This window comes from Diceros bicornis, chromosome 29, assembly GCF_020826845.1.
Source record: "Diceros bicornis minor isolate mBicDic1 chromosome 29, mDicBic1.mat.cur, whole genome shotgun sequence".
Lineage (NCBI taxonomy): Eukaryota > Metazoa > Chordata > Mammalia > Perissodactyla > Rhinocerotidae > Diceros > Diceros bicornis.
The window spans coordinates 33,982,067-34,054,155 of record NC_080768.1 but is presented as its reverse complement, the minus strand read 5'-3'; the positions used below and the strand labels follow the sequence as shown (position 1 = coordinate 34,054,155).

The 72,089-nt window shown below is 43.8% G+C and overlaps 1 long non-coding RNA gene across 4 annotated transcripts; it reads left to right on the top strand.

Moving 5' to 3' along the window:
* Nucleotides 1-18,828: 18,828 nt before the first annotated feature.
* On the top strand, nt 18,829-67,862 carry LOC131394025 (uncharacterized). Of its 4 annotated transcripts, XR_009216043.1 has the most exons (5): nt 18,829-20,186; nt 31,821-32,048; nt 32,335-32,407; nt 67,084-67,290; nt 67,549-67,862. It is a non-coding gene; the product is annotated as an uncharacterized LOC131394025 (long non-coding RNA). The 4 variants fall into 4 exon arrangements; XR_009216042.1 differs by having other exon boundaries at nt 67,084-67,862; XR_009216044.1 differs by lacking the exons at nt 67,084-67,290; nt 67,549-67,862 and adding an exon at nt 49,553-50,979.
* Nucleotides 67,863-72,089: the final 4,227 nt, after the last annotated feature.

Sequence of the window (72,089 nt, the reverse complement as noted above, 5' to 3'; positions counted from 1 at the left end):
GCTATCTGTTATCCTACATGTAAACAGGTATTCAAATCCGGACTCTGGAACCTTCATCTTGGCATTTCATCATCCTGGTAATCTAACCCCCGTCCCCCGCCAAGGTCGCTGTTTGGATTGCGTGACTTTCAGACTCTTCTCTGGCACTGAAGGCAGGAGCAGCCGGGCTGACAGCCGCCCGACTCATCAACCGGGCTGACAGGCCCAAAAATTAACTTTGATATTTTGTGTGGAATAATTCAGTGGCAATTGGGCCAGATGATGTTCTGTAACCTAAATTCAATTTCCATCACAGGGAAGCATCACAGAGCTAGTCACCCACTTGCCAAGAGCACCTAGCAATCTAGGGAGCGTGCATGTGTATATATACATGTATATACCATGCGCCCATCATTTCTATTAACATGCGATAGGTTAATACGTACACCATGCATTTGTTGAGGCAGTCATTGATTACTTGGGGATGATTATCCAGGGCCCTGTCCTTTCTTTCCTCCTTCATTGCCTGTGTTTAATTCTTTCCTTTCCCATGGTGAGGGGCAGACGGACGGGGGGGGGGCGCGTGTTGGAGAGGGAGGGGAAGTGTAAAGTACGCCATTATGCTCCTTAGCAGTTCTCAAAGAAGCCTGGGGATGAAGGGAGACATGGCTCTAACATTAGTAACTAACTGATGACTTCTGTCTTGGGCACGGTCACGCAGTAGGGGGCACACAGCCAGCATAGATGGATTGGATGAGAGTGCAATCTTGGCTGCGTCTCTTCCCAGATGGGTGGCCTTACTGGCTCACTTCATTTCTTGAAGCCTCAGTTTCTCTATTTGTAAAAAGGGGAAAATCATTCTCCTGGTGCCTGTCCCAGAGGAGGTGTTCAAAAATGAAAGCGATTGCTGGTCGTCAGGAAACAGAACACTTGGAGGACTGATTCTCTCTCCGCCCTCGTCCCTTTGGAAAGGCTCCCCCTGCTGATTGACCCTCCAAGAGGCAGGCACCACTGTCACATCATTGGAGACCAGCGCTTCTCCTAAAGGAAGAAGTGATAAAGTTAGAGAGGAGACTCTTCCAAGTTAGTCACAAAATCATGAATATTAGGACTGCAGAGAATTTGGAGATTTGGAGATCAAGTTCGCTCATGTGGGCATTTCCTAGAGTGAGACCTTGAGACTTAGCACCAGTGACCTGCTCAATGCCACGCAGCTGCAGACCCCAGCGTCGCTGACATATCCTGCCTTGCGCTATTCGCAGTGCAGAGCCATCGCCCCTGCTCACTCCCTGTGAGGATGTTGGAGACTTGACCTGGGGCCAGGCCACAAGACTGACAATGGGATTGTTTCATCATAAGGTCCTTTTGGAGGAGGGCTAAGCCAGAGCCTTTATGCAAAATTCTGCTCATTTGAATGTGATGCTCCCACGAGTTTTGTGACATCTTCATCACCACTGACTTAGGTACCATAGGTAGAAAATTTTCTCACTTGCTTTGGAATTTGGGTGAGGTTGTAGGGAGAGAGATAGTTCTTGGAGAAGAAAAGAGAGAGAGAACAAGGGTAAGAAATAATCTCCAGATATCAGCATGTACAGTATCTTGCATGACTTCATGTTGGCCCTTCAGATGGCATCACTAAACTATTTGCTGTCTGACTCCAACTCCAGTGCTCTTATTTGTGATATCTTGTTGCCACCAAAGGCAGGCTTTGACTGGATTTATGTTCATAATACTGAGTCTAGGTCACCACTGACTGTCTTTCTGGTGAGGCCTGAAATCTAAATGTTGTGAATCCAGCAGGCCTTGGCGGTGCATGGAAGGCTGTTTGCCAAATAACTGGATCTTATTTATTCTCTCCAGTCTCCCTGGAAAATGCTTTTGTTCATTTAAATACAGACGTGACTATGTTCATTGGGGACCATGTACTTTTTTCTTTAAATAGAAACGCCATGTGTGTGATGTTTTCTTTGAAAAGGAAGCCCAGGGATCGTCTGCATCAGGTTATAAAATGATCCCAGGGTCCATTCCTGGCTCTAAGCAAGTTGAGTATACATCACCGCGTTTAATTCAGCAATATCATCAATGTCAGTGCGTATCCACCGGCTGTTGGCTATTGGTCATCCAGACCTGACACAAACTCAATAAATACTCCATAACCCCTGACAGCCGCTAGCAGATTAGCCTGAAATGAGCGATTGCCCAGCCAACACCTGCTGAACCAAATCAGCCCTGTGACGGATGGGCCTGTGCTGAGCTCTGACCACGAGTGAGATCAGTGAAAGAATGATTTTATACTTTAAGAAAAGAATAAGAGATGGTGGTGGCTGGAGTGATTGGAAAGCTTTCAGAGGGGGCCGTTTTTCTTCTCTTTCTTCCTCTTCCCCCGACAGATCCCCTGCTGCAGCTCTCCTCCCACTCCTGAGCCCATTACGCGTTCCAAACTCCTGGGCCCTCAGGAGGAACAAAGGTGGGGGAGCTGGAGGCGACTAAGGCTGGAGCTGGGGGCTGCTTTGGGGCACATGCAGAATGTAGGATGTGTCATGCTGGGGGAGGCAAGGAGCCACCTCAGAGCCATCAGGGCAGGGGCTGCCCATGTGATTCCAGTGGGACAGACATTCAGGGCTGGGCAGGGGGATGGGGATGCACTGCATAACTGAAGGGAAAGCGGAGGCTAAGGATCCCAGGTCTTCCTCTTATCTTGGAGCAACCATCAACGGAGTCTTCTAATCTTCATAGGCGACCCCCAATCGTATTGTCCTGATGCGAACAGAGGTTTAGTGGAAAAAATGTGCAAACAAAACCAAACCCTTTGAGTTCTTGCTCTTTTACTTAGTAGATGAGAGACTCTGACATGCAAGTCATCTGGATAATCTTTTGAGCCTCAGGTTTCTCACATGTAAAATAAGGATAATCCAGTCTACCCATTTTTCCAGTTTCTTGAAAATCTGCTTTTTAATTAAGCCAAACTTTGGTACTCAGAACATTTGTACTGGCCTCCTGTAAATTTTTTTTTTTTAATTGGATAACGAGTTGGCATTATGACATCAGCCTACACCAAGGGATGTTTTTACTAACAGACCTGTGAAACTCATTGCCATGTTTACAGAAAGGCTGCTTGGAGGATGTTATTCACTAAATCACAGGGCCCTTTCCATGTGGGTCTAGGGGAGGCATTTCTGTCTGGTTTCAGTTCCAAGAACTGTTATGTTTATCTTGAATGACTGTTTAGATTTGGTGTTACGAACTCTGAATCGTGTAAGTGATCCCGTTTTCTTTTGTGTTGGGGACTAGAAAACTTGGAGCCAAATTGGTGGCCTCTCTCTCACCGGTGTGTTGAATTCCAAGATGTGTCTGCATTTTGGCACTAATTTCATGTGCTACTCCTATTTTCTTTTTTGCTTCAATTCTCTTATTTTAAACGTATTTTATTTTGTGGAATGATGTGGGTTTTTTCCTAAGGTACCGTAAATCGTTTGTTGGTACGAGGTGGAGGTACAAGCAAATGAAGATGCTGACTGGGGCTGAGAGACAGTGCTCCTGGACTTCTTACCCACGTGCTGGGACAGGTAGGCTGAGCACCAGGGTCTTCAGCCGCAGCGATGGTGCAGGCACAGCTTTCTGATAAATGAGCGGAAAGGAAAGGGTAGGTTTTTGCCCCCAAAGTCCCTGTCAAGTAAGCAGCAAATAGTCCTGGCAAGGCCAGGCGTGTAGGCTGGTCCCCGTGCAATGGATTAGTCCTGGGAGAGGGAGCAGCTGAGGGTCTTCTGGCCCATCTGCCTCACACCTGAGGGGCCGGCCAGGTGAACCTGGCCCAGGTAACATGGAAGGGAAAGCCCTACAGAGGCGGTTCACATTCTCTCCTTCCCTCGCGCGGGAGAAGCAGCAAGCCCCCAAAGGGCTTTCAGGCTGTTTCCAGCCAGATCACCACGTGAGTGGGCAGCAATGACGATCACATTTGCTTCTCCCTGTCCTAACGGGCCTGTGAGTCTTCCTGCCTGCTCGGGCTTGCCTGGGCTTTCAAACTCCTCTGCTTTTAGTGATTCTTGGTGAACTCCACACCAGCCTCTTCCTCCACCAAACCCCCAAATGTCTTCTTTAATGAATCAATTACCTACATGTTTTCCTTGTAGTTCGGTTCCTGCCCCCAGTGCCCTTTCTTACACCAGTCACTGTGGCTCTGAGGCCAGGTCCATGTTCCTTTCCCTCTTTACTCTCTCCTTCTCAGTATCTGAACGTTAAAAGCTGCCTTCGGTCTTTATTTAGCTCAACAAAGTCAGCCTCAGCTGCAGTGGCGGGCTCGCCGTGGCAGCACATCAGGATGTGGGGCCCGTGCTGGGGCTCCCAGATGGCATCTATGCTGACTTTGCTCCAGAGCAAGTCAGTGGTTCTCAGCCCTGGCTGCACATTTGAATTGTAGGGGGAGGTTATGCAAAGTACTAATGCTGGGGCCACCCCAGATCAACTGGAACGGATTCTTGGATGGCAGGAGTGTGGAGGTGGGGAGGGGCACTGGGCATCTGTATTATTTTAAGCTGTACAGGGGGTTCTAATGTGTAAGCCAAGGTTGAGAACCCCACCGTAACAGAGTTCAGCCTAGGTGAAGGTCAGTGAAGTAGCTCCTGGCTGCAGCTGGGGCTTTAATTGCACAAGGGAGTGGTGCAAGCAGAGGTTGGGTTAAACCTCTAAGAATTTGGAGAGATGCTTATCTCAGAGTGAAAGCTGAAGGGCTGTTGATAGCCGATAGCTGTCAGCTCTATCCACACCCCAGCTTTGGGTACCCTGTAAAGAGGGAGGTGGAAGGTGGAAAGGACGGCAGAAGACAAGGCAAGGAGAGTCAGAAGTCATGTGTCTGGCAAGATCTCTCCATGACACTCATTCCCAAGAGGCCTGGCACACCTCTGTGCCCCAGGTAGGCATTAGAGGGGGGCTTCTGCTCCGCGCTGCAATGTGCACACAGCAATCCCTACAGCGAGACAGGGACCAGGCTGCTGTTGGGAGGATGGGGGGAATTTCAGAACATTATGAGCTACTGGAAAGGTTACAGGGGGCTCTTTTCTTTCCCCAGCCCAGTTGCAGTAGCCTTTGCAGGTACAGTACTGCCTCATTTATCTTGCACTGTCAGGGGAGGACAGCATTCTGCTTAAGTGAATTTTCCTGAATTCCCAAGCTTGTTCTTTCTAAACCCAAAATTTCATTTACTTTAGGCATTCTGGATGGAAGGCTTTCTAAAATGTATTATGTACCTCTTTACCTTTTTAGAAACACAAGAGAGTTTAATCCTTTCTTGATGACCCTGCCTAATTTCTATGACCATCCAGCACACACTCCTCTATTCACTTTGAGCTTTGTCCATTTGCTCTGCCACCAGGCTGTCAGCTGTCAATTCTCATTGCTGTTATCAGCTGTCTCTAATGCCTCTCTCTTCCTTCCCCACTACATCTTATATATGCTACATCCAATTTTCAGGGATTGGGAAACCAAATATCTGAGATTGTTAGACTTTTATGTTAAGCAAGAGTGAAGAGGCTTTGAATGAGTGCCTTGGTCCTTCTTCTAAGCAATGTAGTCCATGAACTTGCTTTAGGACTGTGCAATAGCTATTTGAGGTGTCCTGGCTTTCTCCATGATTATACACATTGGAAGTTACTAGAAGTCAGACCTCAAGATAAGTGGGGGTCATGCTGTAGTGGGTTTGAAGAACGCTCTAAGTATTTTCCCCTGACTGTTCATTTTCAAGAATGTCATGTGTCTTATCCAACTAGCCGGGTCCCTGCCTTGGATGTGTTATTGCCTTCACCTGCCAGACTCCCTGTCACTACATTTTTTGTCTACAGGTTTCATGGGTCTGGACCTTGTCTGGCAAAGGACCCTCCCACCTGGAAAGAAATGAAGATCAAAACCCCCTTCAGGAATATGTCCAGGTCTTCAGGCCCAGAGAAAGGGCTCCAGTTTGAAGAGCTCTCAGACTCAGACAGATGCAGCAACATTTGGAAAGTAATTTGAATTACCAGAGGACCATGGATATTGGATGGTCGGCAAAAATGTCTCCCCCACACCTGCTGTCAGCACCAATCAACCACTGGTCCAGCTTCCTCCAGAGAGGAGCACAGCCCTCACCTACATTTTGGTGTCTTGCAGAGTTGTATCATTTGGGCTGGCAGCCTAGGTGTGTTGCCTGCAGGAAATAATAGCCTGCAGCTGGGATCATCTGCAGGGAAGATTCTGGGGTTCAGAAAGTCCAGCTCTGGTGTTTTCAGTTTCCCAGCAGAGGTGGGGGCTTGAGTACTTCCTTCCTGACCATCACCATCACTGGGGGTTACCCACCATCACCATATGTGGGCACCATCCTCCCAACCAGCCTATGAGGTGGGTGCTGTAAGTCCTGTTTAAAGATCAGAAGCTGAACTTTAATAAGATATCTTGCCTGAGGAAATGCAACTGGAAAGTAGCTGAAATTAGAACTTGGGTCTACTGGTCAAATTCATGACATTTGCTTTCTCTCTTGTCCCTGGGCCTGGCTGCCACTCTCTGTATCATCAGACTACTTAGATGCTCTGGCCTCGCACTCTTTTTTTTTCTGGAAGCACAAGGAGGGGGAGTTTGGAGCTTGTTGGGATGATGGCAGCCCCTGGAAGACAGAGAGCAAGGCCAGCTTTTCACATAGATGAGCCACTTCTGTGGTGTTCCAGGGCACTGATGTAACACTATTGCTCTAGAATTACTACTGTTCATATCCTCTGGGCTGCCTGAAATCCCCAAATTAGAGTTTAAATCACTAGCTTTAAGTTTTGTTTTTTCAAGATTAAAAGATATAAATAACTCTAGAAAGGTACTACTTTAAGCTGTTAGCACTTCCTTGCATCTTAGGGAAAGTGAGTTTCAAATTTTTTCTAGAGAGCAAAATTTTCTTGGAAAGGTGGGCATATGGAAAGACCGAGCAATATTGGTTCAGGTTATCCACTGAGGGGTGAAAAAGGGGACAAATAAGTAGTCTGGGGGCACCAAGACCAAGTTTATTCCCCTCACAGCTTTATCAGGGACTCGTGGGGACAATGGTGAGGTCAATCAAAAGGTACCCTAGAAAGTACATACTTGGCATCTCCCACTCAAAGCCCAGAAGACACTGTGGTAGACGTGTGGGTGGGACCCAAGCACTAGCTGGTGATTTGGGAGCCATACACATTAATCATTACCGTGCCATCTTGCTTAGCCTCCTGTTTCCTGGACCAGTCACCATCTATTCGAAACTTAAAGAAATCTTCCAGTACTTAGCAGCACCTGGAGCAAAGGAAGGGCTCAATAAATGTTTGTTCAATATTAAACATTCTGCCCCAGATACACATTCACATGGAAGGAGGAATGGAAACCCTTGAGGGACAGAGGTGATCCCATGTGCATTCAAGCACAATGCCCCGCGTGTAGGAGTGGTAGAAGGAAAACACCCCATGTTGACTCACATGTCCTAGTCAGAAGTAGAATAACCTGGCCCCACTGACAGAGTTAAGTACACTTCTCTGGCATTCTGCAAGCCCTAAGGCAAGAAAGCTCATCTCTTTCCACCTGTAAATAAGAAGAAATGGAATGATTGTAAGGCCTCAGGAAATCGTGTTGTCCAAAAAACATAAGCCCTCTGCCTCACCTCCTGGTCATGCCACACCATGGCCCAACACCCAAGCTCCTTCTCCTGCCATTTCAACCTTCTTTCCCAGTCAGACCTCCACCCATCTTTCCCACCTCATCTTCTACCCTCCTGTACCGTATCCCTCAGTTGTAGTTATACTGCTCTCCTAATTATCTCTGAACACACAACATACATTTGCATCTCTTCCTTTTTGCCAAAGCAGTCCTCCCTGCCTGGAAAACTCTTTCCCCTGGCTGAGCCACACCCTTTTTTTGGATCTCAGCCTGATGGTGGTCTTGTTCCCTGAAAACTTATGGCACTCATGGTCAGTACCAGTCACCTAATACTTGAGATTTGCTACCTTGGTTTGGTTACTGTGAGGGCAAGGTCTATACCTTATATGTCTTATCTGAAGGACTTAGCATGGTGCCAGGACCCAGAAATTGCACAACAACAATATGATAATGGCAGTGTTTCCAAGTCAGTGGATCCTTAGTATTCCAGAAGGTATTACTATGTGCTTTATGAAACACAGGTTCTCTGGTCAAATATGTTTGGAAAGCACTAAGTTAAATTAAACATGTTTCTTTTCTGCAAAACTTCTCAGAGTCTGCATAATATGCAGAATTTCCTACTTATTTACTTGACACTGGGGCCCTTCCTATGGACCTATTAACCTCTGTACACACTATCAGTGTTGTGTTGGAATCAGCTTGTGCCAGCTTGAAAGAACCAATTGTTAAATTTTAAGAAATTTTGCAAGCCAGTAGATGTCATGTTGGTATCTTGAAATTGGCCCATAGCGGGAGTATTTACACCATGGAAATTGCTAAATGCTACAAATCAGGGCTCTTTACCCCAGAGAGCCAGTCATTAAACATCAGCGTGCTACTGACACTAGAGTTCTGGTGCGTATAGCTTGGGAAATGCTGAATTATAAGGACTAAGAAAAGAAAGTGATGGAAGTGGGACAGAAAAAGGAAGAGAAAGAAACAATTTGTCTGCCAGCCAAAAGGTCATAGGATACTTCTAAGAGCTTCCCTAGGGGAGAGATGCACAGCATTGCTGGTGGGCCATGGAGGCGATAATGAAGATGATCAGACCTAACAAATGTGTGCTTCTCGCTCCGACTTAATTTGTTCCTTACTGCCTTATAGAGCTTGCTGCCAATTAACCAATTAGTAACTAATTTAATTTCCTCAGCAGGGTGCAGCAGAAGGTTTTCTGATCTGAGTGTGAGGCTGCCAGGGCAGGTGCAAGCTATCTTATGTGCCTGTTAGTGACAGCCTGGCCTGCCTGGGGGCCGTGCATCTTCAAGGAGAGAGAGGCGAGGCTCTTCATTCCAAATCTGCCACCATCTGGTTGAGTGACCTTGGATAAGTCACTTATCCTCTCTGGGCTGAGTTCTTCATCTGAAAAATGAGAAGATGACCCTGACACCCCCTGAGGTCCACTTCCACTTCAAGGCTTTCTGAGTCATGTCCCTTCATTTTCTCTGTTACTTTTACTGCTGGTGTCCCAAGAGAGACAGACCAGTCCCCAGCCTGATTTTCTGAGATGTCAGCTCCCACAGGGCACACACACAACTCAGATATAATAACCAATGGCTTTGGACACCAGAGTGTCTCCTGCACGCGGGTGCCCACCCTGAGCACCGCTGTTTGTCCTACGGCAACTCAGAGAATCCAGCACTTGGTGCTTCGATTTCCTCTTCAGAAATGGAGAAAGTACTGCATTATCTTGACTGCAAGTAAGACCTTCTTTAAGCTACCCTGATAGATTAAAAACAAACCAGATTGGGAATTGATTACTTTACAAATGGATCATTCACTCTGGAAAATGATGCTTGAAAAAGACATTTTCCTTAGTGAAATTAAAATATGAGGCAATGTGGAATTCACTGTTGTGTACTCCTCCTCTCTCATTACCTACTCTAGTCACCAATTAGGTCTACCTTCTTTCTCCTCTGACTGCTCCCCTCCGCTCTCCTGTGCCTATTACATTTCCTGGCTGGTCTCTCCCCAGCCATCTCTCACTTCAAGTTCATCTTACCCAGGGTGTTGCACTGTGCACACATTTATATTCAGGAACACCCAATCATAGCGCCCCTTGCCCTGCACCCTCTCTAAGGCCTAATTTGAGTGTTGGAAGAAGTTCTGGATCAGGAGGTTGGACTGTTCAACATGGGGCTCTTGTAGTGGAGTAGAAAGAGTTCCAGAAGAGTCAGAAGCAGTCATCTGTGAATTAAGGAGTTGGGCTAGGGAAGAGCACCCTAACTGGTATTCAACCACACACAGCTATGCAAGGGTAGAGAACGCTACTTTACTGTGAAGAATTTTGTAAGGCAGAAATTCTTTTTCATAGGAAAAAAATCACACCATAGGAAACCCCTTTGGGACTCAGATTCTCTTAAAGCATGGGCACCACAAGTATGCTCTTCTCCCAATCAATTCATAGACCCTCTTGATGTGCTGTCTTGCTGGATAGGCATTTATTTTATAACAACTTTATTGAGATGTAATTCACATATCATAAAATTTACTCAGTGTACACAGTGGTTTTTAATATATCCAAAAGTTGTAAAACCATCACAACAATCAATTTTAGAACATTTTCATCACCTCCAAAAGAAATCCAAAACCCATTAGCCATCACCCCCCATTCCACCCCTGACTCCACCCGCCCTTGGCAGCCAACTAATCTACTTTCTGTTTCTATAGACTTGCCTGTTCTGATATTTCATATAAATGGAATCATACATGGTCTTTTGTGACTAACTTCTTTCTCTTAACCTTATATTTCCAAGGTTCATTCATATTATAGATTGGATCAGTACTACATTCATTTTTATTGCTGAATAATGCTTCATTGTATGGATAGAGCATTTCTTTTATTAATCCATTGATAAATTGATGGACTTTTGGATTATTTCTATTTTTGGCTATTATGAATAATGCTACTATGAACTTCATGTACAAGTCTTTGTGTAGACATATGTTTTCATTTATCTTGGGTATATATCTAAGAGTAGAATTGGTGGGTCATACAGTAACTATGTTTAATGTTTTTAGGAAGTACCAAACTGTTTTCCATAGTGCTGCCTCATTTTACATTCCCACTAGTGATGTATGAGGATTTCAATTTCTCTACATCCTCACCAACACTCGTTATTGTCTATCTTTTTTGTTATAACCATCCTAGCGGGTATGAGGTGGTATCACCTTATGTTTTTGATATACATCTCTCTAATGACTAATGATGCTGAGCATCTTTTTGTGTGCTTATTGGCCATTGGTTTATCTTCTTTTGAGGAATGTCTATTCAAATCTTTTACTTATTTTAAAATTGGATTATTTGTCTTTTTAATACTGACTTGTATGAGGATACCAGTCCCTTATCAGATATATGTTTATGGATATTTTCTTTTGCTGTGTGGGTTCTTTTTACTTTCTTGATGTTGTCATATGTAGCATAAAAATATTTAATTTTTATGAAGTCCAATTTATCTACTTTTTCTTTCCTTTCTTATATTTTGTTGTCATATCTAAGAAACCAATGCCTAATTCAACGTCATGAAGATTTACTCCTGTGTTTTCTTTTAGGAGTTTTATAGTTTCAGCTCTTAAATTTAGATCTCTATTTCATTTTTGAGTTAATTTTTGTATGTCATGTGAGGTAGGGTTCCAATTTCATTCTTTTGCACGTGGATATCTGGTTGTCCTAGATCATTTGTTGAGAAAATGATTCTTTCCCCATTGGAATGTCTTGGCACTCTTGCTGAAAATCAGTTGACCATAAATGTAAGGGTTTATTTCTAGACTCTCAATTCTATTCCATTTATCTCTATGTCTATCCTTGTCTTATGCCAGTACCATATTATCTTGATTAGTTTAGCTATATAGCAAGTTTTGAAATCAAGAAGTCTAAACTCTTCAATTTCACTCTTCCTTTTCAAGATTGTTCTGGCTATTTTATGTCTCTTGGAATTCCATATGCCTTTTAGGATCAACTTGTCAATTTCTGCACAAAAGAAAGCTGAGATTTTCAGAGATTATGTTGAAACTGCACATCAACTTGGATCATTTTAACAATACTAGTTTTCCAATCCATAAAAATGAGATGTTTTTCCATTTATTTAGACCTTCTTTATTTAAAAGATGTTTTGTAGTTTTCAGTGTACAAGTCTTGAAGTTCTTCTGTTAACTTCCTTCTTCAGTATTTTATTGTTTTTCTGCTACTATAGATGCAATTGTTTTCTTAATTTCATTTTCATATTGTTCATTGTTAGTGTATAGAAATACAATGATTTTTATATATTAATCTTGTTTTTGTAAACTTGCTGAGCTTATTTATTAGTTCTAATAGTTTTTCATTGGATTGCGTAGGATTTTCTATAAAAAGATAACATCATCTGCATTAGAAGTAATTTTATTTTTTTCCTTTCCAATCTGAATTACTTTTATTTCATTTTCTTGCTAATTGCCCTGGCTGAGATCTCCAGTACAATGTTGAATAGAAGTGGCAAGAGCTGACATTCTCATCTTGTTTCTGTTTTTAGGGGAAAAGCATTCAATCTTTTACCATTAAGTATGACATTAGCTGTGGCTTTTTTTATAGACATCCCTTGTCAGGTTGAGAAAGTTCCCTGTTAGTCCTAGTTTGTTGAGTATTTTATCATGAAATGATGTTTTTTAGTCAAACCTTTTTTTGTGTCTATTGTAATGATCATGTGGTTTTTGTTTTTTCTTCTATTAATATGAAGCATTACATTGATTACTTTTCAGATGTTAAACCAACCTTGCATTCCTGGATAAATGGCACTTCACCATGGTGTATAATCCTTATTACATTGCTGGATCTTTTTGAGGATTTTTGTATCTATATTCATAAAGAATATTGGTCTATAACTTATTTTCTTGTTATATCTTTGTCTGGTTGTGGTAACAGGGTAATATGGTCTCATAGAATGAGTTGAAATGTATTCTCTAGTGAATTTCTCATTTCAGTTATTACGTTTTAAACTACAGAATTTCTATTTGGTTCTTTTGTTGCTGTTGTTGTTGTAATTTTTATCCCTTTATTGATATTGCCTATTTGGTGAGACACTGTTGTCAAACTTTAACTCTTTAGATGTTTTCATTTAGTCTTTTGATTATATGTATAAAAGCTGATTTAAGATATTTGTTTGGTAAGTCTGACATTTAAGCCTCCCTCAAGGAAGTTTCTAATAACTGTTTTTTTATCTATGTCTGGGTCATGCTTTCCTGTTTCTTTGCATGTCTTATAATTATATATTTTTCTCACAAACTAGACATTTTAGATAATATAATGTGACAACTCTGGAAATCAGATCTCCCTCCATCAGAGTTTGTTTTTGTTGCTGATTTTGTTGTTGTTGTTTGTTGGCTTAATAACTTTTCTCGATTAATTCTGTGAAACATGTATTCCCTGCAGTGTGTACCTAGGTTATCTTAGTGGTCAGCTAACAGTTGGTCACATATTTCCTTAAGTACTTGGAACTAATAAGTTTTTCATCCTTTGATGAGTGACTCTGTGTGCTTTGGGGTATGCCTTAAATGCTCAGGAAGCTTACAACTCTTTCTTAGCCTTAACTTCCTCCTTGCACAGGGCCTCAAGGACACCCAGAAGGGAAAGATTGAGACCTCTCTTGTCTTTTATGAGTATATGCACAGTCCTGTGCATGCTCATGGTCTTCTAGATTCCCAGGAATATGTCAGAGCTTTTTTATTTTTTTTGAGGAAGATTGGCCCTGCGCTAACATCTGTTGCCAATCTTCCTCTTTTTCTTTTTGCTCCCCAAAGCCCCAGTACACAGTTGTATATCTAGTTATAGAGTTGTAGCTCTTCTATGTAGGATGCCGCCTCAGCATGGCTTGATGAGTGGTGAGTAGGTCTGCACCCAGGATCCGAACCGGTGAACCCTGGGCAGCTGAAGTGGAATGTGCGAACTTAACCACTAAGCCACTAGGCCAGCCCCCTGTCACAGCTTTTAAAATCACTCTATGGACATCTCATTCCCTTGATCTTCCTTTTAAGTTTTTGACAAGACTCTTGTTTTTCCCAACTGCTATCATATCCTCCGACAGCTGCAAAGTAAAACCATTGTTGCTGCTGCTGATTATTATTATTTTTTTGAAAACACTCTGGGGACAGGGCTTTTCTCCAGTGTGAGTTCTGAGTCAAGGCAGATAACTACGCCTTGTTAATGGGGCTTTTTCAGGCAGCTGACAGGTGAAATAATGACGATGCTCTGGGGATAGGACTTTTTGAGAGGCTCCAAAACACCTCTGGTGGTTGTGAGGCAGCTGGTTTTCAAGGCAAGTACAGAGCTGGGGAGAAGGAGATAGGAGTAGGTCAAGTTACAATACCAAAATCCTTGCTGTTCTGGTCTTTTTACATATGCCATTCCATTTCAACCTTGATGTCATGCCTTTCATGTGTTAAAAATGGATTAAATACACTAAATAAGCAGAGCATTTATAATAAATACAAGCAAAGAGGTGTTTTTTGGTAGTGAGTGGAAAATAAGCCCTGCAAGTTTTGCACTAAAAACTTATTGTGATCAGGACTCTGTGCACCAGTTTTTTTTATAGTTTATATCTGTATTCTTTAATTCTTTAAGAGTTAACATAAGAAAAGATAATGTTATTTATATAGTACTTTACATATACTTTTATACCCATTACCTCATCAAAACTCACAGCAACCTATGATTTTAAATAAGGAAAACTTGACCCCTAGATGTTAGGACACCTCCTCAAGGTCACCCAGCTGGGCTCTGACACATAGTCACAGCAGGATTCAGCCCTGAGGTTTCTGACCCAGGTTCATGGCTCTTTCCACAACACGGCTGTCTTTGTTGAAAAACGAGTGAAATTCAAATCAATCATTTTCTACCATTAGCAAAGCTGCTAAAAATGTTTGGTGGGGAAGGAGTTGAAACGAATGGCTTAAGTGAGGTTTTTCCGCACCATCTGTGGTTTCCTTGGCTTCAGGATAGGAAATTCTCCTGGATCACCCTGCTTCTCTTGGACTCCTCTACTGGCTCCTCCTCTAGTGGCTGCTTATGTCTGATGCTTCTCAGCCCTTGGCTTGATCCTTTTTCTCATTAACCTTTCCCAGAAAGTAGACCTCCTTCTAGACCTTTGGAAGACTCCAAATCCACTTGTAGCCTCAGGGTCCCTCTTGAGTTTAGTCCTGAAGGACCTCCAGCTTGCTGGGCATTTTTATTTGGAAGCCCACTCTTAGAGGGAGATGCTCTGTCCTTGAATGCAATAATTCCAAGTCCCTGAATATGCATGACGCTTGGCCAGAATTCAGTCCTTGCAGAAGCACTCACTTGGATTCTCTCTTTGGTGCAGCGCTGTTCATATTCTGTCAACTCCAGTGGACTTCAACAACTGACAGCTTTATAGACTCCTGGCCTCCAGAGTTCTGAAATAGTTATTTGTTTTTTTAATGCATATAATGATGGAATCGGCCCTTTCCTAGAGGACTTAGCAAAGCAAAAGTGGGTTGTTTGGGTTTCATCTGTCAGCTGGGAAGAGGGCTGATTCCTCCCCCACTCTGCCATGTCCACTGAAGTCCTCTCTGTTCCCCTTCAATCCGTACCTAATAAAATGAATCCTCAAAGTGCGTGCTTGTCCCCTTTACTTCTGTGATGTTATTTACATTGAAACCTCCTAGGATTTTGCCCAATTTAGGCTTCTTAGTCTGTGAGGTCCCAGAGGTCAGGGACAATGGGCAGTCAACAAATGTTTGCTGAATGGATGAATCTTTTAAACTCATTTTGCACAGAAAAGCACGTAGCCGCATGCCACTCATCAATATCATTTAATAAATGCTTCTGATTGTCGTAGTGCTCAAGATAAATGTAGGCCTATACAGAGAACACAGTGTGGAGTGGTTTTTTGAAAGAAAGAATTTTGAAAAAGAAGACTTGCCCTTGTTCTGCTCAGCTGGGTGAGATTAGAAATTCCCTTTCCATTTCTGACATTTAATTTCTCTACTGTAAAATGTGGGAGTTAAACAACAGGGTCCCCCAAACTCTGTGGTTCTCACACTTTACATAAAGTGGAGTGTAGGAGGGAGAGCAGCTGTCCCATATGCAGCCAGGAGCAGGCCTCTGCATCACCCCTCTTTTTTGCTGAGGAAGATTGGCCCTGGGCTAACACCCATGCCCATCTTCCTCTACTTTATATGGGATGCTGCCGCAGCCTGGCTTGATAAGCGATGCACGGGTCGGCGCCTAGGATCCGAACCTGGGAACCCCAGGCCACCGAAATGGAGCAAGTGAACTTAACCACTACGCCACTGGGCTGGCCCCTAAAAGATAATTTTTACTAAGGTCTTGATAGATGAATGCTTAATGTGTTTATCTTTCCCATGAGGTATTTTCATGTAAGAGGAGATCTCTTACAAAGGAGAAGGCTCTGGGATGTGAAGGAATACTTCTCCAAAAGTCACGAACAATGACTGAGCGTGGTGATTTTGAGGCTAGAGCCCTCCTGACTCTTCTCAAATCAAGTCACCTATGGGACTGCCCGCCTGGCCAGACTATTTCTCAGGCTGCCATGGGTGAACGCAAGAAACGTGCTCATGAAAGAGTGACACTGTCAGCCTCCTTGGAGTTAATAAAACCCATGTTTGACAGCCCAGCATCCGGGCCTCTCTTGCCGCCATTATCCTCTTTCTTTTGCTCACCCCACCCCCAAACCAGTCTGACGATCATTCTGGGTGCAGAGGGCACTTGGCGCTGCTGCCACTGGCTCCTGTCACTCCTTGTCAGCTCCAATCACCCTTATTTTGTTTCTTCTCCACAGTCCATTAACAGCAGCTCCCAGAAGCCTGGGTGGTTACCTGCAGCCCCCGATCCTTGGCCTCAGGTATCATGTAGCCGGAGAATGATACTTGATGAAAAAGAATGAGCAAACCTTAGCCTCTCTCAGCCCCCTGTCACCTTCTGAGTTGATGATTCTGGAAAGGGTGGAAAATCCTGAGATGTTTCATATATATATATATATTTTTTTAAGTTAATTCTGCAAACTGCTGTGTTGGTGACATTTCCTTCAAACTGCAATAACTAACCTGTCACAGCCCTACAAATGCTGACAATACAGCACCATGTGGGGTTGACTTAATAAACCTCATTTACATTCATTTTGATTCACTCAGGCGTTGAAAAACATTTCACAGAAAAATCTAGAAACCTCTCCAAGACGACATGATGTTTGCTGATACGATATGAACAGACTTAATAAGCAGCATATATGAAAACACGCATTTCTTAGGTTATTAGCACACTCAGTACTTTATTTTTTTTAAAGCATTTAAAAATTATTCCTTTGAATGCTGGGCTTCTAAGCTGTGAAATATGTCAACATTTACAGGGTCTTTCTGTTGACTAGGTAGATAAGAACATCGTTAACCCTCTCCCTTGATCTACGAGCTTGCACAAATTCTTAGCCTCTCTGTATCTCAGTAGTTTCATCTGCTTAATAGACATCTTAATCATACCTGTTTACCTAACTGTATTAGTCAGTTATTGTTGCAATGGTGCTGCATAACAAACATCCCTAAAAATGCAGTGGCTTACAGCTACACGCACTCATATTTCATTTACAGGTTTGCAGGTACCTCTGGTTCTGCTGGGATTGGATAGGATCAGCTGCATGTAGTTCTAAGCTGTGGGTTGGATTTAGGCCCACTCTGCATGTATCTCATTCTCCTTGGATCAGCAGCTACCTGGGAAATGTTCTGGGAAGATGGACAGCAAAATTTGAATCACAGGAGTACATAGAAAGCCTCTGCTCATGTCGTGTTTCATTGGCCAAAATAAGTCACATGGCCAAGCCCAAAGTCAAGAGGCATGAGGACCTATGAAGTACTTCAAGATCACGAGAAAGAAGGAAAGAGTAAATAATTAGGAATACCTACTACTACATGTCACAGAGACCTTTTGGAAAAAGGAGATGATGCATTTGAGAGCTCTGTAAACTGCAGAGTGCTACGCAGATGTTAAGTTTGGTGTGCCAGCTCTACACGGGGTGCTTTCTCCCAGCATGGTCATTCTCTGGTTCCCTGATGTCTGCATGTGGGGCTGCCATCCTTCTAGTCACGCAGACCTGAGAAACTGTCATCCTATCTCACCCCTTCCCTTCCCTCGTCTGCCCTGGTGCATCAGTATTAAAACGTCTATCCAGAGATAATCCTATGTCTGCCTCCTCCTCTTCATTTTCTCTCCTTCTCCTCAGTTTCAGCCCCTTCTTACCTCTCATCTCATCCTTAAAACTTAGCTCCTAGCTGACTTCCCTTAACCCAAGGTCTCCATGCTCTAATGGATCCTAAACACTGCTGCTGGATTCCTTTCCCTGTCGTGTAGCCTTCATCATGTCACCCCTCCGCCTTAGGTTGGATTCCCCTGATGCGGAGAAGGAGACAACGGTTCTTGGCTAAGTGATTTACTGAGGGAGTGCCCTCAGGAGAAACCTCTTAGGAAATGAGGGAACCAAGAAAGCACAGGGGAAGAAGACAGGCTGAGATGTGGTTTCAGGAAAAGTCTAGCCTCAGCCTAATTGCACAAGCGGCTCTGGAGCATAAACTGCACCAAAGAGGTTGCTCCATACAGAGGCAGGAAGACTGGGCGTGTACTCCCCTTAGAGTTCATGATTGGCCACAGGCCATCCCTGCCGAGAAGCACAGGAAATGCTCGGGAGGAGGGTCCTGCTGTGAGCCAGCAGAGATGGCTGCCTGTATACTGCTCTGCGCATGTGTGCAAAGAAAGTACTTGATGCGGCAGGAAAAGCACCGGGAAGGAGTAGGCAGAGCAATTCCTGGAGCCCGCGCAGAGCTAGGAGTAATTTATATTCCCTCCAGCCATTTTCCATATCTTTGTTTTCTTTTTCTGTTTTCGGGGAAATTTCCTTGAGTTTAGGGTCAACACCTCAGTTAATTCTTAAAATTTCTGCTATTATATTTAAAATGTATAAGATGTCTTTATTGGTCTCTGGATATTTCTCTTTATATATCTTCTCTCTCTTTTTGTCTTAATCTTGCCTAAGACTTCTATATCTATGAATATTTTGAAACAACCACCTTTTGGCTTGTTAATTTTCTCTATTTTGTTTATTATTTTTCTTACGCGGCCGTTCGACTTGATTGCCTCTCGGCTCCAACTCTCCCTTTGATTGCCCTGCTTGTGATACTGGAACGTTTCTTCCTTGTCAGCTGACACAATGTTACGCTTTGTCAGTAGAGGGCGCTGGAGGGACACAGCAGGAGGAAGGGGCCTCTCTTCCTGGTTCCGGTATATTTCTTCCTGCTGGCTCCTGTGTGCGCAGGACGCCCGGTAGAGCTCATCCCTAGCAAACTTGGGCGGCACTTCTCCAGGCACCTGCCCTGTGAGTTCTATGGGTGCTCAGCTGGCCTGTAGGTGATGAATTCAACAGCAGCCACCACGGGCAGCTTCCAGAAGATTGTTGTCAACGTTCCAGTGGGCAGATTCTTGCCCACAAGGCTTGGCCCACCGGCACTCTGGTGGAGGTTTTCCTGCTTGCCCATCCTGTCCTGTACTTCCCTGACCACCAGCTCAGCCCGGTAACTGTGGCCCAGCTCTGGTTCAGGGCAGCCCAGCAAAATTCCCCCACAGTCTAGTGGGTAACAATCACAATCTCTTCAACGAGCCCTGAATCTCATGTCTGAGATCTTTGGTGATAGGTAATTATCACAGTGTTTCTCAGAATGAAATAGATGGGCAGGCTTCTAAAATATTTCTTGATCTATATGACAGAAAAATCTGACTTGGCCAAAAACCTGACTTGAGTAGTCAGTTTCTAGACCTAAGTCAATGCACAGACCCAGAGCCTCTTGACTGAAAGGGACACTGGATCTCCTTGAGGAAGGACCTGCTGCATTTTCACAAGTATGCTCTGTGAATCTTTTTCTAAGCCTAATCCAAGAGGACCTAGTGCCATTTACTGGAGTGACTGTGCAATACCCTAACATTTTGAAGATCACTAGACACTGGCTATGAATTGACACTAATTCCTGGGCATCCAAAATGTGACTCTGACCTACCAGTCAAAGTGGGGGCTGTAGTAATCAAGTAACAGAGTCTTAGCTGAAGTTTGACTCACAGTGGGCCTAAGTCATCCACAGACCCACCTTGTGGGTTGTTTCCTCAGATCTTGAATGTATAACTGTAACACGCGTACTTGGAAACTGGAAGTATCCCCCACATTGACTCTTGGGCCCATGGGATGAGAGCCATTACAGTTGGAAAGGCTAAATAGAAACCCCTGGAACTTCTCTTCCATGCCAAATAATAAATCAGAAGCAATATTGGGAAATTTCAGAGATTTATGCCATCATTCAAGCATTGAAAGAATACAGGATGGTGATATCTATCCTGTTCCCATTTAACTCACCTGTTTGGCCTGTGCAGATGCTGAATGATTATTGGAGAATAACTGTGGACTGTCATAAGTGAATCAGGTGGTGATTCCAAATGCAGCTGTCGTCTCTGTTGTACCTTTACTGGAACAAATCAGCGCAATTGCTGGCATTTGGTATGTAGTTATTGATGTAGCTAATGCTTTTTCCTCCGTACCAATTTGAAAGGATCACTGTAGCAGTTTGCTCTCACCTGGCAATGCCAACAGTACATTTTCACAGTGCTGCCTCAGGGCTGTCAATTCTGCTCTCTGCTATAATATAGACTACAGAGATCTAGATAATCTTGACGTTCCACAAAACATCGTACTGTTGTACTTCAATGGTGGCATTATACTGGCTGGATGATGAGCAGGAAAGTAGCAAGCATTTTAGATGCCTTAGCAAGACATACGTGGACTAGAGGTGGTCGAGCAGCACCCCCAGGGGCAGCTTCTTGGTGAGTTTTGTTGTTACCCCATTGGCCAGTTTCTGGCCTTCCTGTCTCAGCTCTTTGACCCACTTGTTGGGGTTTTTCTGTTTGCCACCTGGGACCTGTGCTTCCATGCCTGCCAACCTTGGCCTGCAAATGGGGACACACTCTGGTCCAGGAAACACAGAGAACTTCTCTGGCATCCAATGGCCTGCACCACCCTTCTCTAAAGAGGTCTGAATCCCAGCTTTGGGGAAGGATCCCCTTCCATTTTTGCCGCAGACCTTGGGCATTCTTTAGATTTCTCTTTTTATTCTCCTGTATTAGGTAATTCCTTACGAAAAGTTAATAATTATTTATATTAAGCATTTCTTGTTCAAATCACTGTTTTTGTTTTCCTGACTGGATCATGACTAATACACTTATTCTTAATATTCCCTCTTTTGTTTCTTCGAATTTAATCTTTCTTGTTTCTAACGTCTTTTGTTGAATCCTTAGCTTATTTGTTTTTGATCTGTTTTGATTCCTAATAAATTTATTTAAACTTATAAATTTCCTTTTAAATACTATTAGTTTTTTACCATAAATTTTGACATGTGTTTTCATTATTATGTAGCTCTAAATATTTTTTATTTTATTCATGATATCTATTTTTAACTCAATGATTATTTAGTAATATACTATTTAGTTTTCAAACATGTGGAATCTTTTTAAAAAGATTGCTTTGTTACCGATACCAAAATTTATTGTGTTATGGTCCAAGAACTCAGTTGGTACTATCTGATATTTTGGAATTTATTGGGTTTCCTTTGTGGTCCAATATTCAATTTAGATTTATAAGCACTCTGTGTGTGCTCAAAATAGCACAGATTGTCTATTAATTTGGGGTAGAGTTCTGTAAGTGCTGAGACATGGTTTCTGTTGTTCAGATCTTCTACATATCCATTCATTTCTTTTGTCTGCTTGATCTTCCTGTTTCTGGGAAGGGCCTGTTGAAATCTTCAACTAAAATTGTTGATTTATCTCTTTTGTCCTCAATTATGTCCGCTGTTGCTTTTAATATTTTGAGACTGTATTGTTAAGTGTGTTTATGTTCAAAATGTTGATATCTTTTTGCTTCCTCAGCATGTGATACCATTTTTATCCCTTAGAGTTTTTTGCATTAGCTTTAAATTCTATTTTGTCCAGTATTAAAAGTGCTAACCCAGATTTATTTTTGTGCATATTTTTGAGGTATTTTGTTTTTTCAATTTCTACATTTTCAATCTTTTTGATTTTTGTTGTTGTTGTTCTAAGTATGTTTCTTATAGACTTTGTATTATTGGATCACTTTTAAAATCTAATTTGAAAATTTTTATCTTTTGATTGGTGAGTGTATTAGTTTGCTTTTGTTTGTTAGCACTGTGAAGTCGATTCTGATTCCTTGCAATCCTATCTATAGCAGCGGTGAACCCTGCCTGGTCTTTTTGCGCCATCCCCTCACCTTCCCGGTGCTCTATCAGACAGTGCTCCACTGCTATTCACAGGGTTTGCATGGCCAATTTTTTGGGATGTGGGTGGCCAAGTCCTTCTTCCCAGTCTATCTTAGTCTGGAAGCTCCACTGAAACCTGTCCACCACGGGTGACCCTGCTGGAGTTTGAAATCCCAGTAGCATAGCTTTCAGCATCACAGCAGCAGGCAGCCACCACAGTGTGACAGCCAACAGGCGGGTGGTGTGGCTCTCTGACCGGGAAACAAACCTGGGACGTGGCAGTGAGAGTGCCAGTCTTAACAACTAGATCAGCAGGGCTGACTGTCTTAGTTTGTTAGGGCTTCCATAACAAAATACCCCAGACCGGGTGGCTTAAACAACAGAAATTTATTTTCTCACTGTCCTGGAGGCCAGAAGTCCAAGATTGAGGTGTCAGCAGGTTTTGTTTCTTCTGAGGCCTTTCTCCTTGGCTTGCAGGTGGCTGCCTCCTTGCTGTGTCCTTACATGGCTTTTCCTTTGTGATGGGCATCCCTGGTGTCTCTTGCATGTCCCAATCTCCTGTTCTTATAAGGACACTAGTCATATTGGATTAAAGGCCCACCGTACCAGCCGCATTTTAATCCAGTTACCTCTTTAAAGGCCCTCTCTGCAAATAGTGTCACACTCTGAAGTACTGGGGGTTAGAGCTTCAACATATGCATTTTGGGGGAACACAGTTCAGTCCATAATAATGAGTTTAACCCATTTCTATTTACAATAGTGACTATTATGTTAGGATTTATCAATCTTATTCCATATTTTCCATTTCTACTGCCATACTTCCCCATCCCCTTTCCTGCTTTCAGTTCAACATCTTTCTTTAATTCTGGAAAATGTACCTTCATTATTTGTTTCATTTTGTACTGTATGACATAGCATAGATAAATATGAGTTTATGAAAAACATACATGTACAGTGTGAATACAATAAAAAAACCCAGCCAGATACTCACTGCCAAGACTAAGAAACAGAACATCACCACCACCTAGAAGCACCCTGGGTGCATCTCCCCATTACATCCTGTTCCCCTCCTCCTAGAAATGACCACAGTTCTCAAGTTTGTTCTAGTCATTCTCTTTTACAGTTTTATTTTTTTACCACCTAAATATGTATTCCTCAACAACACATCATTTAGTTTTGCCTGATTTTTACTTTGATATAAATGGGATAATACTGTATTATTTTCTTTAAAATATCTCCTTGTTTTGGCTAATATTATGTTGCTGAGATCTACACTTGTTAATAATTAAAGCTGTAATTCATTTCCTTTCACTGTTCTATGTTCCATTATATAAACACACTACAATTTATTTAGTCATTATACTGTAGATGGACATTTGACTTTTCCCTAGATTTTTCCTAGGAAGAATAATGATGCCATAAACAATCTTTTACGTATCTCCTGATACATGTGTTTGAGAGTTTTTCTAAGATACACGCCTAGAGGTGGAATTGCCAGGATTTAAATTATATGCATGTTTAACTTGACATTGGCATGTTTAATGCCAAAGTATTTTCCAACGTGATTGTACCAGTTTATATCCCACCAGCAGGAGATGTGAGCTCCTGGGGCTCCACCTTCTCAGCAACACCGGGCACTTTCAGAATTTTAAATTTGGTTCATATCTTCATTATTGCTTCAGATATTTTTTTCTTCCTGTGCTATCCTCTCCTTCCTATTGACAGTTATTGATACTTCCTTAAGACATAGTTCTTGGCTTTAAAAAAATAATGTTTTCCATCGCTTGCTCCTTTCTTGAAAATTTCTTCAGTCAGGGCTTCCAACTCCTTAATTCATTTTTCAGATGTATCCATCATAGAATTATTCCATATATTTGATCCTTGATTTCTACTATCATATCTTCATATATAATATTTCCACTTGGTTCTTTCTTTATGATTTGTTCTTGTTTTACAATGCTTATGACTTCCCTATATCCTTAAGTGTAACTATCACGCCTATTTGAATTTCTGGGTCTGTCTGCTCTAATCATTTTGCCTCAGATGGTGTAAGTTGCTCACTTTGTTGTCTCTCTTGTAAGTGGTTGTGCTGCTCAGGTGTCTTGGCCTGCAGGCTCACGCCCCTTGGGGAAAGAGCTGAGGTTCCTCCAGGCTGTGTCTTAGTCAGCTAGCTTGAGGAGAAGTTAGGGGATGAGCCCCGAGGTGAAGAGACTCAAGCTCCACAGAATTGTTGCTGATCGCTCCCAATTGCCCCCACATTTATCAGGTAACTTCTCTGGTCTGAATTTTGCCTTTAAATTTTTGGAATGAAGTGTGCCTGGGTGGTGAGTAAATGCCCAAGGGAAGATGCTCAGTCTGCACCTATTCACTTGTTGCAGTACTTTGGCACTGTCCTGATATCGTCCTGCTGACAGACGTACAGAGAGTGGAGCTCAGCAATCTTTGTTTTCACAAGCTTTCCATGTAATTCTCCAGGTTGATTTTGAGGGGCGGAGCCAACAGTCTGAGCTAGTTTTCTGCCTTGGCAAGAACTGGAAACTCACTTCAATGTTCCCATTTTTGAATAGTCCTTGTTCCTGTTTCACGAATATAATATCTTCTCTTACTCTTTTGAAATGATTCATTGTAGTTTTTATTTTCTTTTTAAGGTTTTCTCCTCTTTTCCACATTGTTTTCTTGTTTTCCAAGTTTTTTATTTCTGTTTTGTTTGCTTGTTTTAGTTTTGGTCTTTTTCTTTCATGTTTGAGGATTTCCTCCCATGTCTGGGAATCATTGAATGTCAGTTCATCATTAAGGGTGAGGCTGATGGGAAGCTTTGTCTGCCTATATGGGGCTTATGGGCTGGTGGGTTTTTCTGTAGGCTGACTGGGCTGTGACCAAGCCACTTCATTTGAGGATCCCCCACCTCACCTCTACTGTCACTAACTGTAGATATTTTCTCTTAGGCCCATCTTTCCCAGGGAGGAATCCTTAAATATCCTGCCTTGGGTATAGGAGCTTGGCTGCCAACTTTCTGGGAGCTGAGATGTGCCCTGGGGGTTCAATGTTCTGTGTATCAGCTTCAACTAATCCTTCGGTAGCTGGCTACTGTTTTCAGCTACTGCTGTTTCCTTGATGTCAGACTCTGTCTGGCTCAACCTCTACATAGAACAATAGTTCTCAGACTTTAGCCTCTATCAGAATCATCTAGAGGGCTTGTTGAAACACAGGCTGCTGAGACCCATCCCAGAGCTTCTGATTCAGTAGTTCTGGGGTGGGGCCTGAGAATTGCTTTTCTATCAAGTTCCCAAATGATGCTGATGCTGTTGGTCCCAGGGCCACACTTTGAGAACAACTGCTCTAAAATAACCCTTCACTCTTGTTGCAGCAAAGAAGGGGCCACTTGGCTATGTGGGTAGAAGAGGGCATCCGTGAACCTGACTGCTTCTTTTAAAAACTTAACCAACCCTTACATGTTCAGCCCTGCCCTGTACCCCTGCTTCAGAAGTACTGGGTGCCTCCAATTCCTGAGCTTTTTGGGGCTACGTTGTGAAGTACCTGGTTCTTGAGGCTTCACCTCTTGCTGCCAGTGTAGATTTTAGCTTTCTTTTGTCTGCTATTTCATTAATAATTTACCTAGTTACATCCCTACTTCCAAAATTTTGTTGATATTTCTTGTTAGCTGTGACCTCTTCTCCTATTTTCTTTGTGGGTTTCCTGAACTTTGGTTTTCTTTTTTTTGCTGTCCTCTTACTGTCATTAGTCAAAATCAAGCAGAATGAAATGTATGTATTCAATCAGCCCTCCCTCTACCTTACCTTTAAGCTACCATCATCTCTCACCTGGCAATAAATACCTTTGGCAATGATGAATGAATGAACTTTGACACACAGTGAAGAATACAGAGTCATGAGGGATGACACGTGATACTGCTAAACCTCATTGAAATGCATCTCCATCTTGTTGTTCATAAACATCTCTTAAAGTTTCAGGTGAAGATGCTGAATTATCGCTTTAAGCAAATTTCAGGGTTTAATTAAAGTACAAGGTCTGACTGGCAGGACTTGAGATGCATTTTGCTGTCTCAGAGGCAAGCTGAGATGTGGCTTTGAATGAAGGGGATGAAACAATTCCCAAAGAAATAGTATATAAGGCCACAAAGGAACTCGATTCAGAAAGGGAAGGATGGAAAAAAATGGAAGCCAATATGTGGCATGTTAGTTAACCTTGTGTGTGGCTGTATTCCATTTAAAAAGTGGGAAGACTTTATGACAGGGGTCTGACCATAGACAACTGGCCTTTAAGTTGATTTTTGTCATTTTGTTGACTATTTACTTGAAAGCAATGTTTCTGTGTCCAGAATAATCTGTGAAACCTAGGATTCAGTAAATCAAAGAGCAGTTAAAAAAGTTTTGTGCTTGTGAATACTGGATATTTCCATGCAATCAATTATCTGTAAATTGAATAATTTAATTTGCATTAAGACAATTCACTGTTGAAACTGAGAAAATGGGAAATCCTTTTCCAATGTGAATATAACAGTTAAATTTCTGGGGTACAGAATGGGAAAAATAATAATCAGCCTCTCTGCCACCTCTCTCTGCCCCCATATAAAGTTACTTTAACACATTTTATTTCCATGATGAACTATTACAAGTCACATTGCTTCAAAGGGGACCTGCCTCTCCCCTCCACTCAGGGTGAAGATCAATCTGAGACAGCAAATGACTTGGTGAAGAATTGGACCACTCCAGTTAAACACTTAAGAGGTGGGGCCAGCAAACAGCTATTGAACTAATTTTTGTGAATCCGTCAAAACCCACTTCTGAAGAATGCTTGCTATCTTGACCTTCATCCTCTGGGCCCTCCTCTTTCAGAAACACTGCCTCTTTTGCTCTTTCTCTTTGTTCTTTTGATGCAGGTGGTGGCCTGGGGGATGCTGTGTGGTTTTATTGTGGCTGTTGGTTTTTCATTCTCCAAGATGTTTTCAGTCAAGCATTTGAGTTGCTCACTCGCTTTTTCCACTTCTCTCCCTCCTTGTCTCTCCCTCCTTGCTCCTTCCCCCCCTCAAGAAAACCAAGGGAAATTGACAAGCAGCAGGACAGGGGAAATTGAGCTATATTATTTCTCCTTTGGGAACCTCACTTTGCTGCCTTTATCTGTAAGCTATCATTTTCTACATCTCTTGGCAAGAGTTCTCATCGACCAGTGACCCCTAAATGCCTATGCTGATCAATAGTCCCAGTATCTTATTGACATGCCCATTGACAGCTCTCACTGAGCACAGAAATCAGGAATGGCAGCCAATTGCAATCTGTTCAGGCTGCTTGAGAGGCAGGCAAGGGCCTGCGTTGATATTGACACTGTAAATGGAGACGGTTTACTTAGCGCTCAGGAAAGATGCATTTGTTAAGGAGACGGATAGGTCTCATTACTATTTAAGGGCAGAGGCTCTTCTGGCAGCCCACGGGGCTTGCTTATATCAAGCCCTCCCACTTACAGAGTCTGGCAAAATAAACCCTCAGTGATTTGTCCTCCCCCTCACCCCCATAAAAAGAACCATCCGATGGAATTGAATGAAAGCAAGGGGTGGACACAGGCTTTGACAATGGGGGGCCTTGATGATGGCCTTTTGGCTTATGGTTAGTCAGAGCCTCAGTTCCCACTCACTGATAATTGGCATTTTACCTGTCTTGAGAGGGTTTGGGCTCCTGTGCTCTCCCTGAGCAAAGGCAAAATCAAGAATCACAGGCTCTCAGGGCAGGAAGGGATTTTAGAGTTCATCTCCCCAATTTTCTATTCAGTTCCTACACTGACATCCCCTTAATGTGGCTACCCTGCATTTGGTTGGTCACCTTCAGTGACATGAAACTTACTACCTCAAGAAATATTGCATCTTGTTTTTTGGTAGCTGCAGTAGCTGGAAAGGTCTTCCTTATCTAGGGCTGAAATCTTTCTGCCTGTGGCATCTGCTACTTGCTCCTAAATTGACTTTCTGTAGCCCCGTACATATACCAGAGATAGTAGCTTGGCATTTAACACTCTTCATCCCTTATCCTGTCAATAACTCCTCATGAAGGCATCCTCCTTACCTCCACCCCCTTCCCCATTTTAAAGACGGAGAAACTAAAGCTTAGAGAATTTAAGTAATTTGCTCCAGGACACAGAGCTGGGAACTGAATTCCTTGTTCTTTTTGAAGAACTGTCTTGTCTTCTCCTGCCACACAGAGGGTCTGGCCTGATTTTCTTTCCCTTATTATCTTCCTGAACAATATAATTCACTTACAAAGAGTCACATATCACTTCCGTATTGTCACTACTCTAGTTCTCAAAAAGTAGTTATTTTATTTGTTTCCTTGAATTGCTGTTGGATCACTCTTTTTTAACTCTCTCAAAGAAAAATTTCAGCTCTTCCTTCTCCCTATGCAGTGCTGCCACCCCTAGCACCAAGCTCATTCAAACCGTGACCAAGCTCTGTCAGTTCTCCTCCCCTTCTACTTCCTTGACCGTGGAAGAAGTTTGGTACAGCTTGCTCACCCAACCTGTTGTAGGGCCGAAAGTCTAGGACAAAGCCAGAAGAGGCCATAGCTGGGTCAGTCAAGGTCTCCACCAAGCCCTGGGGATTGAGAAGCGGTTCGTATATCAGGGATAGGATAGGAACGCAGTTTTGGATGTGTGCAGGGAGACTAAAGCGAGTGCTATGTGTCAGATTGCACCACCATATGGGCCCACTATGAAGGAATGGGGGCTGGCAGGAGCAGAGCATAGAGTGGAGTCCAGATGCTTGGCTGGAAGTTTAACGTGGCCCTCTTTTCTGGGCACCTGTGCTTTTGACGTCTAAGGAGAGTAGAAAAGCCCTAGATATGTGTAGTCTCTAAATAGAAGAAGATCATGGAGAATCCTGGCAACCCAAGGAATTTTGAAAGGAGCTGCCAACACTTCTATCCTTGGACACAGAGTAGAAGTGGCTTTTATGAATCCCACTGGGACAATTCAGAGGTAATGTGTGGGACCAGAAATAATGAGTAGAAGTGGCAGAGAAGCAGATTCTGAAGGTAAATTATTCCCAGGTGAGGGCCTAGTGGAAGCTGACTATGAATGGGCTATGATGGTACCATTTTCAAAGTTAGTAAACCAAGGTTTTAATGCTGGTTCTGAATATGTGGCTATATTGACATATTGTCTTCTAAACCAACTGTAAGTGAAGGAAGCCACTGACTGCAGATGATTTGATTACATATTGGAAAGCTGTAAGGGGCTGGGCAAGGGCAAAGCCTGATGTTCACTGCCTCAGGCTAGACCATCACCACCGTCCATCAGAACTATTCCAACAGCTAACTCACCTTCCTGCCCTTCAGCCTTTCAACTTGCCATCTGACCTTCACACACCTGCAGAGTTGGATTATGTCACCCTCTTCCATTCTCCATCGCATTCAAAATAAAGTCAAAGTGCTCCACCATGGCATTCATGATTCAGCATGGTCTGGCCCAACCTTACCTCCCACCACATGACTCAGATACACTGTGATTAAATTACATTAAACCAGTTGCTTGGCCCTGAACATGCCAAGTACTCCCATGCCTTTATGTATTTCTTCCTGCTACTTTCTCTCCTTGACAAGCTCTTCTCATTGCTTTTTTGCCTGTTAACATTCTTATTCATTAGCTGAGACTCTGCCCTGAGACCTTTCCTGATTCCTCTCGTCAGAATGAACTCTGCCTTTTGTGTTCCTATTCTTTGTACACACCTCCTAGAACATTTAATTCACTCTGCTGAATAGTGTGGTTAATTGGTTTTCTATATCTTTGCTAGATCACTAAAAGGGAACACTGTAACTCACTGGTCATTTTATCATCTCTGGGGTTCCCAACAGAGTGCCTTGCACATAGTAGGTATCCATTATTAGGAATTGACAGGTAGGTATTGATGCTGGTTGATAGCCCATTGGCTGTAGCCAGTCAATATCCTGGAGCTCTGATAGTAGGAGAGAAGGCTAGTGCTCAGCAACGTCCATACCCTCCTCTTCTTCGGGAACATGTGCAGCTAGTCCATTGTTCCAGCCTCCCTAGTGGTTACAGACAGGCCAATAGGATGTAAGCAGAAGAGACAAGTGCCACTTCGAGGCCTACCCATAACAACCTCCCCATATGATCCTCTCTGTCTTTGTCTGTATTGAATGTAGAAAGCTCCAAGGACCTAAAAATGCTGGTTCTAAATAGAAAAATAAAGCTGCAAGATGTAAGTCATCTGGGCCTCTGTGGGCTCTGTGTAACAGGGCCTCCACCACTCCCTCACAATGGTTCTGCCTATGGGAGGAATAAACTCTCATGGTGTGAAGTCCAGAAAACCTGATGTGGTTTAGAAAGCAGCTAGCCTACCCTGACATGCTGAGTAGTCACACTAGCGATGGTGGCTGGGTGTGTGTGAGTAGATGGAAGGCATAGACAGATGGGGATCTGGCTTAGGGAGGGGCAGCTGCCTGTTAAACTCAACAGTGCTTTTTCATTCACCTAAAGGGCAGCCCAAGCATCCTCCAAGCTAAATGCTCACCTCTTTCTACCATTTTTTTAGATATGAAAAGTTTTAAACTTTCCTTCCCATGTTGGTAACTTACCTCTGGGGGCACTTCGGTTTTCCAAAGACCGCCTAACATTCAGAGCAGGGTTGTGTGTAGCCCTGTGTGGTTGAGTGTTTGGGCTATGGAGTTACACTGTCCAGATTGGATTCCTGGCCTCCCTACATGCCAGCTACATGACCTTATTCTCTAAATGTCCTCAGCTATGACACGGGGGCAATAATAGTCCCCACTTCATCTTATAAAGTTAAAACACCCCAAATTAAAAGAGATAATGAAAGTTCAACGTGCCACTGCACTTAAGGTAAGTACTTAGCAATTTTTGACAATTTTATTATCATTATTGTTATAGGAATAGATACTTCTGGCATGGCTTGAGTACACTGAAGAGGATGGAACATTTATATTCTCTGTTCTGTGTCACAAACATCTTAGCTTGAGAATAAACTTTATTTGGGGGACAGCCTTAATCTCTATTGAGGTGATTGTCTGTCAAACCCCCAAAGCCATTGTCATGCATATGCTATTGAGGGACGTTTTTCTCCCTCCCAGCTTCACCCAATTCTACATTTGTGGAGTTGATATTTTGGGCCCAATCACAGGATCTTACATTTGCCCCCTTTATTTCATTTGATTAGACTCAGGCTTGCCCCCCAAGCTTGTCAAGATCATTTTCAATATTAAATCTGTCATCGAATATACTTATTATCCATATTGTCTTCCCATCATTTGAAAATGGGGTAAACTTCCCATCTATCTCTTGGTCTAAGTCATTGAAGAAATATTATAAAGGACAGAACTGAAGACAGAGCCCTACAATATATTTTAGAAACTTTCAGATGCCGCCCAACGCTATTTGGTAAAATCATTCCCACAATTATGACTCCATCTCAGTCTAGTTCATGTATTCATTCATTCATTCACTGACTTATTCATCCATGTGTCGGCAAGCTTTTTCTGTAAAGGGCAAGATAGTAAATATCTGAGGCTTTGTGGGCCATACGGTCTCTGTTGTAACTACTAACCTCTGTCATTATAGTACGAAACAGCCATAGACAATATGTAAACTGACCGATGTGGCTGTGTCCCAATAAAACAATTTTAAAAAACAGGTTGTGAGCTGGATTTGGTCTGTGGGCCATCATTTGCCGATCCCTGATTGAATGTATTAGTCTTCACACTTTAGCAGTGGTTAAGTGTTCAATAACCACCATCCCTGGTTGAGAGAGCACTGAGAAGAGTCATGTGTAAGAGCTGAGATGACTCATTACCGTTACGAATGGGAACCTCTTGCTCTATCTCTTCTACTAGCTCCCGTCTTCATCTGTAAGGAAGTTTCATGCTGTTGTAACTCCATTAAAGAAGAAAGACCCCAGGCCACCTGAGTCACGATTCTCCTTCTGTAGCAACCAAACTCCTGGCACTGGAGGCAAGAACTTCATCTGGCCATGATGGCCTCCCGGGCACAGATGCTCACCAGACATCTTCTGGACCATGCCAGGAAGAAGGCCACTGCTTGTGAGGGCTGTGTGGATGGAGGTATATCTCTCAGGGGTGGAAAATGCCCAATTAAAATGACTTGATTCCAATTTCTGACTCTAGAATAGCTTTTCTCATCTTTCTATAATGGAAGATCACAATTATTTCATTATTTGGTTCTCAGACTTCATTTCTCATCTAATAATATTGTTAATCAATCCACTGCCCTCCCATAAACATTTATATCCATCATTTAATTTCTGATCATTCTGACTTTTACTCATTGTCTTATAAATTCATCTCTACTCTTCATGGATCTCCATTATCTGTCTCGTATCTTACCTAGAGAGCTCCAGGATGCTGCGCCCTCCGTGTCGCCATGTCATTCTCTTCTGCCTTTCCAGCTACCCGTAATTCAGGTTAGTTGAGAAGGGTGCATGTGTAAATATTGGGGTGAGAGTGAGGAAATGAAATAAATGCATGAAAGAGAATATCGAACTTCTAATACACTGTAATTACCAAATGATCCTATCTTGCCTGTGATGGGTCCTGGTGGGATTTAATGCCATATCAACAGTGGTTTTCCCATTGCATTACTTAATGAATAATGTCTGAGCTAACCTACCAAAAAAACCCAGCAACAACAGCATAACTCCCTTCACTGTAATTATTATTATTTCCTAATGTGGTGGTTTTTATGTAAATACTGATGTTTCTCTACTAGGTCCTTGTATAACTACTTGCTTAAATAATGGGCCCTATTAAATCACCATCAATAGTAGCATGCCATATGTTAGTGTTTTACTGATCTCTTCCCACTGTATGGACTTGGGTTTTCAGGCTGTCGTAGGTCCCTGCTGGTGGTGCCACCTCCCCTCATCCCCCTGCCCCCCACCCTTCCCACCCATCCCCTCCCTGCCCCCATCCCACCCTCCTACCTGGAATTGATGGCATTTAGAGAAGCAGGAAGACAGCCTCAGCTGTGCAAACACAGTGCTTCTGTTTATTTTGGTAGCCTCCGAAATATTTGTTGAGAGTTATTCGAGCAGAAAGGCTGAATGGAGATCATTGCAATGTGTCAAATTAAGGAGTGCTTAATGCCTGCCTAATCTCTTGGTAATTACTGTTGTGGCAGCGGAAGGCTTCAGAGCCTGGTAAGGAAGTTAATGATAGTGAGAGACATGAGGCTGCCCGGGCTTCCGTGGCATCGCTGCTCGGCACAATTAGAGGCCTTGCTTGGATCTGAGAGACGGAGCCTCTGTCATTTAAGAGAGAGAGGATCAGCCTTTTGGGGGGAGGAGTCAGACAGGAGTGCCAGCCTGGGTTGCTGGACAGGGGACTCCTTCAGCTGGGTGCCACTTTCCTAATGGTGTTCTAAAATGTGACAGCCTCCTGTGTGTGTGTGTGTGTGGGTGTGGGTGTGGGTGTGGGTGTATGGGTGTGCGTGCGCGCACGCACATGGATGTTGTGCCAGGCAGGAGTCTGACTTCAGGGTGTTTGGGGAAGACAGACGAACAGAGAGATTTCTTCCTGATTTTCCCATCTTTGTCTATCTTTGTGTCATCCAGTCTCTCCTCTGTCCCTAATTCTCTTTCTTTGGCCTAATTTTCTTTCTTTCTGGATCTCTGCTTGCTCTCTCTGTCTCTCATTGTTCTTGGCCTAATTTTCTTTCTTTCTGGATCTCTGCTCGCTCTCTCTGTCTCTCATGTTCTTGGCCTGCCTTTTTCAGCTCCCCTTCCCTCTCTCTCTCTCTGTCTCTGTCTCTGGCTGATCTATTTAATTGGCATCTATCTCAATCAATCATGAATTTTTACAGAAGCAGAAAATAGTGATGAAGCAGGTAAGGAAAAGAACTAAAATCTTTAACAATCCCCCCAAACTCTACCTAAAGAGGAATGAGAAAAATGGGAATTTAAAAGAGCCTAACAATCAAATTCACATAGAAACAAGTTGGAAAAAAAGAAGTCTCTGACATCCAGATCTGTGGTGGAAAAATTGTGTGAAAGGAAAGTTGCATTTCAGAGATCAGTGGCCGTTTATGGAAATACTTTAATAATAGAAATTCCTAATAAAGAACTTGGGACCCAGCTCAGGGTTGATTTGGAGCTTCAGTGATCTGAGCATGGCGCTCGATAGGGGGTCAGCCAGTGTAGATTCCAGTCCCAGCTCTACTGCCCACTAGTTCTGTGACTAGTGACTTTGAAGAAGCCATTTTACTCATTTGTAAAATGGGGACGTACTTCGTTGACAGAGAGGGTATAAGAGTGCTCTGAAAAGAATAAAACACTGTAAATCAGTCCAACAATTAAGCAAGCCATCAACAGAGAGTATGTGCAATGCACAGATAACTAGGAGGCTCACAACTTGGTGTAATTGCTTAGACCGTGTTGCTGCTGGACTAGTCAGGAGCTGTTGCTTGGTAGGGCTGCTGCCTTTCTGAACAGAGTGGCTGGGAGGCGGTGGAACTCTGCCTTCTTTGATATTTCACAGGGGACTCAGAGGGTAGCAAGCACTTGCAGGGCCCCAGGCAGGAGGCCCTTAGCTTCAGCAGGGAGGATGTTGGAAGGTAAACATGGATTTTAATGGCAGTGTGGAAGAGACCAGGACAAGGGAGCTCCAGCCACTTCTGAAGGGATCTTGAATGTCACGCCAGGAGAGGGCAGGGAGACAGTGTTCTTTCCACACATTTCATCTTGCTGATTTCTATTCGGTCATTAATTCTGGGGTAGCATCAGGGAGGAAATCCCGAGGTCAACCAGTGGTTCTTGAGAATCTCCATCCTGTGCTGAGAGGAGGAAGGCTATAAACTGAGTCCTCTTGGGGGATGATAAATCATCTAAAATACAAAGACACCTGATCAAGACATAAGGACAATCTCCTTTTGGGACAAAATTCTTGACTATTGGCTGCAGGGGAGCCCTTTGAGGCAATTTCATGACCCCTCATTTTTGGGGGAGCAGCTGAAGCCGAGTGTGGAAGGACGTGATCTGCTGTCGCCTCACCTCCCACTGTGAGGAGTTTGGAGCCCAAGGCTTCTCACTGCTTAGAGGAGCTGAGGATAAATGGCGAGCATCTTTGGATTTCCTGTAATCTGTTGAGAGCATGTTGCTTTCGCCAAGGACAGTTCTATTTGTGGACTAGTCTGTCTGCACATTGGCCCCAGCACCTGATTGCAGGGAACTTAGTCAACTCAGCAGTCTGGTAACTCAGAGTTTCTTGGAGTTGACAACAGGGCAGAGGTTAACCTCTTCCATAGATGTGGTTGGAAATTCACCCGTCCAGAGAAGAGACAGAAAGGCTGGCCAGGGTCTCCATCCTCTGCTCCTGCTGTAGACAATTTGCTGGGCCAGTGAGGCTTCCTGGTGACCAAACAATACTTGGTGTTGACTTGAGAGGCAGTCTTTCCCTGCTGAGATTGCCTGATCTCTCACTAGCAGAGTGGGGCTGTGGGAGGTGAGGGTACAGAGGGAACCAGGTTCTGGAAGAGAGAAGGTGGAGAGGGATAGGAATTGTGCTGGTGTTGGGTGGAGAGACAAGGAGGGAAGGGTGGGTCTGTGATGGAGGAAGGGGAGAGAGCACAGCCTAAGCTGGCCGGTTCCAGTCACAGAGCTCAGCAAGCTGGAGGTTCATCATTACCTGTCAAACGGCGTTTTTAATCAGCTCTGCTCCTCAGTGGAAGATAGATTTAATATCAAGGCACATTTTCAGAGCCATTAGTTTAATTATGACAGGTGTCTGCAAACTGGACGACTCTGCTTTCAGACCTGAGTGACAGCATTTAATTCTCTGGGCCCATGGGGACTCTGGAATACTCTACCAAAATGAGCCTCCATTAAAAGTCTAAGTGTTTTATTTTCCCTTCTCCCCTGTTTCTCCTTGCCCTCCTCCTCTCTTTTTATTCTACTGTCCGTGTCAAAAGAAGGAAACTGATAGAAATTGTGCTTCAGTAGAAGAGAAAATAATTTACCCTGCCTGTTAGAACTCACCTTACTGGGGCTTCCAGCAGCTGAGTTCCTGGTCAGGCTAAAGCTGTTATCATCAAAGCTTCTCTTACAACCTTCCCATGAACATTTAGCACCATGTCTACAGTAACTGCCTGCTGGTGTTTTGTTTTGCTTTTTGGCAGAGCCTGTTCAGCTCCTCCCTGACTCAGGGATGGCAAATATGACCACACTCACTATAGAGGCAGAGAAAGTGGGCGAGACCCTGAGAGAGTAGGCTAGGGGTCAAGCTCCGAGGCGTCTGGAAGTACCTGTTTCTCAGGCTTGAGCCTGGCTCTCTGCTACTCTGTGCATTTCCTGGGCTACCATCCTGTGTGGATTTCCTCTCCTGGGATGATTCCATGCAGCCTCCTTCCCCACTTCCATTGACTAGCTCGCCCACACTGGTGGCTGACCGTGGGCAGGGCGTTTGTGCTCTCTGAAACTTCTATCCAGATGTGCAAATGCTTGGGCTGGAGTAGTGGTGCTTTTCAAACCTCTTCTGTTTTGTTTAAACAGAAGGAAGCTTAAAAAATGAAATCTTAGGGACCCCAGAATTAAGACTAATAGAGCAGAGCCTTCTGGTGGAAACATGACCACTCACTGGGCTGCCTCTCCTGCCTCAGAAGCTCCTGAGACGCTCATGATCCCAGGGCCCAGAGCACCTGCAGATGGTGGTCTCTGAGGCCATCCCAGCTTTGCTGTGTGTGACTCCGGAAGCTGGAGCCCTCATCCAAGGGCATCATGCCCTCAGAGGCAGCCGATCCGGCAGAGAGGAAACAGTGCAGGAGCAGGTGGTCAGGACATGGCAGTTAAAGTGCCCGGCAGGGATGAGAGGACACTGGGTTAGGGCTGAGGATACTCGGGTTAGTTCACGTCTCAGGTCAGGATGCCTCCTCAGGCTCGGGAGCACTCTGTCTTACCTTGTTCTCTCACAATCTCTGTTGGATTCTTTTTGCTGTCCCTTTTCTGCAAAGGATGTGGGAGGCAAGACACAAGTGTGGCCCAGCCTCGTGACTGCCCGCAGAGCCAGGGGGCCTGCTGCCCGGCCTTTCCTGTGGGGTTGCTGGGCTGGTTCCTCCCCTGTCCACAGTGACCACTGTTGCATGGCCAGGCTGAGAGAGAGGGAGACAGAGAGAGGAGAGGCTGAGCAGAGGCGAGGCTTCCCAAGTTTCTACACTCTTCACTTTCCTTGGCCACCCCAACAAGGCGGCTCCCGCCAGAGAGCCGCCAGCTGTCCGCTGCTTCCCTCCCCAGGTGAAGGTCCGAACCCTGCCTGACCATCCTGAGGCTTTTTAACTACTCCTTTCAAAGTGGAAACCAGCCATCAATCTCTGGAGACCGAAGGAAGCAAATATGTTTCAGGAAGAACCTGGTCTGAGTTTCTTGGGGCCAGCCCTTTGCCCAGTGTGGCTGCTGAGTCCACACTTGGGGGCTTTAGAATGTGTTGGGTTCTTTGGCTTTGCTCCCTTACCAAAGAGAGAGTTTGTGTGAGACAGGGAGGAGAGGGAGAATACTGGGTGCAAAGGGTTTGGTGAAGTCATGTGTGATGAAATCTTACCTCTCTGACCAAATTCTAGCCCACGTGTCGGGCCTCTGCAGCGAGGCAGCATCCTGCAAAGTCTCTCACTCTCAGGGGAGGGTGCAGCCATTTTGTGTTCATTCATTTGTTCCCTGTTCATTCACTCAGTCACAAGCTCGATTATCAGACATAGTGAGCAGACGCCGGCTGGTCCGCCATGGGAGGAGGGGGCCCTCTATCTTTGGCATATTTTCAGATGGGAGGGAGGTTCCTGGGATAGTCATTGCTGTTAATCTAAGAAGCCCTGCTTTCCATCTGAGGAGGCCGTCCCGCCTGTGATCTGGGAATCCCTTCCCTAAAGGTCATGCCATAGGTAAAATGGTGCTATAGGAATCACTAAAAGCAGAGACCACTGGACTGACAGACGACATCTCATTCCACCCATATTTTACAGAGGCCCGTGGACATTTTTCCTCAGGTACCTGGAGAATATAATCCTTCATGTCAGCCTTTGCAAATACATCACGAGCTGCAAACTTGAGGGTTGGCATGGTATTTTGTGGCATTTGTGCATACAGTGGATGTTACTGATATCGTTCCAGAAACAATCAGTGGTGGAGATTACCTCATGCTCTTCCTTGCCTATTAGTTAGCTCTCACTGTGGAATGCCCTTGCTCCTCATTTCTGCAAAAGTCTACCCTCTATAAACCCCCTTGTACGTGGTGCACGTGGATTTCTCCTCCTTCTCCACTTAGCATTGTTCTGCTCCGTACTCTTGAGCTTTTGTTTTTCCATAGTCTGTGTCGAGCTCTGATTATTCCTTACGCTAAGTGCTGTTCCCTCATCTAGGTAGTAAGTCCTGTAAGACCCAGGCAATGTCTCACTCTCCCCTCGCCTCCCCCAGCCTCCATGGCCCCTAGTAGGGTGCCTGGGAGAGACTTGAGCACAGAGATACACGTTAGATTTAATGGACTCTCTTTAGAAATTGTCTTCCAGCAGAGTGTTGTTTCCAGGTCATTTTCACATGTTCTCTTGCCGCCGGATGGCCTGGAAGTTCAGTTTAAAATTTTCTACCTTCAATTAGTCTTAAAAAAGAGGTGAGTGCTGGTGGGTTGCAATTCACCAGACAGCACCCACATATTTGAACAATCGAAGGGATCTGGCTATTTAGAACATGCAGAATTTACGTTTCCTTTTTCCCTGATGGCCCAGAACAGAGGCTTACAGGAAACTTGAGCAGAGAAGAACTTCCAGTTCCATAAATCTCCTAGACATTGTGGAATGGGACTCATGGTTCCAAGGCCGTTGATGAATATTGAAAAACATCTCTGCATACCTCTCACGTCCTGTGTGAGGAAAACCCAGAAAGCAATTGCACTTCTCCATTTCATTGCAGGCCTCCCTTCCGGGGTGGAAGGGGCTGCATCTGTTTGTTTTTATCTATAGACCTTGCTGAGAGGATGTGGTGGTGAGTTTTGTATATCAGACAACCAGACAAAATACAGAGTACATATAGCAAATTATACATGGAAGCTTCAACTCCAGGATACGAAAATCTGGCATTCACAGAAAGTGTAAGTTGCCACAGGACAGGAGCTGTAACTCAAGAGCTGACAAACTATGTGGCTTCACGACTGTTTATTTATTTTTTATTTCACAGTGAAAATTTCTAGCTTTGATACTGCAATAGCATATCATAATACTTCCAAGTCATTTACCTTCTAATTATAACAGATGCAACAATGCTCTGTAACTGGCTCTATTTTTTTTTCTTTTTCTAACAAAGGAGAGAAAAATAAGCAGATTTTAAAAAACACATGGAGTAATTTGTTGAATGGCTAATTGGCAGAAATTATTGTGACGACTTAACCTCACTGAAGTAGCATCAAGTTACTTGAAAGAAATGCAGAGTATAGACTGCTCGAAGCATTTCAGGCTCTGAGTTTGTACAGACCTAATCAGTGTGGGGATCATACTGCATTATGACATCTGAAAATGGTTAAGTATTTATCCAGGTTTTCTTGGCTTGTATTTTCCAGGGGTTAAACTTGAGGTCTTTATCATTTCTTGGTTGCTGGTACAACCATGACAACATCTCTGGTTTTTTCTTGCTCATCTGCAGAAGCTGGGAGCACACCACTGCTGCAGTCCATGGGGACCTGGTTGGTCTATTACTCTTAAGAGATGATCTGAGATAAAAGGGTCCCGTGGCCAAATACTCTCGGAAAATATTGTGTCAATTACCTCTTGAGTATTATTATTATACACAGATTTATTAAAGATCTACTGTATTGGAAATCTGTTTTATTTTGTTTAAACCAGTGTTTCCCAATCCTAATTGACCAAGAAGACTTTTTTTTGACATAATGCTGACTAACAGAAACATAGCTAATTAACATCTCGAGAGCCTTACAATTTTGTGGTTTAAGGATATACGTTTGATGTTATCAGTACTCTCCAAACTGTACTAATTGGCTCTCCTTCTAATCTGCTATATCTTTCTCTTCTGCTCTTGAACTCCTAGGTCAGAGGCTCCATCCTCCAACAAGTTCATTCTTCAAACTGCCAGCAACACAAGCCTTTCCCTTTCTCCCATCCCTTGGGGGTATTGATTATACCAATAGATGTTGTACAGGGTCTTGGGCCTGAGACTCAGGGATCAGGCTTGAGGACTGGGGTCAAAACTTTGTGGAACTTTCTTCCAATGGTCCAATTAATATACAAAATGATAGTGACTTTTGAAAGCCAAATGGGGCCTATTCATCAATAACCTGAGATTTTTTAAAAATTTGCTTTTAATAATTGAGAATAATGTGGAGCAGTGAAACAAACATGGAGAGGAGACAGACTGTCCTGGGTTTGGTACTGATCCTCTCAACACTACCTTCACAGCTGCCTCAGAAGGCCTGGTGGCCTCTGGTGCTGGGCTCACCACAGTGCAGGGTCTCTGTGTCTGACTGAAATCACGTTGTGGTCTCTTGCCCTAGCTCTCTTTTCTGGTTGTATGAGAGTGCACTTGCTTTGGTAGAACCTAAGCCACATCTGGAACCCTAAATGTAAGGGAGTTTGGGAAATGTAGGTTTTTCTTTCAGCTTTTCAGCCTTGGCAATTCGAGGAGGACCTAAGAAAGAGGTTGGAATGAGAAATGAGTTGGATAATCCACAAAATGTGCAAACCTTCTTAAGTGTCAGTGGAGTTCTGTTGGTGCTTTTGTCTTGTCCCTCCTTTCCCCACACCCATCCCTTCTTGCGGGTCCAGGAGGCCTCTAACCCTGGGTTTTGTGCTCCTCAATTCTTTCTACTTCCTTTTAGAACTTACATTTATTTTTCCAAGCAGAAATGTTGCCCTGGCATCATTTCCTCTATTCTCTCTACACTACGCCTTACAATAAAACTTTATACCTTTTATACATAAAGGAAAATGTCTATGATTAAGCATACAAAAGAAAATTATTCTATCACTCAACAAAGCAAGGATTTCAAGAAAAAACATCTCACTATGAGCTTAAGAAAACATACAACTACTTTGAAACTGAAGCTGGTCCATGATACCTGGAGCAGAGAATGCCGTTTAGTGGGTAGAGAGGTGTGGTAGAGACTGGCCAGGATGGCACTAATGCTTTTCTTCTTCCTGACCTCACAGGAAGACCAACTTCCCAGCCTTCCCTGAAGGCAGGGAAGGTCCATGTGACTGGGTTCTGGCCAGCAGAATGTGCATGAAAATGTACAGCCTTCCCTTCAGGCCTGGGGTAAATCATTCCTGGCCCTCCTCCTTTTTCCCCTCAGTTGTTGGTCGGCTGAATGCAGAGGTCCCAGTAGAGGACTTTAGGGAGGCCCCACAAGATGGCGGAACCAAAAAATGGAAGGCACTGGATCCCTAGATGACCACATAGAAGACTTTCCACTGAACTCCTGATTGGACTGTAATGTGAATGAAAAATAAATTAAAATATTTGTTAAACCACTGAGATTTTTGAGTTGCTATGACATCAGCAACTGTAATTACTCTGAATACAAGAAATACAGTGCAACACGGTCTATCCGTACGACAGTTGTAAAATTCCAGGATAGTGCTCAGTAAGAGGCAGACATTCAATAAACATTAATTCTGCTATACGAGACTTAAATCAATGACAAGAACTCGACACCAAAAGGGAGATATGTTTCGGTACCTAATCAAACACATTCATTTGAAATGAGCGCAATCAGATAGAATCAAGAAGACAAAATGAACACATTTACATGCCTTCCTCGAGCACAGTGTCTCACCTAGTTGTACCCACAGCCCTATGAGCTCAACACTGTTATTACCACGTATGACCTATGAGGAGACCAAGGTTTAGAAATTTCGGCAAATTGCTCTCGTTTATACAGCCAGCGGTGATAAAACCGAGATTCAAATCCGGGCATTTTCATTCCAAAGCCTGAGTGTTCAGTCACCATATTTTATGTCACCAAGAATTCTAGCCTGGTTCACCTTCCCACAATATTTTAACCCATGGATGCCAGAGAAGTGTCCTTTCTCTAAGGGTTTCCCAAGTGACTATATGGTGCTTACCAGAGACCTCAAAAAATATTGACTTATTGATTGCTTCGTGTGAACTGTCTCAGATCTGAATCCAAAAAACCTAGATAGGAATGTCTTTTTGTCACAAATAGGCAAATCACAAAAAAGCAAACAATGATGAGCTATATATTAGGTTGTCTCAGAGTAACTAGGCAGCCATTCTTGCTCCTGGACATAAGTAGACTGTCATTCCTAAGTGATCAACATGGCATGTTACCTCAGAGCACTGATGTCTGAACATTGTTTGTGAAACGTCGCCCTGAAGAAGGCCTTGGAGGGCTGGGTCACTGTCACTGGAACCTGCTAAAGCCATGGCGCTGGTCCTAGATTTTCTTATTGAAGCCAAGTTTCCATAGTCATTCTTTTTTTCGTATTAAGAAATTTTGTTTTTGGTTTTGAAAGTAAAATATATTTCATTGTAGAAAAGAGTAAGGAAAAAACACTCAAAATTTCTTCACACGGAAGTAATAATTATTAATGTTTTGGTATATTTCCTTGTAGTTTTTCCGATGTATGTGTATATAATGCAGTTATTCTTATACTGAATATACAACATTCTCCTTTTTCACATTACATCCTCTGTAAGTATTTTCCCATGTCATTAAATATTTTTGAAAAATATTGTAATGGTGGAATAATAACTCATTTCAAGCATGTAATATAATTAATTTAAACAGTTAAATTTTGGGAATTTTGGGAATTTATGTAGCTAAATTAACATAAATAATGCTATGATGAACATCTTTGCGTATATATCATTGTGTTCATATCTGATTTTCCTTAAGAGACTTCCTTAAAAATATTTAAACTAAGAATAAATTATAAATATTTTGAGGCCATTAATACATATTATCAAATGCTTTTCAAAAACGTATTAATGTCTGCTTCCATCAGCAGTATATAAAATATCCATCTCACTGCACCCTCATTATTCATTCATTAGCATGAAGTTATAGGACCTCTGCATCTAGGTTCCTGTGGATCTTTGCATGGCATCCAGAGGTCTGAGAACAGCCTAAAATGCTATGCCAAATGTTGTGTGTACATCCATTTTCCTGAGGAGAGGGTTCTTGACAGAATGTTTAAGAATTGAATTATTCTTGTGTGTTTATTTGATTTTTCATGTCTTAGATAATAAACGAGGTTGAACATTTATTCATATATGTATTGCCCGTTTGTCTCTTTGCTCCTGAGAATTGTTTCCTCATGTTCTTGTTCATGTTCCATTGGAGTATTTGTCTTTGTCTTTTTGATTTCTAAGAGACTTTTATATATGAAGGATGTTAATAATTCTTTGTGTGCCATATTTGTGTGACAATTATTTTCCTAGGTTGGTGGCTTGTTAGAGAGAGACTTAAAATTATTAATGACTCAGTGCTACTGAATGTTTCTTTTGTCACTTAATCCATCAACTCTACATTTAGGAAGGCCTTTTCCAATTAGAGATCAGTACAATATATGTCTGTAACTTCTTGTAGTGCTTTATGGTTTGTCAAGTATTTAATTCATCTAGAATTTAATATATTATTCATTCATTTATTCATTTCTTCTATTAACAAATATTTATTGTGCACTAATTATGTGTCAGGCACTTAATGTGAAGTGAAAATTTAATTTGATATTTTCCTTGACTGATTTAGTCGTTTTTCTCCACTACCATTTGTTGTATTCTCTATGGCTTTCTTTATTACATTTTATTAAATTATATTAAATTTATTGAATATTAAAATTTTAATACTAGTATTTTATACCATTAATATGTCTACTTAATATATATTATATATTTTTATTAACTACTAAATAAATTTAATTGTTACACTAAATGGATATATTTATTACTTTTAATAGTAAATAAATTTAATAATTATTAAATACATGGTATTTTCAGTGCCATCTCTTACTTTCATTAATCTTTCTTTGATTCTTCCGCTAATTTCACACTCTTCAGATGACTGTATTTCTAGGATTTATTTTAATATTTGATAGGGCCTGCTTCTTCTCATTGCTCTTCTACAAAATTCCTTACTATTTTAAATATTTATTTATTTTTAAAGACAAGTTTTTTTTTTTTTTTTTTTTGAGGAAGTTTGGTCCTGCGTTAACATCTGTTGCCAATATTCCTCTTTTTTCCTCTTTCTCCCCAAAGCCCCAGTACGTAGTTGTGTGTCATAGTTGTAGAGCTGTAGCTGTTCTATGTGGGACGCTGCCTCAGCACGGCTTGATGAGCGCTGAGCAGGTCTGTGCCCAGGATCCGACCAGCGAACCCCGGGCCACGGAAGCGGAATGCGCGAAATTAACCAGTACACCACCGGGCTGGCCCCTAAATAGTTTATTTTTACAGATGAACTCCAGAATAATTTTTTCAAGAAAATTGGTATGATGGTTAACAATTTTACTATGAAAATCCCTTTGTCCTTATTTATGTTTTATCCTTGTTACCCATCATAGGACGATGTATTCATGTGCCTATCTTAACAGCTCACATCGACATTGGATTTCTTATCATCTCTATTGGTATTTCTAACAGATTTTTATTGTTGTTGTTGCTTTAATTTGTATAGTTTGCTGCTTTTTCATTTGAGAACTACATTTCCTGACTCTTTGTTAATTCATAATGTGTTGTAAATCGGGTCTCTTGATCTCAGATTTCCGTCACAGATGATACACAGCTACTGGGCTGGTTTTCCCTGAAATCGGGAAACACTAGGATCCAGAGCAACTATGTTGCAGACCAGGCAACTTCCCAGGCCACCCTCATGTTTCCGGGAATCCTTGAAAGAGACCCTCTACAGCTGGCAGAAGGCAGTGCTCTGTTACAAGAATCTTCTTTGTGATCTCAAAGAACTCACTGAGCGATGCAAAATTAAGCAGACTTTGTTACGCAAATCAATTTGAGAGTCTTTTCTCTTAAACTGGATAACTTTCTTTCCATTAGTGTAATCATAGCTTTCCCTCATTCTGTCACCTAGTATCGTGTTCTTTGGGTTTGTACTGCTTTCCTTTTCATTTTTATATGATAGTTTTTCCTTACTCTATTATCTAGTTTTTGCTTTTGGGTTTGTGCTGCTTTGCTAATTTCTTTCTTTGCTCTCTTTTGCTATCTAAACCATGCTTTAGCATTCTTTCTTCTTAGTAATTTGGAAGCCATTCTCAGTGGAGGGCAGAATCGCTTCCTGATACCCACTAGGTTTGCTATGGATCTTGATTCCAGGAATGAAAAGTGCGTGTTTGTGGGGAGGTGTTTGAGAGAAGTCAGATCACGGTGTTTACTTCCGCTTCTCACAAATTTCCTGGAACTCTCAATAGTGCCTAAAATTCGAGGAGGAATTCAATAATAAGTAATCTTAGTTGTGATCTGCTTCGCAAGGAGTACTCATCTGTACAGCTGTTTGCATTTGATGGGGGAACTCATCCAGCAGAAAGCAGGAGAGCAGCAGAGGAGGGTCCTTCCTAACACACCCAGAGAGCACAGGAGGAGCACCTGTCTTCTTGGGGATGGGGCAAAGTGGTACAGTGAGATGTAGAACTTTCCTCAAGGGAGCCACATAGTCCAATTGAATGGGGCACAGAGCATGCACATGTAATCTAATTCTTAAGAAGTTAATTTGGGGAGTTTTCTTTAAAACTCCCCAAATCTGTTTCTTTAAAACAGATTACTGTAGATAGAAGATTCCATTCTTCAGTGTCTGCAAAATTATCTGGGCAAATAATTCTGCAAAATTGCTTACTTTCTCTTTGTATAGCTCTCTGTGAATTCTGTGGTTATGCAAGCTTTTTGTGTGTAGGTTACTTTTTCAGATTCTGTACAGTGATTGTTATTTTGTTAACACAGTCTTTGATATTGGGTGTTTTTAGTTTAATCACGTACACACTTCAAGTTGTAGCTTTCTAATGATTAAAGTTAAAAATATCTTCTGACTCCTAGTATAATAAGAATTCCGTGCTTTATTTCCTTTGCCCCCTCCCACTTTCCCATGTTTGTTAATATATTGCTAGTCATATCAATCTATGTCAATAATAGTTTTTGCATATTCAATTAACATTTGAAACCAAATTTGCAACAGCTATGTTTATGCTGTAAACATATATGTAATTAGTTTTGAGTTACCTCTAAGTCTCTCAGTCTATAATTTTTCTATTCTCTAGCACTTTTTTTTGGAGTCATTTTTTTAAGTAGTTTTCCCAAACTACATAAGTGATATATCCTCTGAGTAAGGGCATATATTTTGCCTTTTTGTAACAGCTGAATTGAGTATAGAATTCTTGATCTACAAACTGCTTTCCTTAAAATTGTGCGGCTATTGCTCCTTTATCTTTTGTTTATTTTATACTTGGAAGGAAAAGTCTGAAGCCAACCTATCTCCCCCACTCATCTTGAATTCCTATAGGAATTTTTCTTCCTGAAATTCACCTTATGTACAGAGCTCTTCCCCTCTAGAAGTCAGTGAGCTCTTCCCTTTGTAGACACTGGTTTTCAGATCCACTTTACCTTTGGTTGTCAGTTCTTTGCCTATTATTTTGGTTTTCTTCTCTTCCCTCAGAACACTTCAGGCTGGGTCTCTGTTCTTTTCTACTTAGCTATCAACTTCTCTCTTGTTCTCTTTTCTTCTTTTCTCTGTGTATTGTGGTTGCATGTCTCCAGTTCAATCTCATTTTCACTGATTCTGTTCTCTGCAATACTCATTCTGCTCTATCCTGGCTCCATTGTGCATTTGAATCTCATTGTTGAAATGTGTTTTGTTTCCTTATTTGTATCATTTTTTTCGACATCCACATCTTTCTTTTTGTCTGTTCTCTTCTTATGGCTCACTGGTTCTGTTTTACAGAGGGCATGCTCTCTTACTTCACTCTCAGATCATCATGCTAATGTCTTCTAAATTTGTGAGAAACCATTTTTAGTCATAGCTTCTCCCTTTTTATGCTTCAAATAGTGTTACTTTTCCCTCATGTTCCACTGTCTTTGCTTTGGGCCATTATTTCATTATTTATTTTGACTTCCTGTTTACTCATTACTTAAAGGAGTTAGTATCCATTCATGTTGTCCTCCAGGGTAAGCCAGCTTCCTAGGAAGTTCTTTCTCTTCTTTTCCGGTTTCTCTGATGGAACTGGAGATTCAGATGCTATTTATGGTTCTTCTTTAGTGAAGTACCTGCAACAAATGTGACCAGTATCCATGGCTCCCAGAACTCTTCATTTCTGCTCTTTTTAGACCCCCAATTAAGAAGCAAAGCATCTTGGACTGGAAATTGTGGTCTGTGAGAGGATGAGAGAAAGAAGAGTTAGTAGGGAAGAAGAAAGGTGTAGATCTACAGACAGAGTCCGAGCAGTTGGGGTCGGCCCTACTGTTCTCATTTAGGCCCTGCCTGCATTCTGAAATCAGGAAGACAGAGCTCAAGTCTATTTAAGTCCTTCTCTACCCTCTTTGGGAATGTGTTTCTTACTCTGGTTTAGAGTGTGGAACATAAAATTATGTGACCAACAATGTATCTCTCCCTCAGTCTATGATTACAACGCAGCTAGTGGTAGTTTTGCATGGCCTGCGACAGAGGGTCTTCTCCTACATTTAATTGCTGTGCTGATTTCATCTTCTTTCTCTTGTGTACCTTTAGCTGGGAAAAGATGCTGGAGGGATATCTTTCGTTCATTTATTCACTCAACAACATTTATTTATTATACTTGCCGTGGTGTTAATGCTAGAGCCTCTCTCATAGCAATATGTAATATAGTATCTTCATGTTCACACTCTATATCAGAGTCAAACCCATGCTGTCTGGAAAGAAAGGCAGGGTTTTTGAGTACAATTTAAAAATATCAGGCTAAAATTTGTGTCATGCCTTTCAAAATGGGGTGCACCTCTGTCTGGGGCAACTTGTACCACTCTCCTCTGCCTTCGGGGCATCTTAGTGGAGAAGTTTGGGACTCACTGGTTTCACAGTTGATGGAAAGTCACTAAAGACTTTTCAACTAGAGATGTTATGTGAGAAGGAAATGGGGATACACCTGGAAGCAGGGAGACCAGTAGAAGTCACCTGCAATAGCTCAGGATGGGAGTCGATGAAATAGGCTGGTGGTATTGAGAAGAAGAAAAAGGATGGCATTTATGAGGAGATAGAATTGATGGCTTGGTAAAAGAAATGAAGGAAAAAGAGAGACAGATGACTCCCAGGCTTATGATGTGTGTAGCTGGGAAAGTGTTGGTGCCACTACTTGTGATGGAGGGTTTGGGAGAAAGAGATGCTGTGTATTATAAGAAAGAGGCCGCAGGGCCCAGGTCTCTAATGAGGGTGCTGAGACCTGATTTAGATTACTTATTCAGTGTTCCTTGTAGTAATATTTAATAAAGATATAGGGAAACATATTGCTATTGTAGTGAATATCATGAGGATTACTGATTACATGAAAAATTTGCCTCTGAGTAAGCAGCTTCCAGTAACATTTTTTTGTTCTGAAAGCACAGAGTCCTTGTCATTTTTGCAAAAACTGTTCTTCTGCCCTCAAGTTACCTTCCCATCCCTACACAGGAATGTAATCTTTCAGATATGATATCTTGTGATTTTTAACAATCTCCATGACCTTTCCCTAACCCATTGAGAAAGCAGTGGGACAAAACAGGGGCATTAGAGTAGAAGTGTTTTTGAGATTAATGGAGTCAAGATTGTTGAGAACCAGGACCTTAGGGAGCAGGGAAGATTCAGAAGAGAAAGACCTTTCTCTCCATAGAGGGAAAGTGCCCTTCACTGTCAAAAACGTGGAGAAATGAGTGGAAACAGGATTCAGGATATTCCTGCTCCATGAACTCATTTCTAGCGAGACTTTTCAGTCCAGTCTCCTAGTGGAAAGAGCACTGGACTAGGAGTTAGAGACATGGGCTCTATGCCACCTACAGGCTCCTTAGTCACTTCTTTGTTTTAGGCTTCGGTTTCTTATGTGTCACATGACTGAGTTCTTACAGTTCTAAAGCACAGAGGGTCTCCAGTTCTTCTGCTTGCCTTGTGGGGAACCGAAAGCAAATAACAAAGAAAAGTACTGGGGTCAAATAAAGCATTATTGCTATTCAAATGAGGCGCCGGTAAATGCTTTCTTTGGAGCCAGACCCAGCAAGAGGCGTTACTAGACCTAGACTCAGGCGTTACTAAACACCTAGACCTAGTGTTCTGGTGTCCATATGTCCAGAGCCTGATCAGCTTCTTACCACCCAGATGTCACCTGACGTGATGTGACACAGTGAGGATATATGTGTGTTCTGTCACTGAGAGGCTTTCCCCAGCCTGCTCCCCGGAGAGACTCGGGCATCAGTATCCCTGCTTGTTGGCACGGTGACACTGTAGTTCAAATCATCATGGGCACCACAGCTGCTCCCTCACAGCCACCTCTGGGATGAAACGGGTTGAAGGTTCTCAGTCCAGGCTCAAGAGAAGGGTGTCACCCACACTCAGCAAAAGGAAATAATTTTTGGCTCCTAGGAAAATAATTTAGACTGCATTTCCCCTTCCAGGGTTTCAGCTATAGCCCAACAGGAGCATGGTGAATGTGGTCTGATGACACAAAGCCCAGCAAAGCACATCCTGCAGCCTGGAAATGGAGTGACTGTTCCTATTACTAAAATCAGAAAAGGAATTATGGTGAGATCCTCACACAGAAGACCCTGCAATATAACATCCTGAGCAACAACCCTACAATGGATGTGGTGATGAAGCTCATAGGGAATTGCCTCATAATACCCATCAAGGTCGGCTGACGGTGTCAGCCCAAAGAACACTTCAGCACAAGAGTTTTATAGATGCCATCACAAGATGGTTCAGCAAGGATGAGCTCTGCTGGTTTGTCTTGATCCAAGGGAAGTGAGTGGTCTGTGTCACTTCCAGGCACTTACCAGCACTAGATTCATCATGAAAAGAATCAGTCCCAAGGATTTTTTTTTTTTTGGATTGAGGTGAACCCTCCCTGGCAACAGTACCAATCCTGTGGTCTAGTGTACTAGTTAGTAATGCTTTTGGCTTCAAGTAACCCGAATCCCACTTAACAGTGGCTTTGTGACACAAACACATTTGTTGTTTACTTAGCAAGGAGTTCCAAAGACAGCTGCCTCATAGTTCATTTAGCAGTTTAAATTTATCATCAAAAAAATCCAGGCTCTTTCTTTCTATTCTGCCATCCTGAGAATATGTTTTTGTGTTTGGTGCCTCATGGTTGCAAAATGGCTGCTGTGGTGTCAAGCATCCCAACCATATGCAAAAGCAGTTAGTATGGATCAGGCAATAGGCTTTCTCCTCAGAAGGTTCTATTTATTAAGAAAGTTCTGCTTTTCCTACAATCCCTCTGCAGACATCCCCTTCCATTTCGCTGGTCAGAACTGGGACATGGGGCCACCCCTGTCTGCCAGGGGAAGTGGGAGAGGGTAAAGGAGCAGATGGTTGAGAATGGCTTCTGGGTAGCCACACAGTAGTGTCTTCCACACCCAGTGAAGTGCCTGAGACAGACGCCTTCACCTTGCTAGAAGGAGGCTTCCTTTGTTTTCCAGGACTACAAAGACCTTTACTGGAGGAGCAACAAACTATAGCTGCTTTGGACAAAAATCTATTCAAGCTTAAAATGCAAGAGCATTAGCTGCTCAGAGCCGTCACCAAGGAGAGATAAAATACGTCTGCTCTCTCAAGACGTGGGAGATGCTTGCGGTGTGATTATTTTGTTGGCTGGGAAAGCTGCTTAGCCAACAGAAAAAGGAACTTACCTGAACATTTATGAGTCGGCTTTTCAAAGGCAGCGACCCATCTTCCTTTTCACCCCTCCCCCTCCCCCTTCCCAATAAGGGAACACTTAGCAAAACTAAATAAATTATCAGCCCGGCCATGAAGAAATGCTCTTCCTGGGTAATGCGGGGGTGACTCGAAGCCATAAAGGCAAATTCCAGGACTCAGGTCATCACAGGGAGGAGGGGGGGAGGGGAGAGGCTCCAGAGGGAGCCGGCTGAAGGAGAAGGGAGCCCTGAGCTGCCCTCGTCACCTTGCTGCTCTGGGGACTGGAACAGAAGGGACCTGGGGCTGCTTTGCACTGACCTGAAGGACGAGGTGGCCAAACTGTTATCATCGAGAGCTCTCAGGGTCATGCAGTCACTGAGCCAGAACAAAGCCCTGCGGTGTAGTGAGCTGAGCATGGGGCATGGAGCCAGGAGTCCTGCCTTCCAGGCCTTGCTTTATCATCTTCCTGCTGGCTGATCTCCGCTGAGTGGGCTAACATCTCTGAACTTAGCCTTATCTGGAAAATAGGGATAATAATGGCAAGATTGATCTCTGCTATAGACTGAATTGTGTCCCCCAAAAAGTCATCTGCTAAAACTGTAACCTCCAATGTGACTGTATTTGGAGTTAGGGCTTTTAGGAGATAATTAAGGTTAAATGAGGTCATAAGGGTGGGGCCCTAATCCAATAGGGCTGGTGGCCTTAGAAGAAGAGGAGGAGAAAGAGATAGTTTCTTCTCTCTCTGCAGGCTCAGGGAAGGCCAAGTGAGGACACAGAGAGAAAGTGGTCATCTGTAAGCCAGGACGAGGGGCCTCACCAGGAACAGAATCAGCCAGCACATTGATCTTGGGCTTCCGGCCTGCAGAACTGTGAGAAAATACATTTCTGTCACTTAAGTCACCAAGTCCGTGGTATTTTGTTAGGCAGCCTGAGCTGACTGATACAATCTCCCAGAGTCTTGAAGGAAGCAAGTACTGGGGGCAGTGAAGGTGCTCTCAGGCTCCTGCTCTCTGGACAAAGGTGTACAGTCATTACCCCACGTGGCCCACACTTCTCAGTCAGCGCATGAGGAATCTGAGGCCCAGGGGTGTTCTGGGACTCTCCCAAGGTCGGCCCCCTCTGGCTTCTGTTTGGAGGGTGTGCTGTCGCCCCTGAGAGCGGCCCGTGCCCCGCTGAGGCAGGCAGACAGGGCCTCCTGCCTCACACTTTGCTGTGCTGGAAATAAAGCTCAGATCACTGCCGTCTCTGTGAAAAACCCGGGACAGGACGCTGTCTACACCACTTAGCCACACTCTCTCCCTGAGATTTGTGTGTCCAGGAGTTTTAGGAAATAAAAAATCAAAACATGACTTTTGCTGATCAAATTCATGATCCCAAACCTGCTGACCCACTGGACGATCTATGCATGTGCTTAAAACGAAACGTTTCTGTGAGGGGGGATCTTTAAGAAATGTTGTTTCTATTTAGCTACTAAAATCACGTTTATGCTCTAGAATATACATATTCTTTTCCCTTTTTAACTGTAAAAAAACTAATTAACCATATCTTCTAACTCTCCAGTGCCTTCTCCCCAAAAGAACAGGGCTGGACGCTGACCCCTCTGGTTGCTCCGTGGCCTCCGCCAGCCCAAGGGGACTGAGGTGTGAAGTGATGGCTCCCTGTGGGACCCTCAGGCCTCCTGCAGGAGCTCTGGTGACCCACCTTGGTCAGCAGGAAACTGGGGCGTTGGAAAGTGCTTCCTCCTTCATGCAGGGTTGGGTGCAGCTGCCTGCTTGCTGGCAAAGGGTAGTGGATTGGGGGCAAGCCTGTCCTCAGCCTGGACCCCCACACATGCTGAGGGGATGGTTCTGGTCTGGCTTGGATGGGGTAGGGAACAGCTATCGGTGCACAATCTTTCCAGCAAGTCTTTCTTGTTGCTTTGGATATGGTATTTATTTTAACATCAGCAGTTTCATTTCTCTTTGACTGTCAGAGAAACACACACACACACACAAACACACACACACACACTCCAAATCTCCTTGTAAGGAGAAAAGCTAGGTAGGTTATAGTTTCCTCCTGGGAAAAAAAAAAAAGAAAAAACACCACAGACTCCTCACAGTATGATTTCATAGGCCATGCTAATTATTTTTTAGGGCGAACATAATAAAACTCAGGTGACTTGCCTTCAGCAGTTTCTCCTTATCTCCACACAGCGCTGGATCATTTACCCACATGGCAAGCAATTACCATGAACCCTGCCGTTTTTACCAGACATTCTTTGTGGGAACCCTGCTAGAGTACACAAAGGTTAATACGCTTTTGCACTACAAAATCTGGGCATTATCTTGTGTATTGTAAGACATGCCCGTGACACGTTGAATTCAGACGATTTACAAGATCAGCAAAACAGAAGGGGTTCCCATTGGGAGCTTTTCCCGCTAACGATTGCCTCTTCAGAACGTGGCTCCGCGAGCTGTGGGACTAGGGGGTGCTCACACTGGCAAGTGCAGACGCCCAGAGATGTGCTTCCTCTGGGAAAACTCGTTTTTGATTCAGATAGAAAAAAAAATTGTAGAATTTATTTAAACTAAGATTCAAATGTTCAACGTGTCATCCATCTGCAGAGATGACAGCACTGACCACCAGAACAAAAACAAGTGTTGGGAATGATTTTCTAGAAAGGGAGATGTGAGCCTAAATATTGCCCTGGATTGTTAAGTGCGTTGTCTGCTGACCACTGAGATCTCAGCTCAGATGTGACCTCCTCCAAGGGGTTTTCCCTGACTGCCTGTCCTGTATTGTCCTGCCACTCCGTCACCACCTTCCCCTCCATGGCTTGTCCTCCTCGCCCCTCTCATTGTTCTCTGCAATGCTTGCATGTACGTGTTAAATTGATTCAGTGGCCATCACTCCCGCTAGGATGTAACCCCATCCTGTTACATTCACCCTTTTGTCATCACAGCTGACTCAGTGCCTGGCCCGGAGTGGACCCCAACAAGTATCTGTTGAATTTTCCCATATTTTGTCTCCACACTTACACAGTAAGCACAGGCGCTGAGTGTGACACTGTGGGCTGTCTTATTCAGCATTCACTCTGTGGAAGGATCCGTCGTTGATTTGCTCTTATTCATTCATTCATTCATTCACTTCATTGAAATCATGACACATACGTCCACTCTTTCTGATACAGTCTCTATGGTCACCTTGTAGCTCACTGTTATGGGAGCACTGTCTGGGGATAGTCAGAGAAAACCTGGCCTTTGGCTTTCTGGCTCCTCAGGCTAAGTTATAGTAAGTGCGATGGATGAGCCTAACCCCTCACTGTTGCTGGAGATGAAGAAACTGGACGTACTGAATTAGGACGCTCTCCTGTCCTTTGTGGTTTCTGTCCCTTATGGTTTCTGGCACTTCCATTCGTTATCTGCTTCACCATTTCACGGAAGTGGAAATCAAGGCTCCAAGAGATTAAGCAGCTTAAACACCCAGTTGGTAAGCAGTGGAGAAATCTCAGGGAAGAAGCACTTCCTCTTATTCAATATGGATGGATTTTGCTAGTTGATCTCAGTGTGGCCTTTGTTCATCCAGCCAAAGAAGAGGTCTCTGCCATCCTCTCTCTGGCCTGTTATTTGGGGACAAAGCAAGGCAGAGTGGTCATAGCCATCAGGGAGGATTCAGAGTTGGAAATGACCCTAGATGGGGGCCCGATGTCAGGAGAGGTGAAGTAATTTGCTCACAAATAAGTGATATAATCAATCAGTGTCAAAGTCAAGGTCAAAACCCAGGTCTTAGGGTTCCCAGGCCAGTGCTTCCAGGCACGTGAACCTCTATGACCTGACTGGGACGGCACTGCACAGTCTCCCAGTGGGTAAGGTCTGGGAGCACACACGGCAGGGAGCAGGGCAGTGTGCTCTCCCTTCCTCTCTTCTTGTTCCACTGCCTCCCAGCCCAGGCTTCCCTCCCACAGCTTTCCCGGCACGGACCCTTTCCATTTCACCCTTAGCTTCCAGTTGGCCCAGATGCAACTCTTGGCTGAAGCTGGTGTAACTGGTGCCATGGCCAGTGGAGAGACTGCCCACAGAAGCTTACACAAATATTTATTTCCTTGGTTGTTTGTGCTGCAGAAAACCCTATTCCCTTGGGCCTACGTGATCTGCTTGGCGTTCAAGGTGCCCCCGCAACACACGATACCTTACTGGCCCCATTGGATCCCTTCACTCCTTCCCTTCTCTGTATCCTGTGGTCATTCCCTCTCCACTTCCCTCCATTCCCCAGAATGGGGAATTCCTCCATTCCCAGAAGCTGCAGTACGGTCCACCCTTTAAGCACAGACTTGAGCATCACCTATTCTGTGAACACTTCAGCTCTCTCTGATCTGCCTCTCCAAAGTCCTGCAGTGACTATGCTTTATACTACCCAGTCCTCACATAGGGATAGAGCCTCTCAGGCTGTTTGCTGTTGTTTAGCATGGGGCCGTCTTGTCTCCATGGCCAGATTATGAGCCCAGATCATGTGAGTAACATCCTGCTCCCCAATAAGTATATATCCATTGACTGGCTGAAACAGAACTTTGTTAATTTTTCAAATAACAACTACAAATTATCAATATGGTCTTTAGCAGTCCAGGTGAGACAAATTGGTTGTAGGTTAGCTACATGTTCTGGTCTCCTCTGGCTCCAAATGCTTCTCCCTGTTAGATTTGGGAGCATAAATTCAGACTTCTCTCCACATCACCCCTCCTCTAACCGCTCCACGAATTCTCATGAATTATTCATCAGCCACACCCACTCCTGGCCTGGAGGTATGATGACATCTTTCAGCCTTTGCCTGTCCTGAAAGGAAGTTGCCAGGTTGCCGACATCATTCTGATTGCTCCGGCAACAATCCTTGATGTCACAAGCCCCTGAGTATAATTTTGCTGCTGGAACTGATCATTGAAAGAAACCACTCTGGGCAGTTGGAAGGCAGCCTTAAAATTTTTCCAAACAAAACCAAACCTGCTTTGACATCAAAGGGGGTACTGGGGAATCTCAGTCTGAGAGGTTTCCGTTTTTATCAACAAGCTCTCTAAACTTCCTCCACTTTCAGCAGTCTGACAACTCCCTTTAAAACACAGATCTGACCCTGCGGAGGCCTTGGGAAGACTGGTGGACGTGAGTGCCATAATAGCAGGGGTTTTAACTTCACAAAAATAACAGCTGGTGGGACTTGAATGGACAAGATCTTGGAATCCAGGAAAAGAACATGTTGACGAACATGCACAGGGATCCTACAAGACTCTTTTTGGACCATGTCCATCTTCATTTAATTAAAAATGTACAAACCCGAAAAATAAAAATATTTAAAAAAAAGAAAACTTCAAGCCTGTAGTGACTAAATCTGAAAGGGAGAAAAGACCCAGGGCTGTCTCTGCGTTCCTCATGGCAAGACATCTTTTCCCTTCCATCCGCACCCCAACTGCTCCTCCTTCTTCTCCTACCCCGAGTTTGCCCCTGAACAAGTCATTTACAAGAGATGACTGTCATGGAGCATAAAGAAATAATTAAAAAAATCTTCAAAGGCTGGCAGCATAAAAATCCCTGGCTCTGTCGTTTCTCTGATTCTGCAAGCGGCAAAAGATCCATAATTCTCACACTTAATGTAATTCCAAGGCATCTAAAGTGATTTACAGTCGGTTTACTCAATACTTTCAGCTTTATTTAATGTAACAGTTATGGCACATAAAAAGTTTATTGAAAATCCTTTGGGAGTGCGATTGAGTAAGAAAGAGTCGTTGCTAATACCATTACAGGAACAGGAGGGAAGGAGCTCAGCCTGTTTCCTCTGTGACCTTTATGGCTCCGTGAACAAGGGTTATGGAAGGAAGGACTCCTCTCCCACCCTCCGCCATCACGCACACTTGCGCACGGCCCTCCACAGGGCTGCCATCCTGGCTGTTTCCAGACAGCTCTTTTTCAAGCTTGGCTGGCAAGGTGACTTGGATGCTAGCCCCTGGTTTAGATTACCCTAGAGTCTCTATTATTATAGAGTCCAGGTTCAGAAAGGCCTGCTAAAAGGGAAAAAGAAAACATTATCATTTTTTCCCCTCTAGTGCTGCCCTGTTCTCTATTTTTTAACCAGCCCCACTTTCCACTTGGCCCACCTCCGCTGGAGGTCGCTTCAGCCCCCTGGAGTCCCCGCAGCTGTGGAAGTGAGGTGGGGAAACACTGGCAAATACTATCCAGACCCTCTCACAACAATCAGGTTTGGTTTCTGCTGCGGAGATGAACGCTCTGCTGTTTCGTGTGGTCCCCACGCTGTCTGCGTCAGAAAGGAAATAATCTATTAAAATATTGCCTTTCACCACTGTCTCAAAATACTCGACAGGTGCCCACATAACTTCCCATTGGATGAAAAAGAAAACTGAAATCAAGATGATAGCTAGGAAGGCAAACCCAAGGAGCCTGACTCCGTGAAGTCTGTGAGTTCCGCGAAGGGGGCTTCTTGTCTCTCGAGGAATACATCATTTCCTGTGTCTGCCCTACCCCTGTGACTGCTTATATTTAGGAATTCTAAGAAGAATCTTGATGGCCATAGAGTGGCCCTTGGGGCAGGTGATTATCAGCATTTAGTCTTTCACTTGTCTACTAAATGTGCACTTAAGTTCTAGCCATAAGATATTTCTTCATTTCTTCCATAAAAGTAATACTCTTGAGTCACTCTCAACCTCTCTCTTTTTCTCTCTCTTTCTCTCTCTCACACACACACACGCACACACAATTTCTGTTACCTCCCTAGCTCCTAGCTTTTTCGAAATGAGGTATTATACACTTGTAGATTTCATGACAAGTGCAATTTTTCTCTTCTATACACAAATTTAAATAACAAGAGAAAACATTCTCAATAAATATAATTTCAAATTAAATTACCCACTTTCATTTCTGCCTAAACAAAATGTTCTGCACTAAGCAGATTTAAAGTTTTCCGTATTATCTCAAAATTATTACTAGGACAGTAGTTTTACCGAGCAGTAACGCAATGATGGTTTCAGGATCTCTTGAAGCTGTTTGTCCAGACTCTAAATGGATTCTTCTGCCTTTTGAGTTCCCGTAATTATTTCACACACACATTATATTTTCTTGTTTTTAATTTCATTTTCCCTCTAACTTTCTAATAACTATACTAAGACACCATGTAATCACATTTAAAGCTTGATTTTGTGATACGTATTTTAGTTTTTCAGAGGTATTTTTCTACTTGCCTCCTGATTCTTGCCTGTGCTCCTAATATTTCTGGCTGTCAGTTAAGTATCAGCATATATGAGATATATGTGAGGTAGTATACTGTATATATGTATGTGTGAACATATATATTTATGCATACATGCATACACTTGAGAGAAAGTTTAAAAATTAATTTACAAAATTTCTTGCAAAGATTATGTATGGAGAGATACATCATTTCCTTGCTATCCCATCTCTGTTAGAGAGGTGTAATGCCTCTGTGACTTTGGTTCATCTTGTGAGCTCTCAATAATGACTCTACTTCCAGACACCCGATCTGTAGGACCTAACTTCATCGCTGACTTCACCCGTTTGAAATCCATTATTGATGGATAATATTCTTTCAATACATTTCAATAGTCTGACGATTCAGTTTTGTCCTGGAGATCTCTTCTGCATTAAAAAAGAAAAAAATCAGGGGCCGGCCGGGTGGCGCAAGCGGTTAAGTGCGCGTGCTCCACTGCGGTGGTCCAGGGTTCGCTGGTTCGATCCTGGGCGCGCACCGATGCACCGCTTGTCGAGCCATGCTGTGGTGGTGTCCTATATAAAGTAGAGGAAGACGGGCATGGATGTTAGCCCAGGGCCAGTCTTCCTCAGGAAAAAGAAGAGGATTGGCATCGAATGTTAGCTCAGGGCTGGTCTTCCTCACACACACACACACAAAATCAGTTTGCCTTCCATTTAGGGAGCACACGCTGAGGGGAGCAGACCTTTCTGATGGTGACTGTACCAGTCCCAGTTCCAGCTGATGCATTTCCTGGCCTTGCTATAAGCCTGGTAGAGTACTGCACCCGTCCCCAAATCATTTCTTCTGCCTCTGCATCGGGAAGTAACTTTGTGAATATACAAGGGTATAGCAAGTTTCATCATAAAGTTTATATCTTTCTACTCAATTATCTTCATACCTGCCTGTTCTTCGTGTATTTCAGTCACTGCTGTCAGAAAAATCACTTTCCAGGGCTGGCCCTGTGGCCTAGTGGTTAAGTTTGGCACACTTTGCTTTGGTGGCCTGAGTTTGGTCCCCAGGCATGGACCTACACCACTCGTCAGTGGCCATGCTGTGGTGGCGACCCACATGCAAAAGAGAGGAAGATTGACACAGATATTAGCTCAGGGCAAATCTTCCTCAGCAAAAAAATAATAAAAGAAAAATCATTTTCCTCACTGGAGGACCTTACGCAAATCTGAGAGCATTTGGAGTGACAGGTTGGGATCTGTAGTACTCAATTGGTGCAGAACCCTGTGGGGTTCATCAGAAAATATCTTAAAATTGGTCTCTGATGGTAACTAGCTAGTGCGTGACACGACAGTTTGTGAAGTACCTTGACATGTGTACCTAATTTAATCTCTCGCAAACAACTTGTTAAGTAGGTGTTACCACATTTTGCAGATGCAGAAACTGATCCTTAAATAAGTGATTCAATCAATACCACATAGTTGGTAAGTGGCAGAGCCTGGGCTTGAAGCCAGATCGAATAACTCCAAACCTTGTGCTCTTTCCATCCTGAGGAACGATATTCTCTATAGTTTGCAAAGCAAGGGATGTCATCCATCAACTTTGGGCAGCTCTTGGCGATACTAAAGTGGTGAATGTCTGTATTTGATCCCTCTCTACTCTCATGTCTCACATTCTATTCCCTGAAAGACCTTGCTCTCAACGGATACTACTAAAGAGTAATTTAATAACAGATGATGTTGCCAACAGTCCCTAGGGTATTTTATTTTAATCAGGAACCTCTTAAAGACCACAAAACCTTCAAGACTGAAGCAAGTAAAGACCTAGTGGCAGACAAGGTAGAAGAAAAAAAGTGGAGAGAAGGCTCTCTTCAGTGCCAGTGACATTTCAGCATCTTGCTGGTGCCAACTTTCTTGTAAGAATAGCTTGGCGGTCACCAACTTGCATGACGCATTAGTCAATGTGGACCAACATGGGGCCCTTCAGGTCGGGGCAGTTGGATCAGTAGCCACTAGAGGGCAGCAGAGGGCTGGAACCGCTGGTTGGAACAGAAAGTAGGTAAATTTCTCAGGAAAAGTGTAAAAAGTGTGAAAGTGTAGTCCAGAGAGACCCAACGGGATTGCCACATGTGGTGAACACTGTGCTTCTTCTCCCAGGCAGAGCCCTTCTTTAGGCCCATTGCATCCATCCCTCAGCCGCTGGGAATCGTGGCTGCTGATAGCTCACAGCTGCCTAGTCACAGGGACCTGCTTTGCCCAAGGTCATGCCTTCTCCAGGGGGATGCCAATGATTGACAAGTGCAGGGACAGAAAGGCCTGGCCTCCTTGCCTCAGTTTGAGAGAATTCTCAAGGGCCATCCAAGATCCAAAGCTCCAGAACTGGCTGAGGCCTGAATTGTGGCTCGCTTTCTCCCTCTGTCCAATCCTGCCTCCTGGCTTCCAAGGCCCCCCTAAGCACTGTGTGTACTTGAGTTGACTGTGGTTGCCTCCCCAGACCCCTAAGCTAGGATCACACAGCACACTCAGACATGCCCAGAAACACCATTTCTTACGAAGACTTGGCCAAAGGAGATTGGCAGAAAAGTAGAATTCCTTTGCTTTTAGGCTCACTCTCCAGTTTCTCTGAAATTCTTTTTAACCCTGGGGCATGTAGGCCGTTGCCTGTTTTCAAGTCCATAGTAGGATTATTCCACCTAAATAACAGAGGGGTCATGCCCTTCCTAGTTTCAGTAGAACCCCCTCCATCAAGCCTGCCATTGTCAGAGAAACGGACTCATAGAATCATGCGCAGCAGATCCAGCGCTGTGGAGCGTGTTCCAGAGTCTGGGGCCTCCGCAGGGAGATGACTGAACGGCCTATGGATTAATGTACTATTATTACATTACTCTTTAAGCTTCAAAGGTCTGCCAGGAGGGCTAAGCTCACTATCTATTCCATGACATTTTAAGAACAAATAATACATTAATATATTTAATTTGAGAATAAACACATACATTACAGGCAGGGGATTTTGTCTATGCTGATAAGGCACCAAATGACCTTTCCAGAGCAATCCCAGCACGCAGAGCTGAAAAGGGATGTGTTCCAAAAAAACCGTTTGTATCTATCAGCTGTAATATGGGGGCTTTAATGCGGGTTTGGCCCGCGGGGAGCTGCAGCTGCCACATTCTTTGGAGATGCGAGCTTTCGCTATAATTACCCCTTCAACACTAATCTGCAGGAACACCAAATCTTGTTGCCTCAAATTAGTTAATCAATTAAGTGTCAAACCACAAAATGTTGGAGATTTTGGTTTGTATTTATTATCTTGGCAGACGCTACCTCCCTCAGTCCCTTGGCTTCTTCTCTCTTCCCTTTTCAAGGGAGTTGGCTTTTAAAAATGACCAGTCACTCATTGTTTATTTCTGGCCTATTAGCAAAACAGTTGAAGTTACATAAGCCTGGTGCCCGGACTGGAGCAGCCCTAAGATTGACGGCTTGGATGGCTTTCAGGCCAAGTTGTGTATTTGTGGAGTGCCTTTCCTGGGCTTAACTTAGAACAGCGCATAGCTGATGAGCCAGCATCTTCTGCTGTGTTCGCTAAGGTCAGCCATTTTGGAGCCTACATTAATTGATTGAGAGCCTTGTTTATTGTTACATCACTCTCTGGAGGTGAGCAAGGGACAGGCAGCGGTGTTTCTAGAATTCCCTGGTCAGAACATCTATGTTCTCTAGGGCCCTCGCTCCCCCCACAGCTGTGTCTAGACTTGCTGCAGCTGTGGGCTCCAGGGGGACCAGGAAGTGGCTGAGCCAGCTGCCAGGGGCTGTGCCTAGAGCCCTGGATCTGGCTGCCAGTACATCCCTTTGGTTCAACTGACATGACCCACTCTCACCATCTGTCTCACATAATCTGAGCCACGTAAATGAGCTCACCCTCAAATCTCAGATAGGCAAAACCAAAATAACAAGATTAATTCTACTTGGTGTTGAAAAGCCCAAGGTAAGATACGGCCAGTATTTAAGGAGTGTATAGTCTCATTGAAGGGACAGAGATTTACACACTCAATAACTAATAAAAAGAGTAACTCAGGGCAACGCACATATATTCAATTCCAGAGCTGTGCACCGTGCATATATGGGACTCAGTGATGGGCTTTTCAGTGTGGTCATCACTGCACAGCCTCTCTCCTGGAGACAATATGCCTTTTCCACTTTGATAAGTTGGATAGGCTGGTCCCGAAGAGCAGTCTGTGCACTGGAGCCTGTCCATGGTGAATTTCATCCTTTTAAACTTTGGGGAGTTAAAATGGTCTTTCTTTGTGATATAATGGTGATGATCTATGGTAATTTTTTTAATGCCTGGATTTTGCTAGATAGAAAGTTGACACTACCACTATGTTAGGTGCAGATTTTATTTGTTTCATATATTTATTTAAAAATTTTACTTCTTCATGAAATCCTAAACTCTGAATCCAAAAATCTAAAGCCCCCAAATCTGTCTTAATCTAATCCTGTTACTTCCCTATTATAGCTGAGGAGAGTAAAGAGAGAAGTCAGCATGCATTTGCCAAGTGCCCACTGCAAACTCACTTTGATCCCTGCCCCTCGCGTCCCCACAGAGTTGAGAGTAGTGAGGACTTCACTTCCGATGGAGCCACACTCATGTCAGCACTGTGTATTCCAGGATACCGGCCTGCACTGAAAATTCCAGTGAAAACGCTGGAAGGATTATAGGAATTTCCCATCTGGAAGAGATCTTAGGCATTATTGAGAACAATCCTTAGAGCTGAGGAAACTGAGGCTCAGAAAGGCCGGGGACTTCCCCAGGAGCAGTGACCTCCCCACCTCGACTTGGGGTTCAATGTCTGTCATCCAACACATTGCTCTCTCCACAATCCTACTGAGTTCCAGATGCTGGACTGCTTTCCTCTTGGACTCTGCACTTCCTTTGTCATCAACCCTGTGATCAGATGTAGGTGAACCCCAAAGAGCCCTTTTGGGGTCCCTTCTGGTCCGAGTCAGATGACTCCTGAGTACTCAGGTTAGTATTGGGTATTGCAAAGGCCTGGTTTGGAGCCAGAGAGATCTGTGTTCAAATTTTACAGCTCGGGCAAGTAACTAAATCTCTGTATAGCCATTGACCCATCCTGTCCTTGAAATATGGACACAAAACCTACCTGGCAAGTGGTTGGCATGATCCACTTGGTAGTGTATGGAAAGCACCTGAAGCAGAGCAGGTATGAAAAATAGAAATTCTTTTCCCCAACTTCCGTTAGTCCATACTATTCTTCATTAGGCTGAGAAACTAGTGGTGGGAGGGAGGGTGCAGCGAACACTTTACAGGTCTTGATGATCACCTTGCAAGCTTCCCGACAGGTGAGCCAGCAGCCCTACCTGGGAGCCCTAAAGTAGTTCGATAATTTAAATAGTGGTGGAAAAACCAAAGCAAGAGGGACAACATGCTCGAATCTTCACCGAATATTGGCTTATCTAATTCTTGTTATCTTACCTGTGTTTTCATTTAGCCTTGAGTAAGTCTTTTTAGAGTAGGGTAAACAATTCCCTCTGACTTCCTAACCACCCACTGGCCCCCATGCAGCCTTGCAATACAAGCATCGCTCCGTTTCTCTGCAAGCATGAGCAGAGCAGGCAAGAGCTCTGGGAACTTGGTGTGTCTACAAGCCAGGAGGAGATTTAATGGGCCAGTCAAGTCAATGCCCCTTGGTGAGCCGGGTCTTATATGTCTGCCCATTTTAAATTCAGCCTCTGTCCGTTTCTCAGCCCTTTAGATCCTTCCATTTTAATTTTCCCTTCACACATATAAAACAATGAGAAAAATTCCTGGAAACCAGTGTGCGTCTCCCCCACGAGGCTCCGGTGGGTGAGTCTCTTCACCTATTTCCTTGCCTGCCTGCCTGCCTGCAAGATACACGGCGCAGGCAGCGCTTTTGTTTCCTCAGGTTATGATTTACGTGGGTGGACCCTGGGCAGGGAAGAGTCGAGTATCAATTTCGCTGGGTTACTGTGTTAAATGACCGATGCATGGATGGTTATTGCTGCCTCGGGAGCCAATGAAAGCCCTTCGCCTCCCTGACACTGCTGTCCCCCTCTGCTGATGATCAGTTAAAAATGTAAATAAAAAGACTGCACTTTGGAGAGAGTCGGCTCAGGAGCGGGGGGAAAAATTGCAAAAGCGAAGTTTATTGATCCCCTGGTCAAGATTGATGGCACAATAAGAGCAGCAGGCGAAGAGTGATTTTGCTTTTGAAAACGTTGATGAATAAGCACTCAGGGGCAACAAATAGCCAGGCTCCCCAAGTGATGGACGGTGGTGGGGGAACAAGATGCATTTTTATAAATGAGTAAAAGGAGAGGAGGACTTATTAAAAAAATGAATGACCACATGTGGCAGGGCTATGCCAGGAGGGAGAAGAAAGCCATTGATTTATGTGTACCACTGGCATTTGAAAATTCAATAATAACATTGACAAATGAGAGGCAAACCTGGCCACAGGACAGCGCTGAGCCTGGAATGGAGAAAGAAAATGCCAAGGTCAGGGAGAAGGAACAGAAAAACATGCTTATGTTGGAAAGCCTTTACATTAACTCATCTATATAAAGACATTAAGAAAAATCTTCCACTATCAGTGCCCGGCTCTCTGCGTCAGCAGGGCGGGCAGGCAAGGGGAGAAGGAGAGAGGCGATCGGAGAAGCCACAGTGCCAGCTCTCCTCCTGCTGCCCAAGAGAAGAAGGCTAGTCTTCCCTGGGCATCCTTGCCTCACAGCAGAATCTGAAATAAAAGCGCCCTCACAATTGGGGGAGTTCACCTGTTGACAGCCCCATTCTGTCCTGAGCTGCTGCTTATTGGGGTCCTATTGCCAGCACTTTATCTGCACTGCCTTTGTGACCATTGTTTTTTTCACCACAATTTGTGTACATGTGGTCCCTCTGCGAGTGGATCCTATGCTCCCTGTGGACAGGTCTGTCTTATGTCTCAGTAGCCCTTCAGCGTCTTGCAAATGACTAAGGGACTGTAACATGCCATTTCTTGGACTTAGGCACACTTAGTAGTTCCAGCTCCTCTGGCTCTTGTTCTTCCTCTTTCTCTACTCCCTACTCAGCCCTCATGTTTTTTACTGAAACATCTTTCCCTGTGATCTCATTCTTCCATTCATCCACCCACCCATCCATCCATCCATCCATCCATCCATCCATCCATCCATCCATCCCCCCACCCACCCACCCACCCATCCATTCATTGAACAAGTCCGTATGAAGCACTAGCTCTGTACTAGACACTACACTGAATGAAAAGTACAGATGTAGTCCTTGACATGAAAGTTTGGCGAGAATCTTCTGTTGAGCAGCACTTACCTTTAGAAACAGTGAATACAGAGCTCTTTGTGCCCCTTACACTTCCCAATCAGAATGGTTCTCAAACGTCGCACTGGATGGCTGCCTTTCTAAGAAATCTCTCTGTGGGCCAAGCAGGGGTTCTGGGTTTGCTTTGCTTCAAGCCACTCTTGGCAATATTTTATCCATTCCTTTTCCTTTTCTTTGGCTCGCCTTGACTTACCACCAGTTGTTATTCGCTAAAGAAGGATGCTGGAAATCTAGCAAACCTGAAACAGTGCTCCCTGCCTGCATGGATGTGTGGGTGCACACACGCATACACCCATGCACCCATGCACTGCTCCACATTGACCACAGCCCTCTGAAAGAGCTGGCCTTTGACCTGTGACCTGCACCAGCCTCGTGGTTCCCATGGACACTGCACCTACCTCTTTGCCTTTAACCACTAGCTTCCTGACAATGCCACAGGCTGATAATGTGACTCTGTGATTTTAACATCTCAGCCACTTAATACATTCCCTCTTCTTTTGTTCCTTGGCTCTGCCTTAAATGGCAGGAGTGTGAGTAGAGGAAGCCCTCTCGGGAGAGGGCAGGTTGCCTGTCAACAAGCTCTCTTTGTTCCTTCCCCACTTTCACAGCTATTCCCCGTGGCCCCGGCTGGCTCCTATGACATCTTTTCCAAATGCTACAAGGTGAAACGGGATTGAGCAGAAACATAAATCCTTGCTAATATTCTCTTGGAAAGGTCTGGAGCTGCAGCCTCTCCCAAGGGCTTGTCTATGGGCCTAATCCAAGTGGCAGGAATGGCTGCGAGGCACAGGTGTGTGTACCTGATGTCTTCTTAGGGTTTCCATAGGTCTCCATAGGCCTCTGGCAGTTCATTGAATTTTCAAGTTTAGAAATTTTATCAACTTCTACAATACAACTGTGTCTTCTCTTCTCTGCTTTCTCGTTTTTGCCTTAGTTCCTCATGGTAGATACGGTAATAGAGAGGGGGCATGGAGCTGAGGCCTGATGCAATAGACAGACATGAGAGTCAACCCAAGATTTTGCCAGCTTCCTTGTGGATTCTCAACCCACAGTTTGAAGAAGGCTGTCGTACATCTGCTCTTGTCAATCTAATGACCACAAGCATGTCTATAGACTTACCTGTTACCCATTCTTTGAGAAAACACATGTTGAGCACCCTACATGAGCCACTACACTAGGCCAATGGATGCAATAGGGATCTTGCTCTCCCAAATTCACTGTGGGGACAGGGGGATTAGAGAATGACACACAGACAAGGGATTGCCTGCATGTCACTGATGCATCCCATAGGGCGTAGAGCAGGGTTGGCAACTGGTAGTCACTCAACAAATGTTTGTTGAATGAATGAATGAATACAATGTGTTAAGTGCTATAATAGAAAAATAGCAGTATGCACTGGGGATATGGAAGCTTAATTTTGCTTTTGAGAATTAAGGAAGCCTTAACAGAGGTAGTGACGTTTGAATTTAGCCTTAAAGCGGGAATAAGAATTCAGAGGTTAGAGCCAAATCCCTCTGGTCAAAGTAAAGGCTGGAGTGGAGGGTGATTTTGGAGTCAGAGAGACCAGTGTATAGTGAGCTGAGATAGTTGAGGTGAGACAATGAGCAATTGAACTCAATAAAAGTAATAATCATTGACATTTTTTGAGCACTTACCATGTGTTAAATGTTTTCAAACTTATTACTTTCAGCAATACTCTCATTTGATCTTCATGACATTATTTTCACAGACAAGGACACTAAGGCTTGGAAAGAGTGAGCCGCCTCCTCTGGTTACACAGATCACGGACCAGGGCTGGAGCCTGACCCAAAGTCCATGCTGTTAAGCACTAGGCTGTGGGGAGTTTCCACAAACCTGATTCTCAAGAAGAAGCTACTTCAAGAGCTGGCATACTACATGGCACACAGTAATTTCTCGGGAGATACTTGCAGAATGGGTAAATAGTGGTGAATGACCTGGGTCTTGGAGACGGAAAGGCTCGGCCCTGCTGTTTTCCTTGAACTCCACTCCTGGGAAGGAGATGAGGGAAGTTTGTCTGGGGAGAATCTTGCTGGGCGTTACAGTGAGTGTGAACCTTACATGAGTTGACTTTTAATCATAAAAAATGATCTTATGTCACAAAATATCGGAGCTGGAATGTACCTCAGATAACCTCCTCAGTGGTTTTCTAAGGGTGTTTGGTTGTCTTTACCAGGGAAATCCCTTTCTCCGAACACAATCTTACGGCTTACCCAGTGAGACAAACTGAGGTAAGGAGGGCTGCTCTGCCTGGATCAAGTGGGGTGGGGTGCTGGAAGGGTCAGAGCCCCCCACTCAGCCTCCTCACAGCCCCACAGGAGACACTGATGTGCCTCTGCAGAATCTTAGCGCAACTCAGAACATAACGTGAAACCCTTGATCTAGTCAAGCCCTGAGGGAAACTGAGAGCTGGAGAGGGGCAATGATTGCCGGGCAGCACATCCCTGGGGAAACGCAGCACCCGGATTCAGGGGCAGATCTCTGGCCTCATGGACCATAATCATTGTAGGCAAATCAAATAAGGATGTAGGAGAAGGCACTCTCGAGCAGTTTCCAGGGGTTTGATGCCTGTTGGCTGGGAGACTATTACTGAGAAGAGCCTTGTAAAGACTCCAGTTTGTTTTTCTGCCTTCTTTCTGGCACCAGCTCTCCCAGGAAGGCAAAGGCAGGTGTCTGCTTGAGACCGAGGTGCAGTAACTCTCCCCTGGCAGGTGTCGAAGGACACTGAGTAGGTCTCTTTAAGGGCAAGGGAAGCATCTCGTTTGTCTTTATGTTCCCTCCAGCCCAGTGCATTGTTAAGAGTTAAAGCTTGTATTTGTTGACTGGATAATAAAAGTTTTTCCGTTAAATCATTGCTTGCCATGAGGCTCCCATCTGTTTTGCTCAGAAGTATCCTCCAATTTTAGGTATTTTCTTCCCTAAACCTTTTATTTTTTTTAACCAGGCCACCCTTTGTTCACATAGGTTCAAATTGAATGGAGTACAGGGAGGGGGAATGGGAAGGGGAGGAGATCAGGCCACCTCCCTCTGAGCGTCACGGCTCCAGGAAAGGTGAGGCAGGGAACCCAGTCCAGGTTTGTCAGGAGCAGGTCCAAGGTGAGAATAATATTTCTTGAACGAGGATATTAATAATGAACATCTCCCACCAATCCTATTTCTTCTAAGGGCAGAGCAGGCCACGGGCCCTCAGCAGGTTCTGGCCTGGGCTTTACTCTCCTGGGCTGCCTTGGCGGCACTCCTGCCCTGGGTGAGCCCTGCCAGCTGCACAGAGGTAAGGAAAGCGAGGTCCCAATTTCCTGAGAACACTGAAGGTGGGGATGGGACGGGAGTAGGAGGTGGAGGCTCCTGCTTGCTTCCTTGGCTGTTTACGGGGAAGCAGACATGAGGAGGTGGGAGGCTGGTGTGATGCCAGTCTACTATGCAAACTGCTTTTAGGCAAATTTGCCTTTTCCCAAGGAGTAGTGGGAATTTTTTCATCTAGAAGCAGATCATCCATCCCTCCAGACCAACTCTGGGACCTAAGTGCTGAGTGGCCCCAAGCACAACTCTGAGCCTGGATTTCCTTGTCTGGAAAGTGAGGATAATAACATTGGCCTCCCCAAAATGTTGTAGGGATTGTATGTCATTAATGACTGTGAAATACTGTATAAACTGTAATGTGACATATACACGAAAAATTATTTACTAAGCAGTTGAGGCAAAGAAGAGGATTCCCTCTCGTTATCTTACCGTATGGGGAAAGCCTAGGAGCCACAGAGAAATTTCAGATCTGGTGGTGCCCCATTCCTGCGGCTGTGGCGGCTTGCATTCATCATTAGGACATTTGCACAGTAGACCCTTCTGACCATCCAGCACAGGGACCTGGAGTCTGGACGGTGGGAGCAGGCAGGTGAGGGCAGAGAGGAGAAGTGAAACGACAGGCATATGCTTGCTCAGTGTTTGTTTCTCATCTGTTGTTTACGGGTGGGTGGTTGAGGCCTCTCATTCCATACTGCATGAGTCATCAAGTGGGAAATGAGCACAGTCTCTGTCTTCATTTATACAAAGCCTTTGCCTCTTTCCTGAGGTACGGGGTCATGGTTAGCTGGGGTAGGTGGAAACAGTCTGGTTTAACTTAGTCAGTTTCTGGTCTAATCACTTTTTTGGCAGAGCGTCTGCTGTTTGTCATTTACAGTCCTCCCACTCAGAGTGGCTATAATCCCTGGGATCTGTCAGAGCTGAGGAAGTGGTGGGACAAAGACAGACAGTCAGACAGACAGACAGACAGGTCAAGGTTGCAAAATTCTGGTAAGTGAGTCTGAAAAATATACATTTCCCTTCACCGCTTGGGGAGGTTGCTATGACAATGAGGGCATATGAATGTTAGTGAATGTGAAAGTGGGGGCATAGTGACACCCGTGTTTCACTGCTGTGATTTATGAAGACAATGGCCAGAGAATCGTCGAATCGTGTTGTCTACGCCCCTTCTGTTAGGCTGAGACTATGAAGTCAGAGGCAGCGACACAGGGATGTCACGGCTGTGGCTGAAGCTGCTTCCTGCTGCCTTGTTTGCCAGGGTTTATCCACCACTACTTGCCATCATCTTGATGCCAATAGTAGGTCAAGATATTAAGCTTGAAGGATGGATAGATAAGCGTTGCCCATTTCCCTACATATACCATAAAAGACCAGCTTCAGACATCAAGTGAAATAGAGAAAGAAAACTCTGTAGGATCTTATATCATGTGATATAAAATGTTTATTAGCTGAGATCTAAATGGCATATTTTGTTGGCAGCCCTAACCTATAGGAAAACTAGACACCTAGCATGGAATTCAATTTGATAAAGACATACTCTTTGTTCTGGAAGGCTGGATAAAATACATCAGCAACTTAATGGAGTGGGAGAGGATGGAGAAAGAACAGACAATATTGATAACATATCTTCCTTCAGGTTTAGTTCCTGGCTTTAGCTCATGGCATCTGAAATCCTGGTTCCACTACTTATTGCCCATGGGTCCCTGGGCAAGGTGCTTAGCCCGTCTTCCCCTATTTCCTCATCCATAAAATGGGGATCAGAGTAAAAATCATTCTCTTGTTATTGTGAAGATTAAATGAGTTAATGCATGTAAATTACATAGAACAATGCTTGGCTCATAGTAAACATTCAACTAAAGTGAGCTACTGATGTTATTCTGATCGAAAGTACCACTTGACTGGGAGCCCTGTGAAGGTGGGGGCATGACCACCTGGCTCAGCACTCTAACCTCAATAATTAGCACAGTAAGTGGTGCCTGATAGACCCCGAATAAATATTTGTTGACTGAACAATGGGTAGAGTTTGGTTCCATGGAGGTTGACCAAATTGTTGAGTTGATAAAGCACTGTAAGGCATAATTTGGGATTGTGAGATAAAGTCTGTCCCTCTTATGCTTATAGCAGCTTCCACATCTCAGCAATGACTGAGAATACCCACAGAGGCCTGGCGTTGTGGGGCTGAGGCTCAAATGGAGCAGGCCAATAACCTGACTTTCAGCATGGCAGCATCTAAAAGCTAGTGAAGTGTAGCTTGGTCTGCAGCCCCCTTGGGGAATCAGGGAGTTCAGACAAATCCTAACAGTGGCATCAAGGGTCCACAATGCAAATCTGTGTGAACGAGCTGCTACTGGTGTTTTGGTGAGGGCTGCTGGTCAGGGGGACAAGGGCTGCGTGGGGTCATAGGGTGACGGGAAATGAAGTGTCTCTTTCTCCAAGGCAGCTGGGCTTATTTTAATGGGCAAGGTCAGCAATGAAATGACCAGGAAGAGAAATTGCTGCCATTATGCATCAGTTGCAATCTTATATCAATTATTCCCTGAACCATTCCCTTTGCCACGGGCTGAAGCAAACATGGCCCTAATCAGTTTTACATCTCCGTTTAATTTTATTGGAAAAAAGAGCTGGCAATGCATCACAGAGGCCGGGTGTGACACGAAAGGTGACCCCCCGCCAACTTAATGGCACAATACATAACCCTTAATGAAGTCTCTATCTTGTCCCTCTTTTGCTGTCTCAGCCCTGTGATTTACGACAGCATCATTTTGCTTTGCCCTCTTTTCATTTCAGCTTTGACAAAGTGGATGAAACAATTATCTTCGTTATCGGCTAGAGCAGTAGAAATGTGATAGTTGGGAGATTTCTGCAGGTGGAAGGCCTTGGCTGGGGATCAAAACCAATGGTGAAGTGTGCTTAGGAATTTTTTTTCTCCTCTCCCCTTCTTCTTGTGACTATGGGCTCCTGAAGATGGATTGTGTATCCCAATGAACAGTATGAGTCTTATATCATTGTGGCAAGAAGTAATTTCAGGAGACGGGGAAGCTGCAGATAGAGCAGAGCTTGGACTTTTGCAGTTTGTTCTCTCTGAGCTCCTTATACTTGTTTTTCCATGCACGCCCAGGCCGAGCTCTCTCTATCTTACCTTCATCTTACCTCCACCTGCATGAATGGAACATGGATTTTTCTATATTATAAATGATATCTTGTATTTATTTTGTCTAATTAAAGGTTATTTGTTCATTCATTATTCAATCTACATTTATTGGGTATCTTTCTAGATGTTAAACAAAATTAGTGCTGTGGAAATAGAGAGGAGGAATAGTCATGGATTTTATCCTCAAGAAATGGTACATTCTGCCAAGAGAAATAAGACATGACTAGAATTGAATACAACAAAAGATAGAAAGGGATTCACATATCAAG